Raw genomic sequence first — 72,089 nt, forward strand, 5'->3', positions numbered from 1 at the left:
TCAGCAGAGCAGCAATGTTCTTCTCCTCAATAATACATCCGGGACTGCAGGCATACGCAAACGCAAAATGGCTCCAAATAACCAGATGGGAACTAATGATGACCATCAATTCAACAGTAAATGGGTTCAACGCAATTAAAGAGGAGCTGCGAGCTGTAAGGATGGTAGCACTCCAGAACAGATATGTATTGGACCTTCTCACAGCAATGGAAGGAGGAGTTTGTGCAAAGATAGGACAATCTTGCTGCACGTTCATACCTGCCAACGATGCTGACAATGGTACACTGACAGAAGCAGTTTCACAATTGGCCCAGATGCACTCCAAAATGATGGATGAAAGTAACGGTGTATACAAGGATAAGAGCTGGTTTTCACTATTATGGTCATGGATGCCATCTTGGCTGTCAGATGGACTGAAAATAATAGTGGGATGTACTATTTTGGCTGGAGCTACTCTGATCATAATTAGGTTTTGGAAGGCCCGGAAGGCACGCACGACTGACGAGTTGCTGGAAATGGTGGGAATGCACCCCTTAATGCCAGCAGATGACGGCCAGCATACAGGTGTGATAATACAAGAGAGGGAGAAGTTGCGCACCCAAATCATCACCAACCATCTAGACCCACCATCAGTGAAGATCGAGAACCCAAGGAACCCCAGGAGCTACATAGGAAGATGGGTATACTGTACTCCTGGAGGAACATGTGAATATATGTATTGGTCATTTGAAGATCATGTAAACCATTATGGACATCTCCGAGGGATAACTAAGATATGGAGGGTAAGAGGAGATAACGAGAAGGATATGTTTGTGGTCGACAAGTCGACCAGAGGGGGGACTGAAGTGGGAGAATGGAAGACCAGGCTCCCGTCCTTCACCTCTCGCGCTTGGCCTAGAGGGTCACGGCCCAGACACCCGCCGCGAGAAGAGTTTGTCCATTTACCAGACGACCAGGTACCCTGGTACAGGAACATACGGATGTGTCCATCTGCCTGCCCAGCAGCCCACACTGGCCATGCCGACACCTGCGGCTCGGATCAGCTAGACTAAAATCCACACGTCGTTAGAGATGCCATGACGACCTAGACAACGGGAAGCACATCTGTACAAATATACACACTGAACATCTCCACACCAATCTACACGAAGAACATACTCAGTGCTCTGACGTAGGCGACAGGCATATTCACGGACGTGCATCTTTATTATTTTTACATAGGCTTTCAGAATGCAGAAACGCAAGACGCATCATGAACTCATCTATAACGCTTGCTCACGCTTCTCTTGAAACCCGTTACCACCATGAGAGGTATAATGGAAACACGATACTGGTCATGGAAATATATGCTATTATAACCTAAAAGCACCTATGCACCAAACGGACTACTTATGCACCAGGCCCGAGTAGGCCTCAACCAAGAGCTCCCGTGGACATTAACAAAGCAAGAGTCAGGTTGCTGATCCTGCAGAAAGAACCCGGTGGAACAACCAGCCAAGGTCGCAATGTTGCAAACCCACATTCCAAGAACAAATCATCAAAGGCACGATGTTGCAACCTCGCACTCCGCGCCCCAAACGATAAAGTCACGCCGGCAAATTAAACCAGACGCGCAGTAGAAAAAGCAATATTAATTGTACAGAATTCTGCCTCTTTCACGGTCCCTCCCCACGTGACCAAGCCGAACCTGACGAGATGCCAAAACCCAGGAGAGAAAAGGCGTCTGGGTCCCTCGCTACGAGACACAGGCCGATACACTTGAAAGGATCAATGGACATCTGCTACAGTGGGAGCGGTCAGCCTTCCACCTATGAATGAATCCTCACATTGTCTGCACGTACCCATATTGAAACATTGTTGCAATCACAGGTACACCGAGAGCTGGGAACAACGGTGGTCCCAGGCTGGGAAGCTCACGAGTGCACCAATCAGAACATGGGGCTCTTATCTCAGACGTCAGTAATATTAGCCAATCCTCAGGAGTCTTCATGTAACAATTCTTATGTATCTAATTGTAGGGACAACCCAGATATACCACCTGACTACACCTTGTCCACTAATATCATTCTCTATATGTGTACTATACTAACCCTACCACTCGAGCAACCAATTAAGAGTGGCGATAGGTTTTTTGTTAACTTTCTGAAGTGACGCAAGTAGCGCGTCATAATGCAGTAAAAAGGGCCTGCGAGCCCCATGATTGTGTGTGTGTCAGGACGAACGCGTGCACTCCTTGACCCATCCCTGCCGTTTTGTCTAAATAAACAGCAGAGTCACCTTGCTCCTTGTGTGTGTCTCATACTCTATCTCATCTGGGATATACGGGAGGAGTTGGGGCCTCCCTGCCCGGAGGTCTGCGGACGGCCCGGCCGACCCCGGCAGAATTTCCCCCCGACAGTAGGCCATGTGTTGTTGGCAGTGTGTTTCGAAGGGTGAGCTGAGTGAAATGTGCGGAAAATGTGTTTTCTTCCCACATTTCGGACTTTGCGGGAGTGACTTGGTAATACATTCTGGCCCAATTTGCGCAAATGATTCCTCTGCGGATTCTCACGGGTGTCCTCTTTTCGGAACGCATGGGGTTCCCTGTTTTCCTTGGTGGCTTGGAAACCCGAGGCCCATATCTACATGTTGTGCTTGTCTGGAGAAAGTGTGAAATTCAGGTGTCAAAACAGACTTGTGGTTAACTGTGTTTTAGGCTTTGCCCTTGGCGCCCAGGTACGTGCACCCACACATGTGAGGTACCGTTTTCATCGGGACACCTGTGGGAACGTGGGACGGTAGCCCATGTGTTGTTGGCTGCGTGTTTCGATGGGTGAGCTGAGTGAAATATGCGGAAAATGCATTTTCTTTCCCACATTTCGGAATTTGCAGGGGTGTCTGGGTAATACATTCTCGGCCATTTTGCGCAAGTCATACCTCTGTGGATTCCCATGGGTGCCCTCTTTTCAGAAATGCAAGGGGTTCCCTGTTTTCCTTGGTGGCTTGGATACCCGACGCCCATATCTGTACGTTGTGATTGTCTGGAGAAAGTGCAAAATTCAGGTGTCAAAACAGACTTGGGGTTACCTGTGTTTTAAGGTTTCCCCTGGGCGCTCAGGTAGGTGCAACCAGAAATGTGAGGTACCGTTTACATCAGGACACCAGTGGGAACGCGGGACGGTAGGCCATAAGTTGTTGGCGGTGTGTTTCGATGGGTGAGCCGAGTAAAATATGCGGAAAATGCATTTTTTTCCCACATTTCAGACTTTGCGGGGGTGTCTGAGTAATAAATTCTGGGCCGATTTGCACAAATCATACCTCTGCGGATTCCCACAGGTGTCCTCTTTTCCGAAATGCATGGGGTTCCCTGTTTCCCTTGGTGGCTTGGACACCCGAGGCCCATATCTGTATGTTGTGCTTGTCTGGAAAAAGTGTGAAATTCAGGTGTCAAAACAGACTTGGGTTTACCTGTGTTTTAGGTTTTCCCCTTGGCGCCCAGGTAGGTGCACTCACACACGTGAGGTACCGTTTTCATCAGGACACCTGTGGGAACACGGGACGGTAGGCAATGTGTTGTTGGCAGTGTGTTTCGAAGGGTGATGAAGTGAAATGTGCGGAAAATGTGTTTTCTTCACACATTTCGGACTTTGCGGGAGTGACTTGGTAATACATTCTGGCCCAATTTGCGCAAATGATTCCTCTGCGGATTCTCACGGGTGTCCTCTTTTCGGAACGCATGGGGTTCCCTGTTTTCCTTGGTGGCTTGGAAACCCGAGGCCCATATCTATATGTTGTGCTTGTCTGGAGAAAGTGTGAAATTCAGGTGTCAAAACAGACTTGGGGTTAACTGTGTTTTAGGCTTTGCCCTTGGCGCCCAGGTACGTGCACCCACACATGTGAGGTACCGTTTTCATCGGGACACCTGTGGGAACGTGGGACAGTAGCCCATGTGTTGTTGGCGGCGTGTTTCGATGGGTGAGCTGAGTGAAATATGCGGAAAATGCATTTTCTTTCCCACATTTCGGATTTTGCGGGGCTGTCTGGGTAATACATTCTGGGCCGATTTGTGCAAATCATACCTCTACAGATTCCCACGGGTGTCTTCTTTTCGGAAATGCATGGGGTTCCCTGTTTTCCTTGGTGGATTGGACACCCAAGGCCCATATGTGTATGTTGTGCTTGTCTGGAGAAAGTGTGAAATTCAGGTTTCAAAACAGACTTGGGGTTATTTGTGTTTTAGGCTTTCCCCTTGGCGCCCAGGTCGGTGCACCCACACATGTGAGGAACTGTTTTCATCGGGACATCTGTGGGAATGGGGGTCGGTAGGCGATTTGTTGTTGGCCAGTGTTTCGATGGGTGAGCCGAGTGAAATGTGTGGAAAATGCGTTTTTTTTCCCACATTTCGGAATTTGAGGGGGTGTCTGGGTAATACATTCTTGGACGATTTGCGCAAATCATACCTCTGCGGATTCCCACGGGTGTCCTCTTTTGGGAACGCATGGGGTTCCCTGTTTTCCTTGGTGGCATGGAAACCCGAGGCCCATATCTATATGTTGTGCTTGTCTGGAGAAAGTGTGATATTCAGGTGTCAAAACAGACTTGGGGTTAACTGTGTTTTAGGCTTTGCCCTTGGCGCCCAGGTGCGTGCACCCACACATGTGAGGTACCGTTTTCATCGGGACACCTGTGGGAACGCGGGACGGTAGGCCATGTGTTGTTGGCAGCGTGTTTCGATGGGTGAGCTGAGTGAAATATGCGGAAAATGCGTTTTCTTTCCCACATTTCGGAATTTGCAGGGGTGTCTGGGTAATACATTCTGGGCCATTTTGTGCAAGTCATACCTCTGTGGATTCCCATGGGTGTCCTCCTTTCAGAAATGCAAGGGGTTCCCTGTTTTCCTTGGTGGCTTGGACACCCGAGGCCCATATCTGTACGTTGTGATTGTCTGGAGAAAGTGCAAAATTCATGTGTCAAAACAGACTTGGGGTTACCTGTGTTTTAGGGTTTCCCCTGGGCGCTCAGGTAGGTGCACCCACACATGTGAGGTACCATTTTCATTGGGACACCTGTGGGAACGCGGGACGGTAGGCCATGTGTTGTTGGCGGCGTGTTTCGACAGGTGAGTCGAGTGAAATGTGCGGAAAATGCGTTTTTTTCCCCACATTTCGGACGTTGCGGGGGTGTCTGGGTAATAATTCTGGGCCGATTTGCGCAAATCATACCTCGGCGGATTCCCACGGATATCATCTTTTCGGAAAGGCATGGGGTTCCCTGTTGTCCGTGGTGGCTTGGACACCTGAGGCCCATTATATGTTGTGCTTCTCTGGAGAAAGTGCAAAATTCAGGTGTCAAAACAGACTTGGGGTTACCTGTGTTTTAGGCTTTCCCCTTGGCGCCCAGGTAGGTGCACCCACAAATGTGAGGTACCGTTTTCATTGGGACACCTGTGGGAACGCTGGACTGTAGGCCATGTGTTGTTGGTGGCGTGTTTCGACAGGTGAGTAGAGTGAAATGTGAGGAAAATGCATTTTTTTCCCCACATTTCGGACTTTGCGGGGCTGTCTGGGTAATACATTCTGGGCCAATTTGCGCAAATCATACCTCTGTGGTTTCCCACGGGTGTCCTATTTTTGGATCGCATGGGGTTCCCTGTTTTCCTTGGTGGCTTGGAAACCCGAGGCCCATATCTATATGTTGTGCTTGTCTGGAGAAAGTGTGAAATTCAGGTGTCAAAACAGACTTGGGGGTACCTGTGTTTTAGGCTTTGCCCTTGGCGATCAGGTACGTGCACCCACACATGTGAGGTACCATTTTCATTAGGACACCTGTGGGAACGCGGGACTGTAGGCCATGTGTTGTTGGCGGCGTGTTTCGACAGGTGAGCTGAGTGAAATGTGCGGAAAATGCATTTTTTTCCCCACATTTCGGACTTTGTGGGGCTGTCTGGGTAATACATTCTGGGCCGATTTGTGCAAATCATACCTCTACAGATTCCCACGGGTGTCCTCTTTCCGGAAAGCATGGGGTTTCCTGTTTTCCTTGGTGGCTTGGACACCCGAGGCCCATATCTATATGTTGTGCTTGTCTGGAGTATGTGTGAAATTCAGGTGTCAAAACAGACTTGTGGTTACCTGTGTTTTAGGCATTCCTCTTGGTGCCTAGGTAGGTGCACCCACACATGTGAGGTGCCGTTTTCATCGGGACACCTGTGGGAACGTGGGATGGTAGGCCATGTGTTGTTGGCGGCGTGTTTTGATGGGTGAGCCGAGTGAAATTTGCGGAAAACGCATTTTTTTCCACATTTCGGACTTTGCGGGGGTGTCTGGGTAATAAAATAAATTCTGGGCCGATTTGCGCAAATCATACATCTAAGGATCCCCATGGGTGTCCTCTTTTTGGAAATGCATGGGATTCCCAGTTTTCCTTGGTGGCTTGGACACCCGAGGCCCATATCTGTATGTTGTGCTTGTCTGCAGAGATTGTAAAATTCAGGTGTCAAAACAGACTTGGGGTTACCTGTGTTTTAGGCTTTCCCATTAACCCCAGGTAGGTGCACCCACACATGTGAGGTACCATTTTCATTGGGACACCGGTGAGAACGCGAGACAGTAGGCCATGTGTTATTGGCGGCGTGTTTCGATGGGTGAGCTAAGTGAAATGTGCGGAAAATGCATTTTTTCTTCCCCACATTTCGGATTTGCGGGGGTTGTTTGGGTAATAGATTCTGGGAAGATTTTTGCAAATCATAACTCTGCGGATTCCCACGGATGTCCTCCATTCGGAAATGCATGGGGTTTCCTGTTTTCATTGGTGGCTTGGACACCCAAGGCCCATATCTGTATGTTGTGCTTGTCTGGAGAAAGTGTGAAATTCAGGTTTCAAAACAGACTTGGGGGTTACCTGAGTTTTAGGCTTTCCACTTGGTGGCCAGGTAGGTGCACCCACACATGTGAGGTACCGTTTTCATCGGGACGCCTTTGGGAACGCGGGCTGGTAGGCCATGTGTTGTTGGTGGCGTGTTTCGATCAGTGAGCCGAGTGAAATGTGCGGAAAATGCATTTTTCCCCACATTTTGGACTTTGAGGGGGTGTCTGGGTAATACATTCTGAGCCGATTTGCGCAAATCATACCTCTGCGGATTCCCACGGGTGTCCTCTTTTCAGAAATGCATGTGGTTCCCTGTTTTCCTTGGTGGCTCGGACACCCGAGGCCCATATCTGTATGTTGTGCTTGTCTGGAGAAAGTGTGAAATTCAGGTGTCAAAACAGACTTGGGTTTACCTGTGTTTTAGGCTTTCCCCTTCCCGCCCAGGTAGGTGCACTCACACATGTGAGGTACCGTTTTCATCAGGACACCTGTGGGAACACGGGACGGTAGGCAATGTGTTGTTGGCAGTGTGTTTCGAAGGGTGAGCTGAGTGAAATGTGCGGAAAATGTGTTTCCTTCCCACATTTCGGACTTTGCTGGAGTGACTTGGTAATACATTCTGGCCCAATTTGCGCAAATGATTCCTCTGCGGATTCTCACGGGTGTCCTCTTTTCGGAACACATGGGGTTCCCTGTTTTCCTTGGTGGCTTGGAAACCCGAGGCCCATATCTATATGTTGTGCTTGTCTGGAGAAAGTGTGAAATTCAGGTGTCAAAACAGACTTGGGGTTAACTGTGTTTTAGGCTTTGCCCTTGGCGCCCAGGTACGTGCACCCACACATGTGAGGTACCGTTTTCATCGGGACACCTGTGGGAATGCGGGACGGTAGGCCATGTGTTGTTGGCGGCGTGTTTCGATGGGTGAGCTGAGTGAAATATGCGGAAAATGCATTTTCTTTCCCACATTTCGGGATTTGCAGGGGTGTCTGGGTAATACATTCTGGGCCATTTTGCGCAAGTCATACCTCTGTGGATTCCCATGGGTGCCCTCTTTTCAGAAATGCAAGGGGTTCCCTGTTTTCCTTGGTGGCTTGGACACCCGAGGCCCATATCTGTACATTGTGATTGTCTGGAGAAAGTGCAAAATTCAGGTGTCAAAACAGACTTGGGGTTACCTGTGTTTTAAGGCTTCCCCTGGGCGCTCAGGTAGGTGCACCCACATATGTGAAGTACCATTTTCATTGGGACACCTGTGGGAACGCGGGGCTGTAGGCCATTTGTTGTTGGCGGCGTGTTTCGACAGGTGAGCAGAGTGAAATGTGAGGAAAATGCATTTTTTTCCCCACATTTCGGACTTTGTGGGGCTGTCTGGGTAATACATTCTGGGCCGATTTGTGCAAATCATACCTCTACAGATTCCCACAGGTGTCCTCTTTCTGGAAAGCATGGGGTTTCCTGTTTTCCTTGGTGGCTTGGACACCCGAGGCCCATATCTATATGTTGTGCTTGTCTGGAGAAAGTGTGAAATTCAGGTGTCAAAACAGACTTGTGGTTACCTGTTTTTAGGCATTCCTCTTGGTGCCTAGGTAGGTGCACCCACACATGTGAGGTGCCGTTTTCATCGGGACACCTGTGGAAACGTGGGATGGTAGGCCATGTGTTGTTGGCGGCGTGTTTTGATGGGTGAGCCGAGTGAAATTTGCGGAAAACGCGTTTTTTTTCCCAAATTTCGGACTTTGCGGGGGTGTCTGGGTAATAAAAAAAATTTTGGGCCAATTTGCGCAAATCATACCTCTGAGGATTCCCATGGGTGTCCTCTTTTTGGAAATGCATGGGGTTCCCTGTTTTCCTTGGTGGCTTGGACACCCGAGGCCCATATCTGTATGTTGTGCTTGTCTGCAGAGAGTGTAAAATTCAGGTGTCAAAACAGACTTGGGGTTACCTGTGTTTTAGGCTTTCCCATTAACCCCAGGTATTTGCACCCACACATGTGAGGTACCATTTTCATTGGGACACCTGTGAGAACGCGAGACAGTAGGCCATGTGTTGTTGGCGGCGTGTTTCGATGGGTGAGCTAAGTGAAATGTGCGGAAAATGCATTTTTATTTCCCCACATTTCGGAATTTGCGGGGGTTGTTTGGGTAATAGATTCTGGGAAGATTTTTGCAAATCATAACTCTGCGAATTCCCACGGGTGTCCTCCATTCGAAAATGCATGGGGTTTCCTGTTTTCATTGGTGGCTTGGACACCCAAGGCCCATATCTGTATGTTGTGCTTGTCTGGAGAAAGTGTGAAATTCAGGTTTCAAAACAGACTTGGGGGTTACCTGAGTTTTAGGCTTTCCCCTTGGTGGCCAGGTAGGTGCACCCACATATGTGAGGTACCGTTTTCATCGGGATGCCTTTGGGAACGCGGGCTGGTAGGCCATGTGTTGTTGGTGGCGTGTTCCGATCAGTGAGCCGAGTGAAATGTGCGGAAAATGCATTTTTTCCCCACATTTTGGACTTTGAGGGGGTGTCTGGGTAATACATTCTGGGCCGATTTGCGCAAATCATACCTCTGCGGATTCCCACGGGTGTCCTCTTTTCAGAAATGCATGTGGTTCCCTGTTTTCCTTGGTGGCTTGGACACCCGACGCCCATATCTGTATGTTGTGCTTGTCTGGAGAAAGTGTGAAATTCAGGTTTCAAAACAGACGTGGGGTTACCTGTGTATTAGGCTTTCCTTTTGGCGCCAAGGTAGGTGCAACCAGAAATGTGAGGTACCGTTTACATCAGGACACCAGTGGGAACGCGGGACGGTAGGCCATAAGTTGTTGGCGGTGTGTTTCGATGGGTGAGCCGAGTAAAATATGCGGAAAATGCATTTTTTTCCCACATTTCAGACTTTGCGGGGGTGTCTGGGTAATAAAATAAATTCTAGGCCGATTTGCACAAATCTTACCTCTGAGCATTCCCATGGGTGTCCTCCTTTTGGAAATACATGGGGTTTCCTGTTTTCCTTGGTGGCTTGGACACCCGAGTCCATTTTGCGCAAATCATACCTCTGCGGATTCCCATGGGTGTCTTCTTTTCGGAAATGCAAAGGGTTCCCAGTTTTCCTTGGTGGCTTGGACACCCAGGCCCATATCTGTACATTGTGATTGTCTGGAGAAAGTGTAAAATTCAGGAGTCAAAACAGACTTGGGGTTACCTGTGTTTTAGGCTTTCCACTTGGCGCCCAGGTAGGTGCACCCACACACGTGAGGTACCGTTTTCATCGAGACACCTGTGGGAATGGGGGACGGTAGGCCATGTGTTTTTGGCGGCGTGTTTCGATGGGTGAGCTGAGTGAAATGTGCGGAAAATGCGTTTTCTTTCCCACATTTCGGACTTTGCAGGGGTGTCTGGGTAATAAAATAAATTCTAGGCTGATTTGCGCAAATCTTACCTCTGAGGATTCCCATGGGTGTCCTCCTTTTGGAAATACCTGGGGTTCCCTGTTTTCCTTGCTGGCTTGGACACCTGAGGCCCATATCTGCATGTTGTGCTTGTCTGGAGAAAGTGTGAAATTCGGGTGTCAAAACAGACTCTAGGTTACCTGTGTTTTAGGCTTTCCACTTGGCGCCTAGGTAGGTGCATCCACACATGTGAGGTACCATTTTCATCGGGACACCTGTGGGAACGCGGGACGGTAGGCCATGTGTTTTTGGCGGCGTGTTTCGATGGGTGAGCCGAGTGAAATTGTGGAAAATGTGTTTTTTTCCCCACATTTGGAATTTTCAGGGGTGTGTGGGTAATACATTCTGGGCCGATTTGAGCAAATCATACCTCTGCGAATTCCCACTGGTGTCCTCTTTTCGGAAATGCATGGGATTCCCTGTTTTCCTTGGTGGCTTGGACACCTGAGGCCCATATCTGCATGTTGTGCTTGTCTGGAGAAAGTGTGAAATTCAGGTGTCAAAACAGACTCTGGGTTACCTGTGTTTTAGGCTTTCCCCTTGGCGCCTAGGTAGGTGCATCCACACATGTGAGGTACCATTTTCATCGGGACACCTGTGGGAACGCGGGACGGTAGGCCATGTGCTTTTGGCGGCGTGTTTCGATGGGTGAGCTGAGTGAAATGTGCGGAAAATGCGTTTTCTTTCCCACATTTCGGACTGTGCAGGGGTGTCTGGGTAATAAAATAAATTCTAGGACTATTTGCGCAAATCTTACCTCTGAGGATTCCCATGGGTGTCCTCTTTTTGGAAATATATGGGGTTCCCTGTTTTCCTTGTTGGCTTGGACACCCGAGGCCCATATGTGTATGCTGTGCTTGTCTGGAGAAAGGGTGAAATTCAGGTGTCAAAACAGACTCGGGATTACCTTTGTTTTAGGCTTTCCCCTTGGCGCCCAGGTAGGTTTCGATGGGTGATCCAAGTGAAATGTGAAGAAAATGCATTTTTTTCCCACATTTTGGAATTTGCAGGGGTGTCTGGGTAATAATTCTGGGACGATTTGCGCAAATCATAGCTCCGCGGATTCCCACGGGTGTCCTCTTATCAGAAATGCATGGGGTTTTCTGTTTTCCTTGGTGGCTTGGACACCGGAGGCCCATATCTTTATGTTGTGTTTGTCTGGAGAAAGGGTGAAATTCAGGTTTCAAAACAGACTCGGGATTACCTTTGTTTTAGGCTTTCCCCTTGGCACCCAGGTAGTTGCACCCACACATGTGAGGTACCGTTTTCATTGGGACACCTGTGGAAATGCAGGACGGTAGGCCATGTGTTGATGGCTGTGTGTTTCGATGGGCGAGCCGAGTGAAATGTTCGGAAAATGCGTTTTTTTCCCACATTTCGGAATTTGCTGGGGTGTCTGGGTATTAAATTCTGGGACGATTTGCACAAATCATACCTCCGTGGATTCCCATGGGTGTCCTCTTTTCGGAAATGCATGGGATTCCCTGTTTTCCTTGGTGGCTTGGACAGTCGAGGCCCATATCTGTATTTTGTGCTTGTCTGGAGAAAGTGTGAAATTCAGGTGTCAAAAAAGACTTGGGGTTACCTTTGTTTTAGGCTTTCCCCTTGGCGCCCAGGTAGGTGCACCCACACATGTGAGGTACCGTTTTCATTGGGACACCTGTGGGAATGTGGGACAGTAGGCCATGTGTTGTTGGTGGCGTGTTTTGATGGGTGAGCCGAGTGAAATGTGTGGAAAATGCGTTTTTTTTCTCACATTTCGGAATTTGCAGGGGTGTCTGGGTAATACATTCTGGGACGATTTGCGCAAATCATACCTCTCCGGATTCCCACGGTTGTCCTCTTTTCGGAAATGCAGAGGGTTCCCTGTTTTACTTGGTGGTTTGGACACACAAGGCCTATATCTGTATGTTGTGCTTGTCTGGAGAAAGTGTGATATTCAGGTGTCAAAGCAGACTTGTGGTTACCTGTGTTTTCGGCTTTCCCCTTGGCGCCCAGGTAGGGGCAACCACACATGTGAGGTACTTTTTTCATCGGGACACCTGTGGGAACGTGGGACAGTAGGCCATGTGTTATTGGCCACGTGTTTCGATGGGTGAGTCGAGTGAAATGTGTGGAAAATGCGTTATTTTCCCCACATTTGGACTTTGCGCGGGTGTCTGGGTAATAAATTCTGGGCCGATTTGCGCAAATCATACCTCTGCGGATTCCCACGGGTGTCCTCTTTTTGGAAATGCATGGGGTTCACTGTTTCCCTTGGTGGCTTGGACACCCGAGGCCCATATCTGTATGTTATGCCTGTCTGGTGAAAGTTTAAAATTAAGGTTTCAAAACAGACTCGGGATTACCTGTGTTTTAAGCTTTCCCCTTGGCACCCAGGTAGTTGCACCCACACATGTGAGGTACCGTTTTCATTGGGACACCTGTAGAAATACGGGACGGTAGGCCATGTGTTGATGGCTGTGTGTTTCGATGGGTGAGCCGAGAGAAATGTTTGGAAAATGCATTTTTTTTCCCACATTTTGGAATTTGCTGGGGTTTCTGGGTATTAAATTCTGGGACGATTTGCACAAATCATACCTCTGCGGATTCCCATGGGTGTCCTCTTTCCGGAAAGCATGGGGTTTCCTGTTTTCCTTGGTGCCTTGGACACCCGAGGCCCATATCTATATGTTGTGCTTGTCTGGAGAAAGTGTGAAATTCAGGTGTCAAAACAGACTTGGGGTTACCTGTGTTTAGGCTTTCCCCTTGGCACCCATGTACGTGCACCCACACATGTGAGGTACTGTTTTCATCGGGACACCTGTGGGAACGCAGGATGGTAGGCCATGTGTTGCTGGCGGCGTGTTTCGATGGTCGAGCTGAGTGAAATGTGCGTAAAATGCGCTTTCTCTCCCACATTTTGGACTTTGCAGGGGTGTCGGGTATTAAATTCTGGGCCATTTTGCGCTAATCATACCTCTGCGGATTCCCACGGTTGTCCTATTTTCAGAAATTCAAGGGGTTTCCTGTTTTCCTTGGTGGCTTGGACACCCGAGGCCCATATCTGTATGTTGTGCTTGCCTGGAGAAAGTGTGAAATTCAGGTTTCAAAACAGACTTGGGGGTTACCTGAGTTTTAGGCTTTCCCCTTGGTGTCCAGGTAGGTTCACTCACACATGTGAGATTACGTTTTCATCGGGCCGCCTTTGGGAACGCGGTCTGGTAGGCCATGTGTTGTTGGTGGCGTGTTTCGATCAGTGAGCCGAGTGAAATGTGCGGAAAATGTGTTTTTTCCCCACATTTTGGATTTTGAGGGGGTGTCTGGGTAATACATTCTGGGCCGATTTGTGCAAATCATACCTCTGTGGATTCCCACTGGTGTCCTCTTTTCGGAAATGCATGGGGTTCCCTGTTTTCTTTGGTGGATTGGACACCCAAGGTCCATATCTGTATGTTGTGCTTGTCTGGAGAAAGTGTGAAATTCAAGTGTCAAAACAGACTTGCGGTTACCTGTGTTTTAGGCTTTCCCCTTGGCCCCCAGGTAGGTGCACCCACACATGTGAGGTATCGTTTTAATCGGGACATCTGTGGGAATGGGGGTCGGTAGGCCATGTGTTGTTGGCCACGTGTTTCGATGGGTGAGCCGAGCGAAATGTGCGGAAAATGCAGTTTTTTTCCCACATTTTGGAATTTGAGGGGGTGTCTGGGTAATACATTCTTGGCCGATTTGCGCAAATCATACCTCTGCGGATTCCCACGGGTGTCCTCTTTTTGGAAATGCATGGGGTTCACTGTTTCAAGTTGGTGGCTTGGACACCCGAGGCCCATATCTGTATGTTATGCCTGTCTGGAGAAAGTGTGAAATTCAGGTTTCAAAACAGACTCGGGATTACCTGTGTTTTAAGCTTTCCCCTTGGCACCCAGGTAGTTGCACCCACACATGTGAGGTACCGTTTTCATTGGGACACCTGTAGAAATACGGGACGGTAGGCCATGTGTTGATGGCTGTGTGTTTCGATGGGTGAGCCGAGAGAAATGTTTGGAAAATGCATTTTTTTTCCCACATTTTGGAATTTGCTGGGGTGTCTGGGTATTAAATTCTGGGACGATTTGCACAAATCATACCTCTGCGGATTCCCATGGGTGTCCTCTTTCCGGAAAGCATGGGGTTTCCTGTTTTCCTTGGTGCCTTGGACACCCGAGGCCCATATCTATATGTTGTGCTTGTCTGGAGAAAGTGTGAAATTCAGGTGTCAAAACAGACTTGGGGTTACCTGTGTTTAGGCTTTCCCCTTGGCACCCATGTACGTGCACCCACACATGTGAGGTACTGTTTTCATCGGGACACCTGTGGGAACGCAGGATGGTAGGCCATGTGTTGCTGGCGGCGTGTTTCGATGGTCGAGCTGAGTGAAATGTGCGTAAAATGCGCTTTCTCTCCCACATTTTGGACTTTGCAGGGGTGTCGGGTATTAAATTCTGGGCCATTTTGCGCTAATCATACCTCTGCGGATTCCCACGGTTGTCCTATTTTCAGAAATTCAAGGGGTTTCCTGTTTTCCTTGGTGGCTTGGACACCCGAGGCCCATATCTGTATGTTGTGCTTGCCTGGAGAAAGTGTGAAATTCAGGTTTCAAAACAGACTTGGGGGTTACCTGAGTTTTAGGCTTTCCCCTTGGTGTCCAGGTAGGTTCACTCACACATGTGAGATTACGTTTTCATCGGGCCGCCTTTGGGAACGCGGTCTGGTAGGCCATGTGTTGTTGGTGGCGTGTTTCGATCAGTGAGCCGAGTGAAATGTGCGGAAAATGTGTTTTTTCCCCACATTTTGGATTTTGAGGGGGTGTCTGGGTAATACATTCTGGGCCGATTTGTGCAAATCATACCTCTGTGGATTCCCACTGGTGTCCTCTTTTCGGAAATGCATGGGGTTCCCTGTTTTCTTTGGTGGATTGGACACCCAAGGTCCATATCTGTATGTTGTGCTTGTCTGGAGAAAGTGTGAAATTCATGTGTCAAAACAGACTTGCGGTTACCTGTGTTTTAGGCTTTCCCCTTGGCCCCCAGGTAGGTGCACCCACACATGTGAGGTATCGTTTTAATCGGGACATCTGTGGGAATGGGGGTCGGTAGGCCATGTGTTGTTGGCCACGTGTTTCGATGGGTGAGCCGAGCGAAATGTGCGGAAAATGCAGTTTTTTTCCCACATTTTGGAATTTGAGGGGGTGTCTGGGTAATACATTCTTGGACGATTTGCGCAAATCATACCTCTGCGGATTCCCACAGGTGTCCTCTTTTCGGAAATGCATGGGATTTCCTGTTTTCCTTGTTGGCTTGGACGCTCGAGGCCCATATCTGCATGTTGTGCTTGTCTGGAGAAAGTATGAAATTCAGGTGTCAAAACAGACTCGGTATTACCTGAGTTTTAGGCTTTCCCCTTGGCGCCCAGGTAGGTGCACCCACACATGTGAGGTACCGTTTTCATCGGGACACATGTGGGAATGCTGAACGGTAGGCCATGTGTTTTTGGCAGCGTGTTTCGAAGGTTGAGCTGAGTGAAATGTGCATAAAATGTGTTTTTTTCCCACATTTCGGACTTTGCAGGGGTGTCTGGGTAATACATTCTGGGCCGATTTGTGCAAATCATACATCTGCAGATTCCCACGGGTGTCCTCTTTTCGGAAAGCATGGGGTTCCCTGTTTTCCTTGGTGGCTTGGACACCTGAGGCCCATATGTTTATGTTGTGCTTGTCTGGAGAAAGTGTGAAATATAGGTTTCAAAACAGACTTGGGGTTACCTGTGTTTTAGGCTTTCCCCTTGGCACCCAGGCAGTTACACCCACACATGTGAGGTACCGTTTTCATTGGGACACCTGTGGAAACGCGGGACGGTAGGCCATGTGTTGTTGGCTGCGTGTTTCAATGGGTGAGCCGAGTGAAATGTGCGGAAAATGCATTTTTTCCCCACATTTTGGAATTTGAGGGGGTGTCTGTGTAATACATTCTGAACCGATTCGCGCAAATCATACCTCTGCGGATTCCCACGGGTGTCCTCTTTTCGGAAATGCATGGGATTCCCTGTTTTCCTTGGTGGCTTGGACAGTCGAGGCCCATATCTGTATGTTGTGTTTGTCTGGAGAAAGTATGAAATTCAGGTGTCAATACAGAGGTGGGGTTACCTGTGTTTTAGGCTTTCTCTTTGCTGCCAGGTAGGTGCAACCACACATGTGAGGTACCGTTTTCATCGGGAAACCTTTGGGAACGCGGGACGGTAGGCAATGTGTTGTTGGTGGCGTGTTTTGATGGGTGAGCCGAGTAAAATGTGCAGAAAATGCGTTTTTTTCCTACATTTCGGAATTTGCGGGGGTGTCCGGGTAATAAATTCTTGGACGATTTGCACAAATCATACCTCTGCAGATTCCCACAGGTGTCCTCTTTTCGGAAATGCATGGGGTTCCCTGTTTTCCTTGTTGGCTTGGACACCCGAGGCCCATATCTGTATGTTGTGCTTGTCTGGAGAAAGTGTGAAATTCAGGTGTCAAAACAGACTTGTGGTTACTTGTGTTTTAGGCTTTCCCCTTGGCGCCCAGGTAGGTGCACCCACACATGTGAGGTAGCGTTTTCATTGGAACACCTGTGGGAACGTGGGACGATAGGCCATGTGTTGTTGTTGGCGTGTTTTGATGGGTGAGCCGAGTGAAACGTGCGGAAAATGCGTTTTTTTTCTACATTTCGGAATTTGCGGGGGTGTCCGGGTAATGAATTCAGGGACGATTTGCACAAATCATACCTCTGCAGATTCCCACGGGTGTCCTCTTTTTGGATATGCATGGGGTTCCCTGTTTTCCTTGGTGGCTTGGACACCCGAGGCCCATATCTGTATGTTGTGCTTGTCTGGAGAAAGTGTGAAATTCAGGTGTCAAAACAGACTTGGGGTTACCTGTGTTTTAGGCTTTCCCCTTGGCACCCAGGTAGGTGCACCCACACATGTGAGGTACCGTTTTCATTGGGACACCTGTGGGAACATGGGACGGTAGGCCATGTGTTGTTGGTGGCGTGTTTTGATGGGTGAGCCGAGTGAAACGTGCGTAAAATGTGTTTTTTTTCTACATTTCGGAATTTGCGGGGGTGTCCGGGTAATGAATTCAGGGAAGATTTGCACAAATCATACCTCTGCAGATTCCCACGGGTGTCCTCTTTTCGGATATGCATGGGGTTCCCTGTTTTCCTTGGTGGCTTGGACACCCGAGGCCTATATCTATATGTTGTGCTTGTCTGGAGAAAGTGTGAAATTCAGGTTTCAAAACAGACTTGGGGTTACCTGTGTTTTAGGCTTTCCCCTTGGTGGCCAGATAGGTGCACCCACAAATGTGAGGTACCGTTTTCATCGGGACACCTTTGGGAACGCGGGCTGGTATGCCATGTGTTGTTGGTGGCGTGTTTCGATTGGTGAGATGAGTGAAATGTGCGAAAAATGTGTTTTTTTCCCACATTTCATAATTTGCGGGGTGTCTGGGTTATATATTCTGGGCCGAATTTGCGCAAATCAAACCTCTGTGAATTACCACGGATGTCCTCTTTTTGGAAATACATGGGTTTCCTGTTTTCCATGGTGGCTTGGACACCTGAGGCCCATATGTTTATGTTGTGCTTGTCTGGAGAAAGTGTGAAAGATAGGTTTCAAAACAGACTTGGGGTTACCTGTGTTTTAGGCTTTCCCCTTGGCACCCAGGCAGTTACACCCACACATGTGAGGTACCGTTTTCATTGGGACACCTGTGGAAACGCGGGACGGTAGGCCATGTGTTGTTGGCTGCGTGTTTCAATGGGTGAGCCGAGTGAAATGTGTGGAAAATGCATTTTTTCCCCACATTTTGGAATTTGAGGGGGTGTCTGTGTAATACATTCTGAACCGATTTGCGCAAATCATACCTCTGCAGATTCCCACGGGTGTCCTCTTTTCGGATATGCATGGGGTTCCCTGTTTTCCTTGGTGGCTTGGACACCCGAGGCCCATATCTGTATGTTGTGCTTGTCAGGAGAAAGTGTGTAATTCAGGTTTCAAAACAGACTTGGGGTTACCTGTGTTTTAGGCTTTCCCCTTGGTGGCCAGATAGGTGCACCCACAAATGTGAGGTACCGTTTTCATCGGGACACCTTTGGGAATGCGGGCTGGTATGCCATGTGTTGTTGGTGGCGTGTTTCGATTGGTGAGACGAGTGAAATGTGCAAAAAATGCATTTTTTTCCCCCACATTTTGGACTTTGAGGGGGTGTCTGGGTAATACATTCTGAACCGATTTGTGCAAATCATACCTCTGCGGATTCCCACTGGTGTCCTCTTTTCGGAAATGCATGGGGTTCCCTGTTTTCCTTGGTGATTTGGAACCCAAGGCCTATATCTGTATGTTGTGCTTGTCTGGAGAAAGTGTGAAATTCAGGTGTCAAAACAGACTTGGGGTTACCTGTGTTTTAGGCTTTCGCCTTGGCACCCAGGTAGGGGCACCCACACATTTGAGGTACCGTTTTCATCGGGACACCTGTGGGAATGGGGGTCGGTAGGCCATGTGTTTTTGGCCGTGTGTTTCGATGGGTGAGCCGAGAGAAATGTGTTGGAAAATGCATTTTTTCCCCACATTTGGACTTTGCGGGTGTCTGGGTAATAAATTCTGTGCCGATTTGCGCAAATCATACCTCTGCGAATTACCACGGGTGTCCTCTTTTTGGAAATACATGGGGTTCCCTGTTTTCCTTGGTGGCTTGGACACCTGAGGCCCATATGTGTATGTTGTGCTTGTCTGGAGAAAGTGTGAAATTCAGGTGTCAATATAGACGTGGGGTTACCCGTGTTTTAGGCTTTCCCTTAGCTGCCAGGTAGGTGCATCCACACATGTGAGGTACCGTTTTCATCGGGAAACCTGTGGGAACGAGGGACGGTAGGCAATGTGTTGTTGGTGGCGTGTTTCGATTGGTGAGATGAGTGAAATGTGCGAAAAATGCATTTTTTTCCCCCACATTTTGGACTTTGAGCGGGTGTCTGGGTAATACATTCTGAACCGATTTGCGCAAATCATACCTCTGCGAATTCCCACTGGTGTCCTCTTTTCGGAAATGCATGGGGTTCCCTGTTTCCTTGGTGGTTTGGAACCCAAGGCCTATATCTGTATGTTGTGCTTGTCTGGAGAAAGTGTGAAATTCAGGTGTCAAAACAGACTTGGGGTTACCTGTGTTTTAGGCTTTCGCCTTGGCACCCAGGTAGGGGCACCCACACATTTGAGGTACCGTTTTCATCGGGACACCTGTGGGAATGGGGGTCAGTAGGCCATGTGTTGTTGGCCGTGTGTTTCAATGGGTGAGCCGAGAGAAATGTGTTGGAAAATGCATTTTTTCCCCACATTTGGACTTTGCGGGGTGTCTGGGTAATAAATTCTGTGCCGATTTGCGCAAATCATACCTCTGCGAATTACCACGGGTGTCCTCTTTTTGGAAATACATGGGGTTCCCTGTTTTCCTTGGTGGCTTGGACACCTGAGGCCCATATGTGTATGTTGTGCTTGTCTGGCGAAAGTGTGTAATTCAGGTGTCAATACAGACTTGGGGTTACCTGTGTTTTAGGCTTTCCCTTAGCTGCCAGGTAGGTGCATCCACACATGTGAGGTACCGTTTACATCGGGAAACCTTTGGGAATGCGTGACGGTAGGCCATGTGTTGTTGGGGGCGTGTTTCGATGGGTGCGCCGAGTGAAATGTGCAGAAAATGTGTTTTTTCCCACATTTCGGACTTTGCAGGGGTTCCGGGTAATAATTCGGAGCCTATTTGCGCAAATCATACCTTAGTGGATTCCCAGGGGTGTCCCCTTATCAGAAATGCATGGGGTTCCATGTTTTCCTTGGTGGCTATGACACCTGAGGCCATATCTGTATGTTGTGCTGGTCTGGAGAAAGTGTGAAATTCAGGTGTCAAAAAAGACTTGGGGTTATCTGTGTTTTAGGCTTTCCCCTTGGCACCCAGGTAGGTGCACCCACACATATGAGGTACTGTTTTCATTGGGACACCTGTGGGAATGTGGGACGGTAGGCCATGTGTTGTTGGTGGTGTGTTTTGATGGGTGAGCCGAGTGAAATGTGCGGAAAATGCGTTTTTTTCCTACATTTCGGAATTTGCGGGGGTGTCCGGGTAATAAAGTCTGGGACAATTTGCACAAATCATACCTCTGCAGATTCCCACGGGTGTCCTCTTTTTAGAAATGCATGGGGTTCCCTGTTTTCCTTGGTGGCTTGGACACCCGAGGCCCATATCTGTATGTTGTGCTTGTCTGGAGAAAGTATGAAATTCAGGTTTCAAAACAGACTTGGGGTTACCTGTGTTTTAGGCTCTCCCCTTGGTGCCCAGGTAGGTACACCCACACATGTGAGGTAACGTTTTCATCAGGACACCTGTGGGAATGGGGGTCGGTAGGCCATTTGTTGTTGGCTGCGTGTTTCGATGGGTGAGCCTAGTGAAATGTGCGGAAAATGCATTTTTTTCCCACATTTCGAAATTGGCGGGGGTGTCTGGGTATTAAATTCTGGGACGATTTGCGCAAATCATAGCTCTGCGGATTCCCACGGGTGTCCTCTTTTTGGAAATGCATGGGATTCCCTGTTTTCCTTGGTGGCTTGGACAGTCGAGGCCCATATCTGTACGTTGTGTTTGTCTGGAGAAAGTGTGAAATTCAGGTGTCAATACAGAAGTGGGGTTACCTGTGTTTTAGGCTTTCCCTTGGCTGCCAGGTAGGTGCAACCACACATGTGAGGTACCGTTTTCATCGGGAAACCTTTGGGTACGCGGGACGGTAGGCAATGTGTTGTTGGAGGCGTGTTTTGATGGGTGAGCCGAGTGAAATGTGCAGAAAATGCGTTTTTTTCCTACATTTCGGAATTTGCGGGGGTGTCCGGGTAATGAATTCAGGGACGATTTGCACAAATCATACCTCTGCAGATTCCCACTGGTGTCCTCTTTTCGGATATGCATGGGGTTCCCTGTTTTCCTTGGTGGCTTGGACACCCAAGGCCCATATCTGTATGTTGTGCTTGTCTGGAGAAAGTGTGAAATTCAGGTTTCAAAACAGACTTGGGGTTACCTGTTTTTTATGCTTTCCCCTTGGTGGCCAGATAGGTGCACCCACAAATGTGAGGTAAGGTTTTCATCGGGACACCTTTGGGAACGAGGGCTGGTATGCCATGTGTTGTTGGTGGCGTGTTTCGATTGGTGAGACGAGTGAAATGTGAAAAAATGCATTTTTTTCCCCCACATTTTGGACTTTGAGGGGGTGTCTGGGTAATACATTCTGAACCGATTTGCGCAAATCATACCTCTGCGGATTCCCACTGGTGTCCTCTTTTCGGAAATGCATGGGGTTCCTTGTTTTCCTTGGTGGTTTGGAAACCAAGGCCTATATCTGTATGTTGTGCTTGTCTGGAGAAAAGATGAAATTCAGGTTTCAAAACAGACTTGGGGTTACCTGTGTTTTAGGCTTTCCCCTTGGTACCCAGGTAGGGGCACCCACACATGTGAGGTACCATTTTCATCGGGACACCTGTGTGAATGGGGGTCGGTAGGCCATGTGTTGTTGGCCATGTGTTTCGATGGGTGAGCTGAGAGAAAGGTGTGGAAAATGCGTTTTTTCCCCCATTTTTGGACTTTGCGGGGGTGTCTGTGTAATACATTCTGAACCGATTTGCGCAAATCATACCTCTGCGGATTCCCACTGGTGTCCTCTTTTCGGAAATGCATGGGGTTCCCTGTTTTCCTTGGTGGCTTGGACACCTGAGGCCCATATGTGTATGTTGTGCTTGTCTGGAGAAAGTGTGAAATTCAGGTTTCAAAACAGACTTGGGGTTACCTGTGTTTTAGGTTCTCCCCTTGGTACCCAGGTAGGTACACCCACACATGTGAGGTAACGTTTTCATCAGGACACCTGTGGGAATAGGGGTCGGTAGGCCATTTGTTGTTGGCTGCGTGTTTCGATGGGTGAGCCGAGTAAAATATGCGGAAAATGCATTTTTTTCCCACATTTCAGACTTTGCGGGGGTGTCTGAGTAATAAATTCTGGGCCGATTTGCACAAATCATACCTCGGCGGATTCCCACAGGTGTCCTCTTTTCAGAAATGCATGGGGTTCCCTGTTTTCCTTGGTGGCTTGGACACCCGAGGTCCATATCTGTATGTTGTGCTTGTCTGGAGAAAGTGCGAAATTCAGGTGTGTAAAGAAGACCGGTGGGGGGGTCTGTACTTCTGCTCTCTATATGGTAGAGGGGAGGCACAGAGGACCCCAGCCAAGATTCTCTAATACGGTAGCGATGGGCGAGCAATCAAGGCCTAGCTTCTCAGGAGGTGATGCAGGCTGGTTCTTAAGTACAGTGTATCCCCAAGCCCCCACAAAGGAATGTCCACACACTGTATTACTGAAAACACAGTCTTTATATAATTAATATTCAAGGGTTATGTACACTTATCACAATAACGCACTTTGTGCTCAGGAAAATCAGCAATGGTAAATATCTACAATTCTAAAGTGGTACCACTAATATTAGACCTCATTAAAGTGCATTCACAATACTGTAGAAATGGCACACAGATCAATAAGAAGGAAACCAGCAATAGAGAGAGGAGAGATAACAGAGGGTTGAAACAATAGGCAGAATACTGGCCCTTGCTACTGGACACAGTTCTGTGTGGAGATCCCCCCACCTGGGCAACCTGCAAAATAAAGAGATATAACACCAGCCCAGTCCAGATATTGTTCAATAGTCTATTTCTCTCCTATAATGTTTTTACCCCCCCAATGTACCTGGTGGAGTCGAGTTCCTCGAAAAGGCGTCGACAAGCGTCGAGGGACTCGCTGTTCGGCGACGGGGAATCGTCGGCCCTTCTTGAATGCCTTCCTTTTCAGGCGGGAGGCACGGGGCGTCGAACGTCCGTCGACAAACGAGGCCGAACGTTGTCGAAGAGGCGGCAGCTTCGTCCGAGCGGTGCTCGTCGGCGTCGGGGCGTCGGCGTCCTGCAGGGCGGAGGTGTGCGGGGCACCTCGATGACAATAGTTCTGGACCGCAAAGATTGTAGAGACGGAAGCCCAGCAAGGGCGTCGGGTCGTCCGAGTCTTTGAGGTCGTTGGGTGGCGGGAAACCCACCGGCAGGTTTCTCCTCGGCGCGTTGGTCGTCCTCGACTTTCTCCGGCAGGATAAGCGGTCGACGATGCGGTCGAGGGAGTCCTTCGATTGAAACGTTCTTAGGCAAGGAGCGGACGGCTCCGGTCGTCGGCGGCACGGCGTCAAGTGGTTCCCACGGCTGGGCAACACAACTTCGACGGGCCTCCAGCGGTTACACAGACCTGCGAACCCTGGTCGACGGCAATGGACTTCGACGGCGTCGATGTCCGGGTGCTTCACTTCGATCTCCTCGGCGGTCCCGTCTCGGGTCGGCAGCCTTTCGAGGGTCTGACTTCCAGGGCGCTTCGGCGAAGATTCAGCGGTGCTCGATGGTCCCTCGGAGCACGGGAAGAGGGCGCCTTACCAGGTCCTCTCTCGGGTCAGTCCTCGACGATTTCGACAACCTTCAGTTCCGTCGAAGCAAATGCCACAGCAAGTCTTCTTCTTCCAGCTGGACGTCGAGGATCAGCAAATCCAGTTACTCTTGAGTGGAGACTCAGCTTCTGAATGCTTCTGAACAATTTCCAGTGGTGAGAGGTCCCCAGATATACTATTCTGTCTCTCATCCACACTGCTGGCACACACACAGCAGCCAATCACACAGAAGGGCATTCATGCAGTCAGTCAGCCAATCAGGCACACAGTGCATTCAGGCCACACTCCTCCCTTTCAGACACTCACAACAAGGAATGTGGATTGGGACAAGTACCCAGCCATTCAACACTACACACTGCATTCAGGCCAGTTTCGGGCAGGGCTGTCTCAGTCTTTGTCTCTCATGCCAGAAACCAGACAACCACAACAAGGAGTGTATATTGGTCACACACTCCATTCACCCAGGTCCCACCCACAGGAGGTACCCACAACATACAGTCACTGGGAAGGCTCCAGTCAGTCTAGCTGGGCCTTCACAACAACACCATATATGGAACTTCCACCCAACAGCCAGTCAGGGGGAAGGGACAGAGTCAGGGCTTCCCAGGACTTTGGGAAAAACAAGATAACAGGCAATAGAAAGCAAGAGGCCACAGGGGCCATCTTGTTTCCTATCAGGAATCAACTGATTCCAATGGCAGGGCCTGGGTATCCCAAAATGGAGGACACCCAGAGCACCTGTCAAATTCAGCATGGAGCTGCCACCAGCCCATACCCTGCTCTGTGGGCCACCCACAGGTGCCCAAAAACATACACTAGGGGCACAGGGTTGTACCCCTACCCATGGGTGCCATAAGGGTATCCCATGGGTCTGTTCACCAAATCAAAAGAGAGCTGCACTGCCAGGAGTCCCTCATGGACTCCTGGGCAGAAAACATGACAGAACACACGGTAAAAACAGAGAGAGGACAAGGATTCAGAGGCCCTGTCCCTCAGATGCATTTCCGGCATCACAGTCGCCCCCCCCAGACTGAGGTGGAGGGTGCCTAATCTCCCACGGGATAGACACCCTCATCCAGACGGTCAACATACCTTCTGGAAAGGCCATCTGCATTATCGTGACTCTTCCCTGGTCTGTGCTCTATGGTGAAGTCTAGCCCTTGTAGGCTAATCGACCACCTGAGCAATTTCGGATTCTCACCCTTCATCTGCATAAGCCACTTCAGGGGCTTATGATCTGTTTGGACCTTGAAGGTGGACCCCGTAAGGTAGGGCCTAAAACGCCTAAGGCTCCAAACTATACTAAAACATTCCTTTTCAACAGTAGCCCACCTAAGTTCTCTACCCTTGAGTTGTCTACTGATGAATATGATAGGATGTTCTCTCCCTTTGTCATCTAACTGGGACAAGACAGCTCCAATTCCGGTGTCGCAGGCATCCGTCTGGACGATAAAGGGTCGGCTGTAGTCAGGCGCACTCAACACAGGTGCCCTACACAGACTTTCTTTCAAGCCATCAAAGGCCCTCTGACAGTCTTCAGTCCAATTAACCTTCCTAGGCTGTTTGGGTGAAGTTAGAGCTGTCAGGGGTGCAGCTATGGTTCCATAGTCTGCCATGAAATTGCGATAGTACCCAGTGAGGCCCAAAAAGGCTCTCACCTGGGTTTGAGTAGTGGGAGTCTCCCAGTTCTGTACGTCCTGTACTTTACTGGAGAGAGGTTGGATTTGACCCCCTCCTACCTCATGACCAAGATAGGTAACTTTCCCCTGAGCTATCTGGCACTTGGTGGCCTTGATAGTGAGGTTAGCCCTTTTCAAGGCCTGCAACACCTTATCCAGATGTGTCAAATGCTCTTCCCAGGTGGAACTGTAGACGGCAATGTCGTCTAAGTAAGCCACACAAAAGGCTTCCAGCCCACTGAGCGCATGGTTGACCAATCTCTGGAAGGTGGCAGGGGCATTCTTCAACCCAAAGGGCATGACCCTAAACTGGTAGAGTCCCTCAGGTGTGGAGAATGCCGTCTTTTCCTTGGCATGGTCCGTCAGAGCTATTTGCCAATAGCCTGAGGTAAGGTCAAAGGTGCTCACAAATTTGGCAGCACCTATAGTGTCCACGAGCTCATCAGCCCTGGGCAATGGGTGCGCGTCAGTTTTGGTGACGGCATTGACTCCTCGGTAGTCCACACAGAACCTCCAATCCTTGGTACCCGCCGGGGAACTTGCCTTGGGGACAAGGACCACTGGACTGGACCAGGGACTGGTGGAGGGTTCAATAACACCCAGATCCAACATCTTGGCGACCTCAGCCTGGATGTGGTTTTTGACGGTATCTGACATACGATAGCTCCTGCTTTTGACAGGCACACTGTCACCAGTGTCAATTTCGTGCTTACACCACGGTGTAAGGCCCGGTGTCAGTGAAAACAGAGGGGCATACTGCTGGAGCAAAGCCCGGCAGGCCCTCTGCTGCTCTGTTGTCAAATCGGGAGAGAGTTGTACTCCCTCCACTGAGCCATCCTGAGGGTTGCTATGCAGCAAATCAGGAAGGGGCTCACTCTCATCCTCTTCTTGCCCTGAAGCTAGCAAGAGACATGAGACCTCTGCTCGCCTGTGGAAAGGCTTGAGCCTGTTGACATGGAATACCTGGGGGGCTACCCCAGAGGCTCCCATGTCCACCAGATAATTGACTTCGCCCATCTTGGAGATGATCCTGAAGGGTCCAGTCCACTTGTCTGCCAAAGCTCTAGGCTTGGTAGGCTCCATCACAAGGATTTCCTGTCCCGGAGTCCAATCCACTTGCGAAGCTTTCAGGTCATGCCAGTACTTATTCAATTCCTGGCTGGCCTTGAGATTTGCTGTTGCCTGACCCATCATTTGTGTCATCCTCCGCCTGAGGCCTAACACATAGTCCCCCACTTGCTTGGCGGGACCTGGAGGGGTGGCTTCCAAGCCTTCTCGGATCAAGGCGAGGGGCCCCCTCACGGGATGTCCAAAGAGTAACTCAAAGGGGCTGAAACCAACACCCTCTTGAGGTACCTCTCTGTAAGCAAACAGCAGGCATGGCAGGAGGAGATCCCATTTCCTCCTTAGGGGCTCTTCCAAAGCACCTAGCATGCCCTTGAGAGTTTTGTTAAATCTCTCAACCAGACCATTGGTCTGGGGGTGGTAAGAGGTGGAGAACTTGTAGGTTACCCCGCACTCTTTCCACATGGTTTTCATGTAACTAGACATGAAGTTGGATCCTCGGTCAGAGACAACCTCCTTGGGGAATCCAACACGGGTGAAAATGCCCAGGAGAGCCCTGGCAACCACCTTGGCAGTAACAGTCCGAAGGGGTATTGCCTCAGGGTACCTGGTGGCATGATCTACCAAGACCAGGATGAACCGATGTCCACCTGAAGTGGGAGGGTCAAGGGGACCGACGATGTCGATGCCCACCCTCTCAAATGGTGTGCCAACCACTGGTAATGGCTGCAGTGGGGCAATGACCCTGCCTCCAGTCTTGCCAGACAACTGACAAGTTGGGCAGGTCCTGCAGTGGGACTCCACCTCTACTCCCATCCGTGGCCAGTAGAAATGGGCAGAGAGCCTCTGCTTAGTCTTCTTGGTCCCAAGATGACCAGCCAAGGGCACCTCATGCGCCAACTGCAGTAGGAAGGGCCTGTAAACCTGGGGTACCACCAACCTCTTGCGGGCACCAGGTTCGGGCTTAGTGGGCTCACTAACAAGGAGCTCACCCTCCCAATAAATCTTGAATGTCCTAGGCACTTCACCTTGTGCCTGGGACAGGGCCTGTTTCCTCAGGCCCTCGAGAGAGTGGCACTCTCTCTGTCCCTTACAGAAGTCTGCCCGGGAGGGTCCCCCTTCAGCTAACAAGCATTGAAGGTCGGGATGATCCTCCGGGTTGAGAACCTCTCCCACAGGAGAGTCTTCTGTCTCTTCTCCCACAGGAGTTGAGTTTGGGTTTTCCGCTGGACCCAGCCCGTCCGGAGCATGGATCCCATTGGGTGCTGTCGGAACAGCAGGAAGAGAAGGTGTTCCCTCCACAGAGGTGGCCTTCTTGGTCTTCCTTCTTCTTGCCTTAGGCCTCGCCTTTGGCTCGGATACCTGACTCACAGCCAGACCCGGTGTCACCTGTGACCTAGTGACTGCAGCAGCAGTCATGGGAAGACCATCCGAGATCAACCCCAACTCTACTAGATCATTTCCTAACAGAATGTTAGCAGGGACATTGTCCTGAACCAGGACAGGAAGCTTTGCTGTCTTGTCTCCAATCATGAGTGTGACTAGGGCTACAGGCGATAATTTGGGAGGCCCACCAGCTAACCTGGTGGTTTGCAGAGGAGCACCTTCATAGTCCTCTGGCTTGAGCAGGGTCCTGTCCACCACTGTCATGCTTGCCCCAGTGTCTCTCAAACCAGTAGAAGGCTGGCCATTCAAGAGGACACTTCTCAAAAATCTACGGGTGTTCTGTGGGATAGTCGCCAGTACTTCTGCGTACTGGTCCCAGGCCCCAAGGGACACTAAGGAAATCTCTACCGGAGCACCAAATGTGATTCCTGTAGAGGAGGGGAGGACAGTGGCCTCCACCTCAGCCACGGGGTAAGGGTAGGTCAGGCTGACAGCCTGTACTCCAAGTGCCTTACCTTTACACTTGGGGTCACCCCTTTTGTGATCCAGAGCCCCACAATCCCAACAAGTGCCAGGAGTGCGGGGTACGGTACTGGAACCACTGGGAACCTGCTTTGCAGCAGGTGGACCACTACTCTTATTCCCACCCACAGAGGACTTATCCCCACCAGATTTTTGGGTCTTAGGAGAGGAAGGTTTTGGTTTACCCGACTGTGATTGCTTTTGGGACTCCTCAGCTTTCTGAGAGGTCCCCTTTTCTTTGTCCTTGTCCTTCCCACTGGAGTCCTTAGGGGACACCCGGTGGGAGACCCACTTGTCAGCCAACCTAGCCAGCTTAAAGGGGTCCAAAATGTTCTGGTCAGCCACATACTGACGCAGCTCTGGTGAACAGGCTTCAGAAAAATGCTCAAAAAACAAGAGGTGGGACAACTCAACAAAAGTTTTCACCTTGTAACCGTCAATCCACCCCATCATGTTCATGTGCGCAGTACTCACCCAGTCAACCCAAGACACATTCTCTCTTTTCTTAAAATCCCTGAACCTTTTAAGGTATTGGGTAGGTGTCTTGCCAAACTTGGCAATCAAAGCAGACTTCATACACTCATACTGACCCCTTTCCTCCACACTCAGCTTCAGAATACAGTCATATCCAGTTTGAGGCACTCTGCTTAACAAACACTTAGCCCAATCTCTTTTATCTACATCATGAATTGCACAAGCCATTTCAAACGCTTCAATCCATTGGAGGATATCTGAACCCTCCACAAACACACCAACCAAATCTTTCATAAACTTGGTGGCTGGGGACCTGCCACTCTCAATTGGTCTAGCTGAAGTCTCCACTCTAGCTCTCTCTAGCTGGATTCTCTGACATTCAGTGTCCTTGTCTTTGAGCGCAAGATCCCTATTCTTGAGTTCCACTTGCTGTGCCAGCTCCTCTTTCTTAAGCTCAGCTTCTATTTCCAACTTGCGATATTCAAAGGCCAATTTCATCCTTAATAACTCAAGTTCCATGGAATTGCTGGGGTTTGGAACAGAGGCAGCAGGAATGGTGGCATTCCCAGAAACAGATTCAGCGACAACCCCAGGGGCAGAGTCCTCACTGGTTGCATCCCCCCCTTCATCAAGGGTTTCACCATCAGTCTGGTAGTCCACCAGGGCAGCTATCAGCTCAGCCCTAGACTTATCCACAAAGTCCAACTCCCTGGCTTCACAAGCACTCTGGAGAGCCTCTAAGCTCATCCGAGTCAATTTACCATTTGCAATGGGCTCCATTGCCTGTAATGCAGTTATTTGGTACACACCCAAACCTTAATCTAATAAAGTGCGGATATTTTGTAAGTGGCACGGTTATACACTGAGTCTTAAAACCATAAGCATCCCACCGCTGCCACCAGCTTTGTAAAGAAGACCGGTGGGGGGGTCTGTACTTCTGCTCTCTATATGGTAGAGGGGAGGCACAGAGGACCCCAGCCAAGATTCTCTAATACGGTAGCGATGGGCGAGCAATCAAGGCCTAGCTTCTCAGGAGGTGATGCAGGCTGGTTCTTAAGTACAGTGTATCCCCAAGCCCCCACAAAGGAATGTCCACACACTGTATTACTGAAAACACAGTCTTTATATAATTAATATTCAAGGGTTATGTACACTTATCACAATAACGCACTTTGTGCTCAGGAAAATCAGCAATGGTAAATATCTACAATTCTAAAGTGGTACCACTAATATTAGACCTCATTAAAGTGCATTCACAATACTGTAGAAATGGCACACAGATCAATAAGAAGGAAACCAGCAATAGAGAGAGGAGAGATAACAGAGGGTTGAAACAATAGGCAGAATACTGGCCCTTGCTACTGGACACAGTTCTGTGTGGAGATCCCCCCACCTGGGCAACCTGCAAAATAAAGAGATATAACACCAGCCCAGTCCAGATATTGTTCAATAGTCTATTTCTCTCCTATAATGTTTTTACCCCCCCAATGTACCTGGTGGAGTCGAGTTCCTCGAAAAGGCGTCGACAAGCGTCGAGGGACTCGCTGTTCGGCGACGGGGAATCGTCGGCCCTTCTTGAATGCCTTCCTTTTCAGGCGGGAGGCACGGGGCGTCGAACGTCCGTCGACAAACGAGGCCGAACGTTGTCGAAGAGGCGGCAGCTTCGTCCGAGCGGTGCTCGTCGGCGTCGGGGCGTCGGCGTCCTGCAGGGCGGAGGTGTGCGGGGCACCTCGATGACAATAGTTCTGGACCGCAAAGATTGTAGAGACGGAAGCCCAGCAAGGGCGTCGGGTCGTCCGAGTCTTTGAGGTCGTTGGGTGGCGGGAAACCCACCGGCAGGTTTCTCCTCGGCGCGTTGGTCGTCCTCGACTTTCTCCGGCAGGATAAGCGGTCGACGATGCGGTCGAGGGAGTCCTTCGATTGAAACGTTCTTAGGCAAGGAGCGGACGGCTCCGGTCGTCGGCGGCACGGCGTCAAGTGGTTCCCACGGCTGGGCAACACAACTTCGACGGGCCTCCAGCGGTTACACAGACCTGCGAACCCTGGTCGACGGCAATGGACTTCGACGGCGTCGATGTCCGGGTGCTTCACTTCGATCTCCTCGGCGGTCCCGTCTCGGGTCGGCAGCCTTTCGAGGGTCTGACTTCCAGGGCGCTTCGGCGAAGATTCAGCGGTGCTCGATGGTCCCTCGGAGCACGGGAAGAGGGCGCCTTACCAGGTCCTCTCTCGGGTCAGTCCTCGACGATTTCGACAACCTTCAGTTCCGTCGAAGCAAATGCCACAGCAAGTCTTCTTCTTCCAGCTGGACGTCGAGGATCAGCAAATCCAGTTACTCTTGAGTGGAGACTCAGCTTCTGAATGCTTCTGAACAATTTCCAGTGGTGAGAGGTCCCCAGATATACTATTCTGTCTCTCATCCACACTGCTGGCACACACACAGCAGCCAATCACACAGAAGGGCATTCATGCAGTCAGTCAGCCAATCAGGCACACAGTGCATTCAGGCCACACTCCTCCCTTTCAGACACTCACAACAAGGAATGTGGATTGGGACAAGTACCCAGCCATTCAACACTACACACTGCATTCAGGCCAGTTTCGGGCAGGGCTGTCTCAGTCTTTGTCTCTCATGCCAGAAACCAGACAACCACAACAAGGAGTGTATATTGGTCACACACTCCATTCACCCAGGTCCCACCCACAGGAGGTACCCACAACATACAGTCACTGGGAAGGCTCCAGTCAGTCTAGCTGGGCCTTCACAACAACACCATATATGGAACTTCCACCCAACAGCCAGTCAGGGGGAAGGGACAGAGTCAGGGCTTCCCAGGACTTTGGGAAAAACAAGATAACAGGCAATAGAAAGCAAGAGGCCACAGGGGCCATCTTGTTTCCTATCAGGAATCAACTGATTCCAATGGCAGGGCCTGGGTATCCCAAAATGGAGGACACCCAGAGCACCTGTCAAATTCAGCATGGAGCTGCCACCAGCCCATACCCTGCTCTGTGGGCCACCCACAGGTGCCCAAAAACATACACTAGGGGCACAGGGTTGTACCCCTACCCATGGGTGCCATAAGGGTATCCCATGGGTCTGTTCACCAAATCAAAAGAGAGCTGCACTGCCAGGAGTCCCTCATGGACTCCTGGGCAGAAAACATGACAGAACACACGGTAAAAACAGAGAGAGGACAAGGATTCAGAGGCCCTGTCCCTCAGATGCATTTCCGGCATCACAAGGTGTCAAAACAGACTTGGGTTTACCTGTGTTTTAGGCTTTCCCCCTGGCACCCAGGTAGGTGCACTCACACACGTGAGGTACCGTTTTCATCAGGACACCTGTGGGAACACGGGACGGTAGGCCATGTGTTGTTGGCAGTGTGTTTCGAAGGGTGAGCTGAGTGAAATGTGCGGAAAATGTGTTTTCTTCCCACATTTCGGACTTTGCGGGAGTGACTGGGTAATACATTCTGGGCCAATTTGCGCAAATCATTCCTCTGCGGATTCCCACGGGTGTCCTCTTTTCGGAACGCATGGGGTTCCCTGTTTTCCTTGCTGGCTTGGAAACCCGAGGCCCATATCTATATGTTGTGCTTGTCTGGAGAAAGTGTGAAATTCAGGTGTCAAAACAGACTTGGGGTTAACTGTGTTTTAAGGTTTCCCCTGGGCGCTCAGGTAGGTGCACCCACACATGTGAGGTACCGTTTTCATCGGGACACCTGTGGGAACGCGGGACGGTAGCCCATGTGTTGTTGGCGGCGTGTTTCGATGGGTGAGCTGAGTGAAATATGCTGAAAATGCGTTTTCTTTCCCACATTTCGGAATTTGCAGGGGTGTCTGGGTAATACATTCTGGGCCATTTTGCGCAAGTCATACCTCAGTGGATTCCCATGGGTGCCCTCTTTTCAGAAATGCAAGGGGTTCCCTGTTTTCCTTGGTGGCTTGGACACCCGAGGCCCATATCTGTCCGTTGTGATTGTCTGGAGAAAGTGCAAAATTCAGGTGTCAAAACAGACTTGGGGTTACCTGTGTTTTAAGGTTTCCCCTGGGCGCTCAGGTAGGTGCACCCACACATGTGAGGTACCATTTTCATTGGGACAGCTGTGGGAACGCGGGACTGTAGGCCATGTGTTGTTGGTGGTGTGTTTCGACAGGTGAGCAGAGTGAAATGTGGGGAAAATGCGTTTTTTTCCCCACATTTCGGACTTTGCGGGGCTGTCTGGGTAATACATTCTGGGCCGATTTGTGTAAATCATACCTTTACAGATTCCCACGGGTGTCCTCTTTCTGGAAAGCATGGGGATTCCTGTTTTCCTTGGTGGCTTGGACACCTGAGGCCCATATCTATATGTTGTGCTTGTCTGGAGAAAGTGTGAAATTTAGGTGTCAAAACAGACTTGTGGTTACCTGTGTTTTAGGCATTCCTCTTGGTGCCTAGGTAGGTGCACCCACACATGTGAGGTGCGGTTTTCATCGGGACACCTGTGGAAACGTGGGATGGTAGGCCATGTGTTGTTGGCGGCGTGTTTTGATGGGTGAGCCGAGTGAAATTTGCGGAAAACGCGTTTTTTTCCCAAATTTCGGACTTTGCGGGGGTGTCTGGGTAATAAAATAAATTCTGGGCCAATTTGCGCAAATCATACCTCTGAGGATTCCCATGGGTGTCCTCTTTTTGGAAATGCATGGGGTTCCCTGTTTTCCTTGGTGGCTCGGACACCCGAGGCCCATATCTGTATGTTGTGCTTGTCTGCAGAGAGTGTAAAATTCAGGTGTCAAAACAGACTTGGGGTTACCTGTGTTTTAGGCTTTCCCATTAACCCCAGGTAGGTGCACCCACATATGTGAGGTACCATTTTCATTGGGACACCTGTGAGAACGCGAGACAGTAGGCCATGTGTTGTTGGCAGCGTGTTTCGATGTGTGAGCTAAGTGAAATGTGCAGAAAATGCATTTTTTCTTCCCCACATTTCGGAATTTGCGGGGGTTGTTTGGGTAATAGATTCTGGGAAGATTTGTGCAAATCATAACTCTGCGGATTCCCACGGGTGTCCTCCATTCGGAATTGCATGGGGTTTCCTGTTTTCCTTGGTGGCTTGGACGCCCGAGGCCCATATCTGTATGTTGTGCTTGTCTGGAGAAAGTGTGAAATTCAGGTTTCAAAACAGACTTGGGGGTTACCTGAGTTTTAGGCTTTCCCCTTGGTGGCCAGGTAGGTGCACCCACACATATGAGGTACCGTTTACATCGGGAAGCCTTTGGGAATGCGGGCTGGTAGGCCATGTGTTGTTGGTGGCGTGTTTCGATCAGTGAGCCGAGTGAAATGTGCGGAAAATGCGTTTTTTCCCCACATTTTGGACTTTGAGGGGGTGTCTGGGTAATACATTCTGGGCCAATTTGTGCAAATCATACCTCTGTGGATTCCCACGGGTGTCCTCTTTTCGGAAATGCATGGGGTTCCCTGTTTCCCTTGGTGGATTGGACACCCAAGGCCCATATGTGTATGTTGTGCTTGTCTGGAGAAAGTGTGAAATTCAGGTTTCAAAACAGACTTGGGGTTATTTGTGTTTTAGGCTTTCCCCTTGGCGCCCAGGTCGGTGCACCCACACATATGAGGTACCGTTTTCATTGGGACATCTGTGGGAATGGGGGTCGAAGGCGATTTGTTGTTGGCCAGTGTTTCGATGGGTGAGCCGAGTGAAATGTGCGGAAAATGCCGTTTTTTTCCCACATTTCGGAATTTGAGGGGGTGTCTGGGTAATACATTCTTGGACGATTTGCGCAAATCATACCTCTGCGGATTCCCACGGGTGTCCTCTTTTCGGAACGCATGGGGTTCCCTGTTTTCCTTGGTGGCTTGGAAACCCGAGGCCCATATCTATATGTTGTGCTTGTCTGGAGAAAGTGTGAAATTCAGGTGTCAAAACAGACTTGGGGTTAACTGTGTTTTAGGCTTTGCCCTTGGCGCCCAGGTACGTGCACCCACACGTGTGAGGTACCGTTTTCATCGGGACACCTGTGGGAACGCGTGACTGTAGGCCATGTGTTGTTGGCGGCGTGTTTCGACAGGTGATCCGAGTGAAATGTGCGGAAAATGCGTTTTTTTCCCCACATTTCGGACGTTGCGGGGGTGTTTGGGTAATAATTCTGGGCCGATTTGCGCAAATCATACCTCAGCGGATTCCCACGGGTGTCCTCTTTCTGGAAAGCATGGGGTTTCCTATTTTCCTTGGTGGCTTGGACATCCGAGGCCCATATCTATAAGTTGTGCTTGTCTGGAGAAAGTGTGAAATTCAGGTGTCAAAACAGACTTGTGGTTACGTGTGTTTTAGGCATTCCTCTTGGTGCCTAGGTAGGTGCACCCACACATGTGAGGCGCCGTTTTCATCGGGACACCTGTGGGAACGTGGGATGGTAGGCCATGTGTTGTTGGCGGTGTGTTTTGATGGGTGAGCCGAGTGAAATTTGCGGAAAATGCGTTTTTTTCCCACATTTCGGACTTTGCGGGGGTGTCTGGGTAATAAAATAAATTCTGGGCCGATTTGCGCAAATCATACCTCTGAGGATTCCCACGGTTGTCCTCCATTCGGAAATGTCGGGGTTTCCTGTTTTCCTTGGTGGCTTGGACACCCGAGGCCCATATCTGTATGTTGTGATTGTCTGGAGAAAGTGTGAAATTCAGGTTTCAAAACAGACTTGGGGGTTACCTGAGTTTTAGGCTTTCCCCTTGGTGGCCAGGTAGGTGCACCCACACATGTGAGGTACCGTTTTCATCGGGTCGCCTTTGGGAACGCGGGCTGGTAGGCCATGTGTTGTTGGTGGTGTGTTTCGATCAGTGAGCCGAGTGAAATGTGCGGAAAATGCATGTTTTCCCCACATTTTGGACTTTTAGGGGGTGTCTGGGTAATACATTCTGGGCCGATTTGCGCAAATCATACCTCTGCGGATTCCCATGGGTGTCCTCTTTTCAGAAATGCATGGGGTTCCCTGTTTTCCTTGGTGGCTTGGACACCCGAGGCCCATATCTGTATGTTGTGCTTGTCTGGAGAAAGTGTGAAATTCAGGTTTCAAAACAGACTTGGGGTTACCTGTGTATTAGGCTTTCCTTTTGGCGCCAAGGTAGGTGCAACCAGAAATGTGAGGTACCGTTTTCATCAGGACACCAGTGGGAACGCGGGACGGTAGGCCATGTGTTGTTGGCGGTGTGTTTCGATGGGTGAGCCGAGTAAAATATGCGGAAAATGCATTTTTTTCCCACATTTCAGACTTTGCGGTTGTGTCTGAGTAGTACATTCTGGGCCGATTTGCACAAATCATACCTCTGCGGATTCCCACAGGTGTCCTCTTTTCGGAAATGCATGGGGTTCCCTGTTTTCCTTGGTGGCTTGGACACCCGAGGCCCATATCTGTATGTTGTGCTTGTCTGGAGAAAGTGTGAAATTCAGGTGTCAAAACAGACACCTGTGTATTAGGCCTTCCCCTTGGCGCCCAGGTAGGTGCACTCACACATGTGAGATACCGTTTTCATCAGGACACCTGTGGGAACACGGGACGGTAGGCCATGTGTTGTTGGCAGTGTGTTTCGAAGGGTGAGCTGAGTGAAATGTGCGGAAAATGTGTTTTGTTCCCACATTTCGGACTTTGCGGGGGTTACTGGGTAATACATTCTGGGCCAATTTGCGCAAGTCATACCTCTGTGGATTCCCACGGGTGTCCTCTTTTCAGAAATGCAAGGGGTTCCCTGTTTTCCTTGGTGGCTTGGAAACCCGAGGCCCATATCTATATGTTGTGCTTGTCTGGAGAAAGTGTGAAATTCAGGTGTCAAAACAGACTTGGGGTTAACTGTGTTTTAGGCTTTGCCCTTGGCGCCCAGGTACGTGCACCCACACATGTGAGGTACCGTTTTCATCGGGACACCTGTGGGAACGCGGGACGGTAGGCCATGTGTTGTTGGCGGCGTGTTTCGATGGGTGAGCTGAGTGAAATGTGCGGAAAATGCGTTTTCTTTCCCACATTTTGGAATTTGCAGGGGTGTCTGGGTAATACATTCTGGGCCATTTTGCGCAAGTCATACCTCTGAAGATTCCCACGGGTGTTCTTTTTTCAAGAAATGCAAGGGGTTCCCTGTTTTCCTTGGTGTCTTGGACACCCGAGGCCCATATCTGTACGTTGTGATTGTCTGGAGAAAGTGCAAAATTCAGGTGTCAAAACAGACTTGGGGTTACCTGTGTTTTAGGGTTTCCCCTGGGCGCTCAGGTAGGTGCACCCACACATGTGAGGTACCATTTTCATTGGGACAACTGTGGGAACGCGGGACTGTAGGCCATGTGTTGTTGGCGGCGTGTTTCGACAGGTGAGCCGAGTGAAATGTGCGGAAAATGCGTTTTTTTCCCCACATTTCGGACGTTGCGGGGGTGTCTGGGTAATACATTCTGGGCCGATTTGAGCAAATCATACCTCTGCGGATTCCCACGGATATCATATTTTCGGAAAAGCATGGGGTTCCCTGTTGTCCGTGGTGGCTTGGACACCTGAGGCCCATATCTATATGTTGTGCTTCTCTGGAGAAAGTGCAAAATTAAGGTGTCAAAACAGACTTGGGGTTACCTGTGTTTTAGGCTTTCCCCTTGGCGCCCAGGTAGGTGCACCCATAAATGTGAGGTACCGTTTTCATTGGGACACCTGTGGGAACGCTGGACTGTAGGCCATGTGTTGTTGGCGGCGTGTTTCGACAGGTGAGCAGAGTAAAATGTGAGGAAAATGCGTTTTTTTCCCCACATTTCGGACTTTGCGGGGCTGTCTGGGTAATACATTCTGGGCCGATTTGTGCAAATCATACCTCTACAGATTCCCACGGGTGACCTCTTTCCGGAAAGCATGGGGTTTCCTATTTTCCTTGGTGGCTTGGACACCCGAGGCCCATATCTATATGTTGTGCTTGTCTGGAGAAAGTGTGAAATTCAGGTGTCAAAACAGACTTGTGGTTACCTGTGTTTTAGGCATTCCTCTTGGTGCCTAGGTAGGTGCACCCACACATGTGAGGTGCCGTTTTCATCGGGACACCTGTGGGAACGTGGGATGGTAGGCCATGTGTTGTTGGCGGCGTGTTTTAATGGGTGAGCCGAGTGAAATTTGCGGAAAATGCGTTTTCTTTCCCACAGTTCGGACTTTGCAGGGGTGTCTGGGTAATAAAATAAATTCTACGCCGATTTGCGCAAATCTTACCTCTGAGGATTCCCATGGGTGTCCTCTTTTTGGAAATACATGGGTTCCTTGTTTTCCTTGTTGGCTTGGACACCCGAGGCCCATATGTGTATGCTGTGCTTGTCTGGAGAAAGTGTGAAATTCTGGTTTCAAAACAGACTTGGGGTTACGTGTGTTTTAGGCTTTCCCCTTGGCGCCCAGGTAGGTGCACCCATACATGTGAGGTACCGTTTTCATTGGGACACCTCTGGGAACGCGGGACGGCAGGCCATGGGCCATTGCTGGTGTGTTTTGATGTGTGAGCCGAGTGAAATGTTAGGAAAATGCAGTTTTTTTTCTTCACATTTCGGAATTTGCAGGGGTGTTTCAGTAATACATTCTGGGCCATTTTGCGCAAATCATACCTCTGCGGATTCCCATGGGTGTCTTCTTTTCGGAAATGCAAAGGATTCCCAGTTTTCCTTGGTGGCCTGGACACCCAGGCCCATATCTGTATATTGTGATTGTCTGGAGAAAGTGTAAAATTCAGGAGTCAAAACAGACTTGGGGTTAGCTGTGTTTTAGGCTTTCCTCTTGGCGCCCAGGTAGGTGCGCCCACACATGTGAGGTACCGTTTTCATGGGGACACCTGTGGGAATGCGGGACAGCAGGCCATATGTTGTTGGCGGCATGTATCGATGGGTGAGCTGAGTGAATTGTGCGGTAAATGCGTTTTTTTCCCACATTTCGGAATTTGCAGGGGTGTCTGGGTAATAAATTCTGGGACGATTTGCACAAATCATACCTCTGCGGATTCCCACGGGTGTCCTCTTTTCGGAAATGCATGGGGTTTCCTGTTTTCCTTGGTGGCTTGGACACTCGAGGCCGTATCTGTATGTTGTGCTTGTCTGGATTAAGTGAGAAATTCAGGTTTCAAAACAGACTTGGGGTTACCTGAGTTTTAGGCTTTCCCCTTGGTGGCCAGGTAGGTGCACCCACACATGTGAGGTACCGTTTTCATCGGGACACCTTTGGGAACGAGGGTTGTTAGGCAATGTGTTGTTGGCTGTGTGTTTTGATGGGTAAGCCGAGCAAAATTGTGGAAAATGTGTATTTTTTCCCCCCATTTGGACTTGGCGGGGGTGTCTGGGTAATAAATTCTGGGCCGATTTGAGCAAATCATAACTCTGTGAATTCCCACTGGTGTCCTCTTTTCGGAAATGCATGGGATTCCGTTTTCCTTGGTGGCTTGGACACCTGAGGCCCATATCTTTATGTTGTGTTTGTCTGGAGAAAGTGTGAAATTCAGGTTTCAAAACAGACTCGGGATTACCTGTGTTTTAGGCCTTCCCCTTGGCACCCAGGTAGTTGCACCCACACATGTGAGGTACCGTTTTCATTGGGACACCTGTGAAAATGCAGGACGGTAGGCCATGTGTTGATGGCTGTGTGTTTCGATGGGTGAGCCGAGTGAAATGTTCCGAAAATGCGTTTTTTTTCCCACATTTTGGAATTTTCTGGGGTGTCTGGGTATTAAATTCTGGGACGATTTGCGCAAATCATACCTCTGTGGATTCCCATGGGTGTCCTCTTTTCGGAAATGCATGGGATTCCCTGTTTTCCTTGGTGGCTTGGACAGTCGAGGCCCATATCTGTATGTTGTGCTTGTCTGGAGAATGTGTGAAATTCAGATGTCAAAAAAGACTTGGGGTTACCTGTGTTTTAGGCTTTCCCCTTGGCACCCAGGCAGTTACACCCACACATGTGAGGTACCGTTTTCATTGGGACACCTGTGGAAACGGGGGACGGTACGCCATGTGTTGTTGGCTGCGTGTTTCAATGGGTGAGCCGAGTGAAATGTGCGGAAAATGCATTTTTTCCCCACATTTTGGAATTTGAGGGGGTGTCTGTGTAATACATTCTGAACCGATTTGCGCAAATCATACCTCTGCAGATTCCCACGGGTGTCCTCTTTTCGGATATGCATGGGGTTCCCTGTTTTCCTTGGTGGCTTGGACACCCGAGGCCCATATCTGTATGTTGTGCTTGTCTGGAGAAAGTGTGTAATTCAGGTTTCAAAACAGACTTGGGGTTAACTGTGTTTTAGGCTTTCCCCTTGGTGGCCAGATAGGTGCACCCACAAATGTGAGGTACCGTTTTCATCGGGACACCTTTGGGAACGCGGGCTGGTATGCCATGTGTTGTTGGTGGCGTGTTTCGATTGGTGAGACGAGTGAAATGTGCGAAAAATACATTTTTTTCCCCCACATTTTGGACTTTGAGGGGGTGTCTGGGTAATACATTCCGAACCGATTTGCGCAAATCATACCTCTGCGGATTCCCACTGGTGTCCTCTTTTCGGAAATGCATGGGGTTCCCTGTTTTCCTTGGTGGTTTGGAACCCAAGGCCTATATCTGTATGTTGTGCTTGTCTGGAGAAAGTGTGAAATTCAGGTGTCAAAACAGACTTGGGGTTACCTGTGTTTTAGGCTTTCGCCATGACACCCAGGTAGGGGCACCCACACATTTGAGGTACCGTTTTCATCGGGACACCTGTGGGAATGGGGGTCGGTAGGCCATGTGTTGTTGGCCGTGTGTTTCGATGGGTGAGCCGAGAGAAATGTGTTGGAAAATGCATTTTCCCCCACATTTGGACTTTGCGGGGTGTCTGGGTAATAAATTCTGTTCCGATTTGCGCAAATCATACCTCTGCGAATTACCACGGGTGTCCTCTTTTTGGAAATACATGGGGTTCCCTGTTTTCCTTGGTGGCTTGGACACCTGAGGCCCATATGTGTATGTTGTGCTTGTCTGGAGAAAGTGTGAAATTCTGGTGTCAATACAGACGTGGGGTTACCTGTGTTTTAGGCTTTCCCTTAGCTGCCAGGTAGGTGCATCCACACATGTGAGGTACCGTTTTCATCGGGAAACCTTTGGGAACGCGGGACGGTAGGCAATGTGTTGTTGGTGGAGTGTTTTGATGGGTGCGCCGAGTGAAATGTGCAGAAAATGTGTTTTTTTCCCACATTTCGGACTTTGCAGGGGTTTCTGGGTAATAATTTGGAGCCTATTTTCGCAAATCATACCTTAGTGGATTCCCACGGGTGTCCCCTTATCAGAAATGCATGGGGTTCCATGTTTTCCTTGGTGGCTATGACACCTGAGGCCATATCTGTATGTTGTGCTGGTCTGGAGAAAGTGTGAAATTCAGGTGTCAAAAAAGACTTGGGATTATCTGTGTTTTAGGCTTTCCCCTTGGCGCCCAGGTAGGTGCACCCACACATATGAGGTACCGTTTTCATGGGGACACCTGTGGGAATGCGGGACGGTAGGCCATGTGTTGTTGGCTGTGTGTTTTGATGGGTGAGCCGAGTGAAATTGTGGAAAATGTGTTTTTTTTCCCCCATTTGGACTTGGCAGGGGTGTCTGGGTAATACATTCTGGGCCGATTTGAGCAAATCATAACTCTGCGAATTCCCACTGGTGTCCTCTTTTCGGAAATGCATGGTATTCCCTGTTTTCCTTGGTGGCTTGGACACCTGAGGCCCATATCTGCATGTTGTGCTTGTCTGGAGAAAGTGTGAAATTCAGGTGTCAAAGCAGACTCTGGGTTACCTGTGTTTTAGGCTTTCCCCTTGGCACCCAGGTAGTTGCACCCACACATGTGAGGTACTGTTTTCATTGGGACACCTGTGAAAATGCAGGACGGTAGGCCATGTGTTGATGGCTGTGTGTTTCGATGGGTGAGCCGAGTGAAATGTTCCGAAAATGCGTTTTTTTTCCCACATTTTGGAATTTTCTGGGGTGTCTGGGTATTAAATTCTGGGACGATTTGCGCAAATCATACCTCTGTGGATTCCCATGGGTGTCCTCTTTTCGGAAATGCATGGGATTCCCTGTTTTCCTTTGTGGCTTGGACAGTCGAGGCCCATATCTGTATGTTGTGCTTGTCTGGAGAATGTGTGAAATTCAGATGTCAAAAAAGACTTGGGGTTACCTGTGTTTTAGGCTTTCCCCTTGGCACCCAGGCAGTTACACCCACACATGTGAGGTACCGTTTTCATTGGGACACCTGTGGAAACGGGGGACGGTACGCCATGTGTTGTTGGCTGCGTGTTTCAATGGGTGAGCTGAGTGAAATGTGCGGAAAATGCATTTTTTCCCCACATTTTGGAATTTGAGGGGGTGTCTGTGTAATACATTCTGAACCGATTTGCGCAAATCATACCTCTGCAGATTCCCACGGGTGTCCTCTTTTCGGATATGCATGGGGTTCCCTGTTTTCCTTGGTGGCTTGGACACCCGAGGCCCATATCTGTATGTTGTGCTTGTCTGGAGAAAGTGTGTAATTCAGGTTTCAAAACAGACTTGGGGTTAACTGTGTTTTAGGCTTTCCCCTTGGTGGCCAGATAGGTGCACCCACAAATGTGAGGTACCGTTTTCATCGGGACACCTTTGGGAACGCGGGCTGGTATGCCATGTGTTGTTGGTGGCGTGTTTCGATTGGTGAGACGAGTGAAATGTGCGAAAAATACATTTTTTTCCCCCACATTTTGGACTTTGAGGGGGTGTCTGGGTAATACATTCCGAACCGATTTGCGCAAATCATACCTCTGCGGATTCCCACTGGTGTCCTCTTTTCGGAAATGCATGGGGTTCCCTGTTTTCCTTGGTGGTTTGGAACCCAAGGCCTATATCTGTATGTTGTGCTTGTCTGGAGAAAGTGTGAAATTCAGGTGTCAAAACAGACTTGGGGTTACCTGTGTTTTAGGCTTTCGCCATGACACCCAGGTAGGGGCACCCACACATTTGAGGTACCGTTTTCATCGGGACACCTGTGGGAATGGGGGTCGGTAGGCCATGTGTTGTTGGCCGTGTGTTTCGATGGGTGAGCCGAGAGAAATGTGTTGGAAAATGCATTTTTCCCCCACATTTGGACTTTGCGGGGTGTCTGGGTAATAAATTCTGTTCCGATTTGCGCAAATCATACCTCTGCGAATTACCACGGGTGTCCTCTTTTTGGAAATACATGGGGTTCCCTGTTTTCCTTGGTGGCTTGGACACCTGAGGCCCATATGTGTATGTTGTGCTTGTCTGGAGAAAGTGTGAAATTCTGGTGTCAATACAGACGTGGGGTTACCTGTGTTTTAGGCTTTCCCTTAGCTGCCAGGTAGGTGCATCCACACATGTGAGGTACCGTTTTCATCGGGAAACCTTTGGGAACGCGGGACGGTAGGCAATGTGTTGTTGGTGGAGTGTTTTGATGGGTGCGCCGAGTGAAATGTGCAGAAAATGTGTTTTTTTCCCACATTTCGGACTTTGCAGGGGTTTCTGGGTAATAATTTGGAGCCTATTTTCGCAAATCATACCATAGTGGATTCCCACGGGTGTCCCCTTATCAGAAATGCATGGGGTTCCATGTTTTCCTTGGTGGCTATGACACCTGAGGCCATATCTGTATGTTGTGCTGGTCTGGAGAAAGTGTGAAATTCAGGTGTCAAAAAAGACTTGGGGTTATCTGTGTTTTAGGCTTTCCCCTTGGCGCCCAGGTAGGTGCACCCACACATATGAGGTACCGTTTTCATGGGGACACCTGTGGGAATGCGGGACGGTAGGCCATGTGTTGTTGGCTGTGTGTTTTGATGGGTGAGCCGAGTGAAATTGTGGAAAATGTGTTTTTTTTCCCCCATTTGGACTTGGCAGGGGTGTCTGGGTAATACATTCTGGGCCGATTTGAGCAAATCATAACTCTGCGAATTCCCACTGGTGTCCTCTTTTCGGAAATGCATGGTATTCCCTGTTTTCCTTGGTGGCTTGGACACCTGAGGCCCATATCTGCATGTTGTGCTTGTCTGGAGAAAGTGTGAAATTCAGGTGTCAAAGCAGACTCTGGGTTACCTGTGTTTTAGGCTTTCCCCTTGGCGCCCAGGTAGGTGCACCCACACATATGAGGTACCGTTTTCATTGGGACACCTGTGGGAATGCGGGACGGTAGGCCATGTGTTGTTGGTGGCGTGTTTTGATGGGTGAGCCGAGTGAAATGTGCGGAAAATGCGTTTTTTCTCCTACATTTCGGAATTTACGGGGGTGTCCGGGTAATAAAGTCTGGGACAATTTGCACAAATCATACCTCTGCAGATTCCCACGGGTGTCCTCTTTTTGGAAATGCATGGGGTTCCCTGTTTTCCTTGGTGGCTTGGACACCCGAGGCCCATATCTGTATATTGTGCTTGTCTGGAGAAAGTATGAAATTCAGGTTTCAAAACAGACTTGGGGTTACCTGTGTTTTAGGCTCTTCTCTTGGTGCCCAGGTAGGTACACCCACACATGTGAGGTAAAGTTTTCATCAGGACACCTGTGGGAATGGGGGTCGGTAGGCCATTTGTTGTTGGCTGCGTGTTTCGATGGGTGAGCCTAGTGAAATGTGCGGAAAATGCATTTTTTCCCACATTTCGAAATTGGCGGGGGTGTCTGGGTATTAAATTCTGGGACGATTTGCGCAAATCATACCTCTGCGGATTCCCACGGGTGTCCTCTTTTCGGAAATGCATGGGATTCCCTGTTTTCCTTGGTGGCTTGGACAGTTGAGGTCCATATCTGTATGTTGTGTTTGTCTGGAGAAATTGTGAAATTCAGGTGTCAATACAGAGGTGGGGTTACCTGTGTTTTAGGCTTTCCCTTGGCTGCCAGGTAGGTGCAACCACACATGTGAGGTACCGTTTTCATCGGAAAACCTTTGGGAACGCGGGACGGTAGGCAATGTGTTGTTGGAGGTGTGTTTTGATGGGTGAGCCGAGTGAAATGTGCAGAAAATGCGTTTTTTTCCTACATTTCGGAATTTGCGGGGGTGTCCGGGTAATACATTCTTGGACGATTTGCTCAAATCATACCTCTGCAGATTACCACGGGTGTCCTCTTTTCGGATATGCATGGGGTTCCCTGTTTTCCTTGGTGGCTTGGACACCCGAGGCCCATATCTGTATGTTGTCCTTGTCTGGAGAAAGTGTGAAATTCAGGTTTCAAAACAGACTTGGGGTTACCTGTTTTTTAGGCTTTTCCCTTGGTGGCCAGATAGGTGCACCCACAAATGTGAGGTACCGTTTTCATCGGGACACCTTTGGGAACGCGGGATGGTATGTCATGTGTTGTTGGTGGCGTGTTTCGATTGGAGAGACGAGTGAAATGTGCGAAAAATGCATTTTTTTCCCCCACATTTTGGACTTTGAGGGGGTGTCTGGGTAATACATTCTGAACCGATTTGCGCAAATCATACCTCTGCGGATTCCCACTGGTGTCCTCTTTTCGGAAATGCATGGGGTTCCCTGTTTTCCTTGGTGGTTTGGAACCCAAGGCCTATATCTGTATGTTGTGCTTGTCTGGAGAAAGTGTGAAATTCAGGTGTCAAAACAGACTTGCGCTTACCTGTGTTTTAGGCTTTCCCCTTGGCACCAAGGTAGGGGCACCCACACATGTGAGGTACCATTTTCATCGGGACACCTGTGGGAATGGGGGTTGGTAGGCCATGTGTTGTTGGCCATGTGTTTCGATGGGTGAGCTGAGAGAAATGTGTGGAAAATGTGTTTTTCCCCCAAATTTGGACTTTGCGGGGATGTCTGTGTAATACATTCTGAACCGATTTGCGCAAATCATACCTCTGCGGATTCCCACTGGTGTCCTCTTTTCGGAAATGCATGGGGTTCCCTGTTTTCCTTGGTGGCTTAGACACCTGAGGCCCATATGTGTATGTTGTGCTTTTCTGGAGAAAGTGTGAAATTCAGGTTTCAAAACAGACTTGGGGTTACCTGTGTTTTAGGCTCTTCCCTTGGTGCCCAGGTAGGTACACCCACACATGTGAGGTAACGTTTTCATCAGGACACCTGTGGGAATGGGGGTCGGTAGGCCATTTGTTGTTGGCTGCATGTTTCGATGGGTGAGCCTAGTGAAATGTGCGGAAAATGCATTTTTTTCCCACATTTCGAAATTGGCGGGGGTGTCTGGGTATTAAATTCTGGGACGATTTGGGCACATCATACCTCTGCGGATTCCCACGGGTGTCCTCTTTTCGGAAATGCATGGGATTCCCTGTTTTCCTTGGTGGCTTGGACAGTCGAGGCCCATATCTGTATGTTGTGTTTGTCTGGAGAAAGTGTGAAATTCAGGTGTCAATACAGAGGTGGGGTTACCTGTGTTTTAGGCTTTTCCTTGGCTGCCAGGTAGGTGCAACCACACATGTGAGGTACCGTTTTCATCGGGAAACCTTTGCGAACGCGGGACGGTAGGCAATGTGTTGTTGGTGGCGTGTTTTGATGGGTGAGCCGAGTGAAATGTGCAGAAAATGCGTTTTTTTCCTACATTTCGGAATTTGCGGGGGTGTCCGGGTAATGAATTCAGGGACGATTTGCACAAATCATACCTCTGCAGATTCCCACGGGTGTCCTCTTTTCGGATATGCATGGGGTTCCCTGTTTTCCTTGGTGGTTTGGACACCCGAGGCCCATATCTGTATGTTGTGCTTGTCTGGAGAAAGTGTGTAATTCAGGTTTCAAAATAGACTTGGGGTTACCTGTGTTTTAGGCTTTCCCCTTGGTGGCCAGATAGGTGCACCCACAAATGTGAGGTACCGTTTTCATCGGGACACCTTTGGGAACGCGGGCTGGTATGCCATGTGTTGTTGGTGGCGTGTTTCGATTGGTGAGACGAGTGAAATGTGCGAAAAATGCATTTTTTCCCCCCACATTTTGGACTTTGAGGGGGTGCCTGGGTAATACATTCTGAACCGATTTGCGCAAATCATACCTCTGCGAATTACCACGGGTGTCCTCTTTTTGGAAATACATGGGGTTCCCTGTTTTCCTTGGTGGCTTGGACACCTGAGGCCCATATGTGTATGTTGTGCTTGTCTGGAGAAAGTGTGAAATTCAGGTGTCAATACAGACGTGGGGTTACCTGTGTTTTAGGCTTTCCCTTAGCTGCCAGGTAGGTGCATCCACACATGTGAGGTACCGTTTTCATCGGGAAACCTTTGGGAACGCGGGACGGTAGGCAATGTGTTGTTGGTGGAGTGTTTTGATGGGTGCGCCGAGTGAAATGTGCAGAAAATGTGTTTTTTTCCCACATTTCGGACTTTGCAGGGGTTTCTGGGTAATAATTCGGAGCCTATTTGCGCAAATCATACCTTAGTGGATTCCCACGGGTGTCCCCTTATCAGAAATGCATGGGGTTCCATGTTTTCCTTGGTGGCTATGACACCTGAGGCCATATCTGTATGTTGTGCTGGTCTGGAGAAAGTGTGAAATTCAGGTGTCAAAAAAGACTTGGGGTTATCTGTGTTTTAGGCTTTCCCCTTGGCGCCCAGGTAGGTGCACCCACACATATGAGGTACCGTTTTCATTGGGACACCTGTGGGAATGCGGGACGGTAGGCCATGTGTTGTTGGTGGCGTGTTTTGATGGGTGAGCCGAGTGAAATGTGCGAAAAATGCGTTTTTTTCCTACATTTCGGAATTTGTGGGGGTGTCTGGGTAATAAATACTGTGCCGATTTGCGCAAATCATACCTCTGCGAATTACCACGGGTGTCCTCTATTTGGAAATACATGGGGTTCCCTGTTTTCCTTTGTGGCTTGGACACCTGAGGCCCATATGTGTATGTTGTGCTTGTCTGGAGAAAGTGTGAAATTCAGGTGTCAATACAGACGTGGGGTTACCTGTGTTTTAGGCTTTCCCCTTGATGGCCAGATAGGTGCACCCACAAATGTGAGGTACCGTTTTCATCGGGACACCTTTGGGAACGTGGGCTGGTATGCCATGTGTTGTTGGTGGCGTGTTTCGATTGGTGAGACGAGTGAAATGTGCGAAAAATGCATTTTTTTCCCCCACATTTTGGACTTTGAGGGGGTGTCTGGGTAATACATTCTGAACCGATTTGCGCAAATCATACCTCTGCGAATTACCAAGGGTGTCCTCTTTTCGGAAATGCATGGGGTTCCCTGTTTTCCTTGGTGGCTTGGACACCCGAGGCCCATATCTGTATGTTGTGCTTGTCTGGAGAAAGTGTGAAATTCAGGTTTCAAAACAGACTTGGGGTTACCTGTGTTTTAGGCTCTCCCCTTGGTGCCCAGGTAGGTACACCCACACATGTGAGGTTATCTTTTCATCAGGACACCTGTGGGAATGGGGGTCGGTAGGCCATTTGTTGTTGGCTGCGTGTTTCGATGGGTGAGCCTAGTGAAATGTGCGGAAAATGCATTTTTTTCCTACATTTTGGAATTTGTGGGGGTGTCCGGGTAATAAAGTCTGGGACGATTTGCACAAATCATACCTCTGCAGATTCCCACGGGTGTCCTCTTTTCGGAAATGCATGGGGTTCCCTGTTTTCCTTGGTGGCTTGGACACCCGAGGCCCATATCTGTATGTTGTGCTTGTCTGGAGAAAGTGTGAAATTCAGGTTTCAAAACAGACTTGGGGTTACCTGTGTTTTAGGCTCTCCCCTTGGTGCCCAGGTAGGTACACCCACACATGTGAGGTTATCTTTTCATCAGGACACCTGTGGAAATGGGGGTCGGTAGGCCATTTGTTGTTGGCTGCGTGTTTCGATGGGTGAGCCTAGTGAAATGTGCGGAAAATGCATTTTTTTCCCACATTTCGAAATTGGCGGGGGTGTCTGGGTATTAAATTCTGGGACGATTTGCACAAATCATACCTCTGCGGATTCCCACGGGTGTCCTCCTTTCGGAAATGCATGGGATTCCCTGTTTTCCTTGGTGGCTTGGACAGTTGAGGCCCATATCTGTATGTTGTGTTTGTCTGGAGAAAGTGTGAAATTCAGGTGTCAAAACAGACTTGCGGTTACCTGTGTTTTAGGCTTTCCCCTTGGCACCCAGGTAGGGGCACCCACACATTTGAGGTACCGTTTTCATCGGACACCTGTGGGAATGGGGGTCGGTAGGCCATGTGTTGTTGGCCGTGTGTTTCGATGGGTGAGCCGAGAGAAATGTGTTGAAAATGCTTTTTTCCCCACATTTGGACTTTGCGGGGTGTCTGGGTAATAAATTCTGTGCCGATTTGCGCAAATCATACCTCTGCGAATTACCACAGGTGTCCTCTATTTGGAAATACATGGGGTTCCCTGTTTTCCTTGGTGGCTTGGACACCTGAGGCCCATATGTGTATGTTGTGCTTGTCTGGAGAAAGTGTGAAATTCAGGTGTCAATACAGACGTGGGGTTACCTGTGTTTTAGGCTTTCCCTTAGCTGCCAGGTAGGTGCACCCACACATGTGAGGTACCGTTTTCATCGGGAAACCTTTGGGAACGCGGGATGTTAGGCAATGTGTTGTTGGTGGAGTGTTTTGATGGGTGCGCCGAGTGAAATGTGCAGAAAATGTGTTTTTTCCCACATTTCGGACTTTGCAGGGGTTTCTGGGTAATAATTCTGAGCCTATTTGCACAAATCATACCTTAGTGGATTCCCACGTGTGTCCCCTTATCAGAAATGCATGGGGTTCCCTGTTTTCCTTGGTGGCTATGACACCTGAGGCCATATCTGTATGTTGTGCTGTTCTGGAGAAAGTGTGAAATTCAGGTGTCAAAAAAGACTTGGGGTTATCTGTGTTTTAGGCCTTCCCCTTGGCGCCTAGGTAGGTGCACCCACACATATGAGGTACCGTTTTCATTGCGACACCTGTGGTAATGCGTGACGGTAGGCCATGTGTTGTTGGTGGCGTGTTTTGATGGGTGAGCCGAGTGAAATGTGCGGAAAATGCTTTTTTTTTCCTACATTTCGGAATTTGCAGGGGTGTCCGGGTAATAAAGTCTGGGACGATTTGCACAAATCATACCTCTGCAGATTCCCACGGGTGTCCTCTTTTTGGAAATGCATGGGGTTCCCTGTTTTCCTTGGTGGCTTGGACACCCGAGGATCAAATCTGTATGTTGTGCTTGTCTGGAGAAAGTATGAAATTCAGGTGTCAAAACACACTTGGCTTTACCTGTGTTTTAGGCTTTCCCCTTGGCGCCCAGGTAGGTGCACCCACACATATGAGGTACCGTTTTCATTGGGACACCTGTGGGAACGCGGGACGGTAGGCCATTTGCCATTGGTGGTGTGTTTCGATGGGTGAGCCAAGTGAAATGTACGGAAAATGCGTTTTTTCCCCCACATTTCGGACTTTGCGGGGGTGTCTGTGTAATACATTCTGGGCTGATTTGCGCAAATCATACCTCTGCGGATTCCCACGGGTGTCCTCTTTTCAGAAATGCATGGGGTTCCCTGTTTTTCATGGTGGCTTGGACACCCGAGGCCCATATCTGTATGTTGTGCTTGTCTGGAGAAAGTGTGAAATTCAGGTTTCAAAACAGACTTGGGGTTACCTGTGTTTTAGGCTCTCCCCTTGGTGCCCAGGTAGGTACACCCACACATGTGAGGTTTTCTTTTCATCAGGACACCTGTGGGAATGGGGGTCGGTAGGCCATTTGTTGTTGGCTGCGTGTTTCGATGGGTGAGCCTAGTGAAATGTGCGGAAAATGCATTTTTTTCCCACATTTCGAAATTGGCGGGGGTGTCTGGGTATTAAATTCTGGGACGATTTGCACAAATCATACCTCTGCGGATTCCCACGGGTGTCCTCCTTTCGGAAATGCATGGGATTCCCTGTTTTCCTTGGTGGCTTGGACAGTCGAGGCCCATATCTGTATGTTGTGTTTGTCTGGAGAAAGTGTGAAATTCAGGTGTCAATACAGAGGTCGGGTTACCTGTGTTTTAGGCTTTCCCTTGGCTGCCAGGTAGGTGCAACCACACATGTGAGGTACCGATTTCATCGGGAAACCTCTGGGAATGCGGGACGGTAGGCAATGTGTTGTTGGTGGCGTGTTTTGATGGGTGAGCCGAGTGAAATGTGCAGAAAATGCGTTTTTTTCCTACATTTCGGAATTTGCGGGGGTGTCCGGGTAATAAATTCTTGGACGATTTGCTCAAACCGTACCTCTGCAGATTCCCACGGGTGTCCTCTTTACGGAAATGCATGGGGTTCCCTGTTTTCCTTGTTGGCTTGGACACCCGAGGCCCATATCTGTATGTTGTGCTTGTCTGGAGAAAGTGTGAAATTCAGGTGTCAAAACAGACTTGGGGTTACCTGTGTTTTAGGCTTTCCCCTTGGCACCCAGGTAGGTGCACCCACACATGTGAGGTACCGTTTTCATTGGGACACCTGTGGGAACGTGGGACGGTAGGCCATGTGTTGTTGGTGGCGTGTTTTGATCGGTGAGCCGAGTGAAACGTGCAGAAAATGCGTTTTTTTCCTACATTTCGGAATTTGCGGGGGTGTCCGGGTAATGTATTCAGGGACGATTTGCACAAATCATACCTCTGCAGATTCCCACGGGTGTCCTCTTTTCGGATACGCATGGGGTTCCCTGTTTTCCTTGGTGCCTTGGACACCCGAGGCCCATATCTGTATGTTGTGCTTGTCTGGAGAAAGTGTGAAATTCAGGTTTCAAAACAGACTTGGGGTTACCTGTTTTTTAGGCTTTCCCCTTGGTGGCCAGATAGGTGCACCCACAAATGTGAGGTACCGCTTTCATCGGGACACCTTTGGGAACGCGGGCTGGTATGCCATGTGTTGTTGGTGGCGTGTTTCGATTGGTGAGACGAGTGAAATGTGCGAAAAATGCATTTTTTTCCCCCACATTTTGGACTTTGAGGGGGTGTCTGGGTAATACATTCTGAACCGATTTGCGCAAATCATACCTCTGCAGATTCCCACTGGTGTCCTCTTTTCGGAAATGCATGGGGTTCCCTGTTTTCCTTGGTGGTTTGGAACCCAAGGCCTATATCTGTATGTTGTGCTTGTCTGGAGAAAGTGTGAAATTCAGGTGTCAAAACAGACTTGCGGTTACCTGTGTTTTAGGCTTTCCCCTTGGCACCCAGGTAGGGGCACCCACACATTTGAGGTACCGTTTTCATCGGACACCTGTGGGAATGGGGGTCGGTAGGCCATGTGTTGTTGGCCGTGTGTTTCGATGGGTGAGCCGAGAGAAATGTGTTGAAAATGCTTTTTTCCCCACATTTGGACTTTGCGGGGTGTCTGGGTAATAAATTCTGTGCCGATTTGCGCAAATCATACCTCTGCGAATTACCACAGGTGTCCTCTATTTGGAAATACATGGGGTTCCCTGTTTTCCTTGGTGGCTTGGACACCTGAGGCCCATATGTGTATGTTGTGCTTGTCTGGAGAAAGTGTGAAATTCAGGTGTCAATACAGACGTGGGGTTACCTGTGTTTTAGGCTTTCCCTTAGCTGCCAGGTAGGTGCACCCACACATGTGAGGTACCGTTTTCATCGGGAAACCTTTGGGAACGCGGGACGTTAGGCAATGTGTTGTTGGTGGAGTGTTTTGATGGGTGCGCCGAGTGAAATGTGCAGAAAATGTGTTTTTTCCCACATTTCGGACTTTGCAGGGGTTTCTGGGTAATAATTCTGAGCCTATTTGCACAAATCATACCTTAGTGGATTCCCACGTGTGTCCCCTTATCAGAAATGCATGGGGTTCCCTGTTTTCCTTGGTGGCTATGACACCTGAGGCCATATCTGTATGTTGTGCTGTTCGGGAGAAAGTGTGAAATTCAGGTGTCAAAAAAGACTTGGGGTTATCTGTGTTTTAGGCCTTCCCCTTGGCGCCCAGGTAGGTGCACCCACACATATGAGGTACCGTTTTCATTGGGACACCTGTGGGAATGCGTGACGGTAGGCCATGTGTTGTTGGTGGCGTGTTTTGATGGGTGAGCCGAGTGAAATGTGCGGAAAATGCTTTTTTTTTCCTACATTTCGGAATTTGCAGGGGTGTCCGGGTAATAAAGTCTGGGACGATTTGCACAAATCATACCTCTGCAGATTCCCACGGGTGTCCTCTTTTTGGAAATGCATGGGGTTCCCTGTTTTCCTTGGTGGCTTGGACACCCGAGGATCAAATCTGTATGTTGTGCTTGTCTGGAGAAAGTATGAAATTCAGGTGTCAAAACACACTTGGCTTTACCTGTGTTTTAGGCTTTCCCCTTGGCGCCCAGGTAGGTGCACCCACACATATGAGGTACCGTTTTCATTGGGACACCTGTGGGAATGCGGGACGGTAGGCCATGTGTTGTTGGTGGCGTGTTTTGATGGGTGAGCCGAGTGAAATGTGTGGAAAATGCGTTTTTTTCCTACATTTCGGAATTTGCGGGGGTGTCCGGGTAATAAAGTCTGGGACGATTTGCACAAATCATACCTCTGCAGATTCCCACGTGTGTCCTCTTTTTGGAAATGCATGGGGTTCCCTGTTTTCCTTGGTGGCTTGGACACCCGAGGCCCATATCTGTATGTTGTGCTTGTCTGGAGAAAGTATGAAATTCAGGTGTCAAAACAGACTTGGCGTTACCTGTGTTTTAGGCTTTCCCCTTGGCGCCCAGGTAGGTGCACCCACACATGTGAGGTACCGTTTTCATTGGGACACCTGTGGGAACGCGGGACGGTAGGCCATTTGCCATTGGTGGTGTGTTTCGATGGGTGAGCCAAGTGAAATGTACGGAAAATGCGTTTTTTCCCCCCACATTTCGGACTTTGCGGGGGTGTCTGTGTAATACATTCTGGGCTGATTTGCGCAAATCATACCTCTGCGGATTCCCACGGGTGTCCTCTTTTCAGAAATGCATGGGGTTCCCTGTTTTTCATGGTGGCTTGGACACCCGAGGCCCATATCTGTATGATGTGAGAGTGTGAAATTCAGGTGTGAAAACAGACTTGGATTTACCTGTGTTTTAGGCTTTCCCCTTGGCGCCCAGGTAGGTGCACCCACACATGTGAGGTACCGTTTTCATTGAGAAACCTGTGGGAACGTGGGACGGTAGGCAATGTGTTGTTGGCGGTGTTTTTCAATGGTTGAGCCGAGTGAAATGTGGGGAAAATATGTTTTTTTCCCACATTTTGGACTTTGCAGGGTGTCTGGGTGATACATTCTGGGCCGATTTGTGCAATTCATATCTCTGCGGATTCCCACGGGGGTCCTCATTTTGGAAATGCATGGGGTTCCCTGTTTTCCTTGGTGGCTTGGACACCCGAGGCCCATATCTGTATGATATGCCCGTCTGCAGAGAGTGTGAAATTCAGGTGTCAAAAAAGACTTGGGGTCATCTGTGTTTTAGGCTTTCCCCTTGGCGCCCAGGTAGGTGCACCCACACATATGAGGTACCGTTTTCATTGGGACACCTGTGGGAATGCGTGACGGTAGGCCATGTGTTGTTGGTGGCGTGTTTTGATGGGTGAGCCGAGTGAAATGTGCGGAAAATGCGTTTTTTTCCTACATTTCGGAATTTGCAGGGGTGTCCGGGTAATAAAGTCTGGGACGACTTGCACAAATCATACCTCTGCAGATTCCCACGGGTGTCCTCTTTTTGGAAATGCATGGGGTTCCCTGTTTTCCTTGGTGGCTTGGACACCCGAGGCCCATATCTGTATGTTGTGCTTGTCTGGAGAAAGTATGAAATTCAGGTGTCAAAACAGACTTGGCGTTACCTGTGTTTTAGGCTTTCCCCTTCGCGCCCAGGTAGGTGCACCCACACATGTGAGGTACCGTTTTCATTGGGACACCTGTGGGAACGCGGGACGGTAGGCCATTTGCCATTGGTGGTGTGTTTCGATGGGTGAGCCAAGTGAAATGTACGGAAAAAGCGTTTTTTCCCCCCACATTTCGGACTTTGCGGGGGTGTCTGTGTAATACATTCTGGCCTGATTTGCGCAAATCATACCTCTGCGGATTCCCACGGATGTCCTCTTTTCAGAAATGCATGGGGTTCCCTGTTTTTCATGGTGGCTTGGACACCCGAGTCCCATATCTGTATGATGTGAGAGTGTGAAATTCAGGTGTGAAAACAGACTTGGATTTACCTGTGTTTTAGGCTTTCCCCTTGGCGCCCAGCTAGGTGCACCCACACATGTGAAGTACCGTTTTCATTGAGAAACCTGTGGGAATGTGGGACGGTAGGCAATGTGTTGTTGGCGGGGTGTTTCAATGGTTGAGCCAAGTGAAATGTGGGGAAAATATGTTTTTTCCCACATTTTGGACTTTGCAGGGTGTCTGGGTGATACATTCTGGGCCGATTTGTGCAATTCATATCTTTGCGGATTCCCACGGGTGTCCTCATTTTGGAAATGCATGGGGTTCCCTGTTTTCCTTGGTGGCTTGGACACCCAAGGCCCATATCTGTATGATATGCCCGTCTGCAGAGAGTGTGAAATTCAGGTGTCAAAACAGACTTGGGGTTACTTGTGTTTTAGGCTTTCCCCTTGGAGCCCAGGTAGGTGCACCCACACATGTGAGGTATCATTTTCATCGGGATACCTCTGGGAACGCAGGAAGGTATAACATTTTTTGTGTTTCTGTGGTTTTCATAACGTTTTGACCCATTTGCTGGTGCCCTTTGTCACACAAGCCTTTCATTTCCCAAATGTGACCTACATTTAGTCGCTGCTTTAGACACCATACACTTGTGTAACCTGCACAAGTCACGTACCCTTGAAAAGGTTTGCCTATGCGCTTTCAAAAAATGTATGCTTGCCGTTCCTAACCACATTGGTTTTCCCGATTTAGACATGCTAATTGCGTCTGTTCAGGCCGTGAGCATAAAACTCCTGTGTACCATGGCTCAGTGTTTGGCTTGTGGCATTGCTTGTTTCATAAAACACTACAAAAATATGTGTGATTTCCTAATTGCAACAGTCGGGGGAATGTAGCAGAGCATTGCTTTTCTCAAAATTCATAGAAGCCATTGCCGCACCAAGCCAACCATGTCCAACATATACCTTTTTTTCAGTAATGTTCCCGCTTTTCCACCAATCTATGGCATTTTTCCCTACCTAGTTGTTGCCTGACCTACGTAAATCACCCCTTCCTAAACTTGTAATTTTGTCTACTTTTCAGAAATATATGCCTTTCTGTCTTCCAATTCGGCTTTCCTGCCCTTTTCTTCCATTCCGTCCATTCATGTCCAATTGGCAAAAATGGTCAAAATCGTCTACCTCACACAAAGCAGTTGATAACCACATCAAAATATATAATTTTTTGTATCCACTCAACCTGTCTTTAAAGCCAGGAAATTTGGGAATACAGCACAGTAAACCGTTTGTTCCTAGCTCTTACAAGGAAAAAACCACAGGCTTCTTTGAAGATCATTTTATTGGCATTTTTTTAAAAAACCCAACATTTTTTCCCTTTTTGCTTATTTTCTCCCACCCCCCTACAGCAACTTAGGATTCCTGGCTGGCATTACGACCGCCTACATGTGGGAAAAAAAGGAGCCACATTTGTCCAAGATATCTCATGTAACAAAAAAGTTACAAGGCATTGAATGGCCACATACCGAAATCACAAAAAGGCCCTTGCACTGGGGGGAAATACCCATGGCACTTAAAGGGTTAATATTAATAAATATTGGGCAACCAATATAAAAAATATAGAACAACAGGCATTCAGAATGTAGTATTACTCTGTAATACAACAAGGTAAGGTTGACGTTGCAGACTGCAGAAGCAACAATCCCACATGGGGCTATTGCTAGAAACACTTGGACTCTTTTTTGTGTAGCGTCTACTTCAATGTTGGAGTAGGGCGCATTGTGTCATTGCAAAGTTTCCTTACCCCTTAGCAGTGGGTACTGTATCACTTCTCTGCACCGTGCTTTTAACCTACAACCTTCACTAATTTTCAAGTTGAATGCATTATTTCAGTGACAACACAGATGGTGAGGCAGAAACGTAAATGGTGGACAATTGTAAACATAGGGCCTCATTACACGGATGGCGGTAAGGGTTTACCGGTACCAGTATTTTACCGGTACTGGTAAATCCTTACCGCCTTACTACGAGGTCCCTTTGCGGGTTGGGGAATTTAATGCCTGCTTTTTGCAGGCGTTAAAAACCAACCCGCAAAGGGACCCAGGGAGCTAATTACGGTACCGCAATTTGCGGTACCGTAATTAGCGCCTTCCCCATTCAAATTATGCCCTATGGGGCAAAAATGGGAATGGGGAAGGGCAATGGTGGAAGGGGGAATTACCGCCCCGCCAACCTTGGAATGGGACGGTAATTCCCCTTTCCGCCAAGGCGGTGCCGGTATCTTACTTAAAAAGTAGGTCACTATTAGCGCCATGGTTCTCCGCCATCCGTGTAATGAGGCCCATAGATTGTAAATCAATCAACCACTTCTTCTGGTCCTGCACATGACTGTTCATGAACATCCTAACTGTTCGCACTTTTGCGACAAAAAAGCACCTGTTTTTTGCTTCTTGCAGCCATATCCCATCCCATCCACATCACCCCTCATGTCCCCAGAGATTATTTGTTAAATTTGACAACTGCAATGTTGTGTTTTTTAATATGTTTATACCACGATGTCCGCGGACACTAAGCGCAGATCAAAGATGGCGGGTGTTTCCAAAAATCTGACGCACTTCACGCTCTTCACCATCCAATCAGGGGACACGTTGCATGTCCTTGGACATGACGCAAGCCGATTAGCCAATCAGTGTCCAGCCATAACTACACGCCCATGACCGTGGCATTGTAATTAATAATGTACATGTAGGGCTTGGAAGAAATGTACACGGCTGACCTAGATACACAATATTAGCTTTGACATTTCCAAATGTTTTAGATTTTTTGAAATGTTTGTGCCATTTTATATGCATATCTAATGTGATATGTTTGTGTTTATGTATTAAATATTACGGTTTTTTTATGATGAATTATCTTAAATAATAAATAATCGTTTTGTAATATGTATCGATCAAGGGTTAGGTCATTTCTTTCAAGACTTAATAACCATGTATATTTTCATGGCAAATTCAATTTATTGTATAATCAACCTTCTTTTATGATAACAATACCCCTTTTTAATTCTTATAACCCGTTATTCTCAAAATAGCCCTTGTTCTGGCTTCGGTGTGTCAGTACGTCTGGATACAGTATAGAACTTGAAATAAATAGTAACATTCACTCAGATCAGGGAATGGGCATAGTGCTTTCAGGGCATGGCAGAAGCATAGTCTCTTTAAGCATTGTAGCCAGTGTCACTGTGGCAGAGGAAAGCCCACAGTTCATAAAAAAGGCACACCACTGCAAGGCAGTGTCACACGCACTGCTCAGCACCACTGTAGCTAGGTTCATCTTCACGTAAGAATGATCGAAGCTACACACTGTGGACACTGCTGGCAAAGTCACAGTGTCATGGCAATGGTGGATTTGTGGTGCAGTGCATATATGGCATGGCCATTAGCAATGTGTTGCAGGCATTACAAACGACCAGAGCTCATTATAAAAAATAAAAGAAATGATGCACTGTTAGCAACGTTGACATTAGTGAACAGTCGTATGATTCAATCAGTACTTCCATTGATGACATTATTTATGATTTCATTTACAATGTCAGGTCAGATGTCAGCTGGGATATCATGTGTGAGGGTCTGCGGTGTGCATTGCTGGGTACTTCTGGGAATGTTTCATGAAAACGTACTGTAAGTACATGCCAGCACCAGAAACACTACTGTATGCTTGTAATCTTAACCGCTTTACTGACATGTGCTCCCGGTCTCAAATACTGGTCGCTTACAGACCACATTAGACTGCTGTATTGTGCCCTTGGTCGCCTACAGACCACAGTAGACTGCTGTATTGTGCCCTTTGGTCGCCTACAGACCACATCAGACTGCTGTACTGTGCCCTTGGTCGCCTATAGACCACATTAGACTGCTGTACTGTGCCCTTGGTCGCCTACAGACCACATTAGACTGCTGTATTGTGCCCTTTGGTCGCCTACAGACCACATTAGACTGCTGTATTGTGCCCTTTGGTCGCCTATAGACCACATTAGACTGCTGTATTGTGCCCTTTGGTCGCCTATAGACCACATTAGACTGCTGTATTGTGCCCTTTGGTCGCCTACAGACCACATTAGACTGCTGTATTGTGCCCTTTGGTCGCCTACAGACCACATTAGACTGCTGTATTGTGCCCTTTGGTCGCCTACAGACAACATTAGACTGCTGTATTGTGCCCTTTGGTCGCCTATAGACCACATTAGACTGCTGTATTGTGCCCTTTGGTCGCCTATAGACCACATTAGACTGCTGTATTGTGCCCTTTGGTCGCCTACAGACCACATTAGACTGCTGTATTGTGCCCTTTGGTCGCCTATAGACCACATTAGACTGCTGTATTGGGCCCTTTGGTCGCCTATGGACCACATTAGACTGCTGTATTGTGCCCTTTGGTCGCCTACAGACCACATTAGACTGCTGTATTGTGCCCTTTGGTCGCCTATAGACCACATTAGACTGCTGTATTGTGCCCTGTGGTCGCCTACAGACCACATTAGACTGCTGTATTGTGCCCTTTGGTCGCCTACAGACTACATCAGTTTGCCGTATTGTGCCCCAGGGTCACTTACAGACCACTTTGAGGAGCTAGCGCTGTGCCTTATGGTCGCAGCTCGCCCTGACACTAATCCAATATGCAAACCTGTCCACCCCTCATCATGTTCCCGTTCTGCATTCTCCCTAACCACACACCCTGCTTGGGCCACCACTACTGGCCCCATAACAACGGTCTCAGCAAGCCGGCATGCCCCCGGCATCACCCTATCCCATGTCCTACACCGTTCCTTCCCTCTACTCCCCCATTCCCAAACAGCGCAAGTCTCACCCCTAGGACCTATCTGAATACCATTAAGCATCATGCTATCAGCCCTGATCCAATCTCACACGTATTGCCCACTGCAGATTCACCTCACCTCAGCCATACTGAAAAATTCTCTAACCCCGTGACAGGTGTAGCAAGACACTTCAGATTAAGATCTCGTACTATCAACCACCCCAACCCAGCCAAATATGAACACACACCTCCCAAACAAATTAGGCCCAGAGTACTTCCCCCTCATCAAAACCATACTCCTAGCCAGAAACCCAACACTACCTCCAAACCAGCCCCGGGCACCCCCAATAAATTGCTATCCACCTTTAAAGGAGCGCTTATCAATGCCCGCTCCTTAGGGGCGCATGCTATAGAAGTTCACGACCTCATTATGGAATCACAGCTCGACATACTAGTAGTCACAGAGTCCTGGCTCCATCAAGCATCAGGTCCACTACTAACTCTGGCAATCCCATCCGACTACACCATATTTAGAACAGATAGGACCCACTCTCAAGGAGGCGGTGTTGCTATAATAGTCAAGACTAAATTACAGCTTAGATCTTGTCCCATCGAAAGTATTGAAGGGTATGAAACATTACTCGTAAAATTTCCCATAAATGCTAAAACTACGATTAACTTAATAGTAATTTGTAGAGCACCTAGCCCTAACAACCACCCAGAGACTGAAATTCCATTGCTATTAGCTCCACTAATAAAACCTAGCTCAAAATACATCATCCTGGGTGACCTTAACCTAGGTTTCAATGACAGCCAAGATGCCAAAGCAGAATCACTTCACTCCGCCCTGAAGGACATGGGCTTCAGCCAACTAGTTAATGCACCCACACATATCAAAGGCAGGACTCTTGACTGGATCCTCTCCCTTAATACCCCCATAACCATTGAGGCCATCTCCCCTCTTACTTGGACCGATCACCATAACATTGTATTTACAATCAATCCCTCCGAACCCACACAAAAGAAACCTAAAACCATGATTACCTACGAAACTAGAAACGCCCGCAAACTCACACCAGAAAACCTCACGCCTCCTCTTTCAAAAATCCTAGATTCTACCTCGATCACTAGTGACAACCCCTGTCTCCTAGCAGACATATATCACAGCTGCCTCACTGCAATCGTTAATGCTATAGCACCGCTCACCACTAAGGCAAAACGCTCAGACAAGCGATCTAGCTTCTGGTTCAATGATGATCTTATCGCCCTCAGAAGAACCAAACGCGCGTGCGAACATGCCTACAGAAAGCATCCTACTGCAGAGGCAGAAAAAGCCTACCAAGAAATAAACAAAACCTATAAAACAGCTACTATTACCTACAAATCTAATGCGTATAATAGTAGGATCAGCAATGCGACCTCAGATACCAAGGAACTATTTGCCATTCTAAAATAATTGGAAAACCCTACCCCAGCCATAAACCCAACCATCCCTAGCAAGGAATGGTGCACCACTATTGAAGACGCACTAACAGCCATAATTGAACTACTCCAAATAAAAATCACTTCCAAAAAACAATCACTAGCCAACAAACCTGCCCTCCTTAATCTAAATCGACCACATCAGGAATTCACCAGCTCCCCATTCCACTTCACACCAGTATCCCAAAATGTAGTGTTTGACACCATCGCCAATCTTAAAGCCTCCAACTGCAAAGGCGATTCTGTCCCCGCATCAGTAGTCAAATCCTGCGCCCACACCCTCACCCCCATTATCACCAACTTCGTGAACGCATCCTTCAATACTAACCTAGTACCAGCTAGCATTAAAGAAGCCTGGGTCACCCCGCTCCTGAAAAAACCTACCCTAGACCCTACTGTGACCACTAATTACAGGCCAATAACAACTGTCCCATTTCTCCTCAAAATATTGGATAAATTAGCATACAACCAAGTCCAAACTCACCTTGAACAAAACAACCTCCTTGGCACGAGGCAATCAGGTTTCTGGCCCAACCACAGCACAGAAACGGCACTCCTTGACTTAAAAATCCAGATGGATACCATCAGAGACTCAGGAAAACTCTGCATCCTCCTCCTACTCGATCTCTCCGCAGCGTTTGATTTAGTAGACCATAATAAACTGTGCGCCACCCTAGCGAAAGACTTCAACTTCTCCACCGAAGCTACTACCTGGATCAAATCTTTTCTTGCTGACCGCACCTCCAGGGTCGCCATAGGTAAAGAAGCCGCCGACCCCATCATAGTACCCATTGGTGTCCCCCAAGGTTCCTGTCTCGCACCAACATTATACAATGCATACACTAAACTCCTCTTCTCAGCGCTAGACGACATGGGTGTCATCTACACCAACTTTGCAGATGACATCCAGATCCTCATCCCTTTATCGGGAGACTACACTCAAGACACCGACACTATCAACAAAATATATGCCATAATCCAAAATTGGATGGCACTAAATAGCCTCTGCCTCAATGATGAGAAGACTGAGGTTCTCATTGTGGGCTCCCAATCCAAAATAGAAGCATTACATGCTGATTACTCATCCATCAACATCGATGGTACAAACATATCAGTACTCAAACAAGTAAAAACACTAGGTGTCTACCTAGATGCCAATCTTACCATGACCAAGCACATTAACGCCCTCTCTTCCTCTACCTCTTACACCTCAAAACTTTTTGCTCTCAGTCGCCAATTCTTGACACCCACCAACTGTATCACGCTGGCAAGAGCTTTAATCTTATCCAGGCTCGATTACTGCAACGTACTCTACCTGGGTACCTCTAAAGCCAATCTAAACAAACTACAGCTTATTCAAAATAAAGCCCTTCGAGCGGCCCTTGGATTAAGGAAGTCAGATCACATCTCAAATATTAGAAGAAACCATCACTGGCTCCCCATCAAAGCCAGGGTCACATTTAAAGCCCTGTGCTTCACATGCAAATGCATCCACTCTTGTGTCCCCATATACCTCAACCACGCCATCACCAAAAAAGTATCAAATAGGCCCCTCAGATCTAACAGTCAACTACTCCTAGCCATCCCCCGTTACAAGACAACCAAGGCAGGAGGCAGTAGTTTCCAATATCTCGCACCCACATATTGGAACACTCTTCCCCACCCCATCAAAAATGAGCAAACGTTCTCAGGCTTCAAGAAATCCCTGAAGACGTGGCTATTTAACCAAGACTAATATCCCCTTCCAGGCTTCAGGAAATATCACTGTACTGAAACCCTGCATTAAATGTCTTCGTGTATGATTATCTTGTATTCACATGCACTGCGCCCGATTGGCAATCTCTAAGAAATGTTTTTAACCAAGCTGTCTGTAACATCGCCGTGGTACCCAAGGGTTTGGGCGAGTAATAAATGCAATAAATAAATAAATAAAATAAATAAATAAATACAGGATTCGGGGAGGTTGACAAGATATGACATAAGTGACGTGACATCGAGATGAATATGACATTTGTTTAGTTACATTCTCCTGAAATCCACATACGGTTTGTGTTGTTATGTGGATAAAAGGAGATGAAAAGAAAAGTCTTTAATAAATAAATGCTTGAAAATTACATTGAATTGCAGCAATCCTTCAAACATCAATTGGCCATGTTCATTCAACTCCTATCGCAATTGTTTTACGAACATATATTTGTAAACACTGTTCCATATAGAAAAGAAAAAGTTCGGCATGTTTCCATGTACATATATATATATATAGTGCCTCTTTGCTATGCCAATGAGGTGAAACATCTTGAACAAATGAAAATGTACACTTCTTCTCCCCTGACCTTTTTCCTTGTGATTTGTAGAGCTGTCACTTTTAACCTTTCTGTGATACAAAGGCTTTTGACAATAAAGTGGATCTTGCATGGCCAGTTTAATGGTGGCATTCTTTTCAGACACATGTACAATTTCGAAATAAAAAATGAACAATTGCTCTTGTGACACATTGGCACTATAACTAAAAAGGGCAGAAACCTATTGTCTTATTAAGTTCTTCTTCTATATTATCCTGTTCTTCGATTTAGGAGCCAAAGGTTGTCTATTGTCGGTGGCTTTATAAGTAATCAGATTACGTATGTTGCTCTTGTAAAAGCCAAGTGTGCACTACTGCAGGGCAATTTTGAAACAGTACAGTAACGTTGTCAATGGCATTTGCAATGAGTGACTTCTGCATCTGCTTAGACTGTAAATATAGATGTGTTCGCTGGTTGGTGGGCGCAGATGTCAGAACTAAATAGCCTGCCATTGGAACGAAGTTGGCTTTCCCCACAGCAATGGATTGTATCTGCCCGCCCCCTCGCAGTGGTCTTGGATTCCACGCAGAGGGGAATAATTGAATGACATAATTATGATACACTTTCCATACTCCAGGAGGTGTATCAAGGCCTCATGTAGGTGTTCTCAGAGGCACTGCAATAGCATAACGATGCCTCCGGGCTGGTGCACGCTTTATATATAGCGTTGTATAAAATGTATGCTGATACAAAATCGTTCTGCAATATTTTTGTTTTGCCACAAAGTAGTCACAAATAAAAGTCGTTAGGTGATACAGAGTACTGTGCTTATGATAACTTGTAAAAAACATGTGATCTGTGCCAATGACAGAAGATGAAACTGATGTGTAGTGAAACAAAGAATCTGGGTGCAAGGGGGCGAGCTGGTTGTTCATTTTCTCCACAGTGTTTTGTAAAAGATCCCACTGACTAGGAACCATAATTACGTCATTAGAAATTGAAGGACAAAAACATGTAGGAAAACATCAAATTCAGACTTGTGGGGATTCAGTTTGTAAGTATATCCAATGAACTTGATGCTGTCACTGATCTTTACACTTTATCAGTCGTATCCAGCCAGGAACATCCATTATTTACATTGCTCAAGTACGGGACAGGAAGAAATGCAGATAGATCTGGACCCGAACATTTTCATAAAGTTTCAAAAGAAGAATTCTGAAGTTCTTTAGATGAGTGATAGATAATCAAGGTGTCATCCTCCCGAAAAAATCCAACAGGTCTCAAATATCCAGCAGAAGAACTCAGCAATGGAGACACTGTAGAACAAGCTCATCTGGCCTCTTCAAAGATCTCACTGAGGAGTATGAATGTACCCCAAACGACAAAAAAAACTCACGTGAATATGGATTCAATGGGATGAGTTGTTTATATTGGTCTCTGAGTGCCAGCTGTCTGACACTTGTTTAGTAATTAATTGTGCTGCAAGATCCTTGAGAGTTCTCAAAGCAATGAAGCAAGTTTCATTGTTCATTTATGTAAGCAGCCCCCTTGCACTGTGACGATGAATGAGCATATGTATCGCCTTTAAAACTGTGAAAACATGTCTGACAACTGGGAACTGAGTTACCCATTCCCCCATACCCTTCTATGTAACTCTCAGTAGTGAGCCGAGATGAACTTTACTACAGGCAGTATACAATGGGTATTTGGCACTGTCGACCACAGGATCAGGTGCCTGGGTCTTCGATGTTTCATGACCGTATCAGAGACCTTCATTCTAGGTTCATTCATTTTATTAATTCAGCTTTTATCAGCCAGTCAAAGCACTTTTGGGCTGATTTGTCATATTTGTTCAGCTAATGTGACCACTTGAATCAAAGGAAGTCTGATGCACTTTAAAATCCCAGCTTAGATCATATTGAGTTGTGGATGTTACTAGGCTGAGAGAAACGTCGATATACTGGGCAGAAAGTGTTTATGATTTTGCAGAGCGTTCAGCAGAATTGTACACATTTTTCTTGAGCACATTCAGTGGTTTATTGTTTCATTTTGTGTACGATTTTGTGCTACGGAAATTTTAGTTTCCCATTGCTGTGCCCCTTTGTCTGTTCAGTGTCTGCTCAGTGTTATGTTCGTTTTTCCAATCTAACAATTTATATTCCCTTTCCTCCAGTCACTTTTCCTCTTTGTTGTCTCTGATAAAACGTGTATAGCATCATGTTGCTGTCCTCATCATGTCTACCCTCCTACTGTTATATTGTTTTTTCATTATTGTTAGTACTGTGTTGTGTCTTTAGTCTTTACTTGTATCCGGTGGTTCTTCCTGGTCCCTTCGGTGTGCATCCAAATTTTAGAAGGGAAGAAGGCAGTAGAGTGAGGGAGGTGTTGCATTTATCCTCGCAGAAGGATGCACCTCTCCCCGGCTTCATGAGGAGGAGAGAACCTCATGCTATCTGTTTGTGGCAGTCTTCCGAGTTACCGGGGAAGGCAGAGGCATAGGGGGTGGGTGAGGTGAGAAGGAGGAGCCAGGACCACTGTAAGAGGCTCCAAGCACTGAGCTATCAGAGACATGGCCTCTCACAGAGAAAGTAGATGCAAAGCCTCTGGTGGAGGCAACTGTGAGGGAAGGGTGTGTGGTGGCGCAAGAGAGCAGTCTAGCAAAACAAGAGGGCAGTATCATGTTCCTCATGTGTGGGAAGTGGGTGGTTGCATTAGGAAACCTTGAGGCGCAGTAAAGTGTAATGGTTCCTTTCTAGGTGGAAACATCGCTGAGGAGAAATGTGTCTCTATCCAGCCTGGTGAGAACCAAGGGAGGGTTTGGGTTATTTCAGGAGGATCCTCATGTTGATGGATCTGGAGCAGGTGGTGAGGAGGTAACGGAGGGGATAAGGAGGTGATGCTGGGGCAGACATGCAAAGCACCTGTCATTATGGAGTGAGCAATGTGGACCCAGGACTTCCTAAGGGTGACAAGCTCTACCTCCCCGACACCACACTCATGGTCCTGTATATGGGAGTAATTTGATATGCCATTACAAAAACTGTCAAGGGAGGTGAAGAGGGAGTCTTCCACGGGGAGGGGTGTTGAAAGAAAGACAACCGGAGCATGTATGCAAGGGATATGCTCTGGGGTGATATCTTATGTTAAACCACATTTGCCTGTGGCATGAAGACATTTACAGGGAGAATGAGTCCCACACCTCCAATGAGACCACTATGCACCTGCCGCTGACTCTGCCTCAAGTGGTGGGGAAAATGTGTATGCCTGAAGGGCCCAGAGCCAGAGTGTAGCACGCCTTTATTAAACAAACTGTGTCAATCAGTATAAAACATCCACATCCACCAAGCTGACCTGTCAATGCCAATGGTACCAGTAACTGAAGTCAGAAGCAGGCCATGTTGCTGGTGCCACCCCAAAAAGAGGTTGGGGATGCACACCATTGCCAGCAACCAATTGGGGACATAATCCATGTCACAAGGTGAAGAGGCATTCAGCCACATGTTGCTTGCATTTCCTAATGCTTGTAACCCTGCTGGACTTGGCCTCAATGGTACTTTTGGTTACTCTTGAGAGGTACATTCAACACGTTCATCCTTCACACCTGTATACTGTTTTGCAGAGAGGAAGGGATGAAGAAAAGGATTTGCCTCACAGGGAGACTACACACACATGAAAGAGCAGACAGTGGCCTTCGAGATACTTTCTGCATTTTAGTTAATGGCAGCAGCCTGTGTGAAAACACAAGAACGTTAAGGGGTGGCATCGCTCATTGGGAGATCCATAGTATTTTAAGGGGTGGCTGAATTATGTGTGAGTGCTCAAGAGCTTTAAAGCATGTCTGAAATCTCTGAGAAAACCTGTGAAATAAAAGAGATTGCAGGTCACTGTAAGATAGCCCAAGACATGTAGGGGGTGACCGTACTCTGTCATAGAAGTTTTGAGAAGTGGTGGTTCTGAAAATAGTAGGATTAAAATACAGTACCAGCAGAAAAGGCATTGGCTTGAAAAAGCCAGTAACTGGTCAGCTACTCTCACTCACAATCAGTTTCCCAACTACATGCACTACAAAGCCACCTGCTCCACTGCTGTCGGACATATATTGGGTAATAAATGATTGTTATCATCTGAACTTCTGTGTAGGATCGATGTTGATCCATAGTCTTCCACTATACTACTTTATAAATTACCTACTATAGTTATGTCCCTGCAGATCTCTGTTGCTCCTATCCACTCAGATGAACAAGTTACTTACCAACTGGTGACATTCTTTCGATTGGATGTTCCTCCAACATATTCCTCATCTTAGATGTATTCCATCCAGCTTTGCTGCTCTTTGGAAGTTTATTTGGCAGAGGGCGCCGTGCGTCGATGTCGTCGAGTCGATGGTCCCTCGAAGTCCTCCGTCGAGGGTGACGTCATCGGGTATATAAGTAGCATGCGCGGCGCCCGTTGGCCTCAGTTCTGCTTTTCTCCTTTTTGCTTTGATTTTGTACTGTGTAGATTGTGCCGGGAGACAGGTATCAGCCTTGCGAGAGTTGAGTTGGCAATAACCCGGAAAGAATCTACAGAGGGGTAGGCTGGGAGGGCGATGAGGAATATGTTGGTAGAACATCCAATCGAAAGAACGTTAGCAGTTGGTAAGTAACTTGTTCTTCGAGTGGATTGTGTCCTCAAACGTATTCCTCATCTTAGATAGACTCCCAAAGCAGTATGGCTAATTTCTTTGGAGGAGGGGTTAGATTTTTCAATACCCTTAGATGGCTGAATATAGTACTGCTTTACCAAAATTCAGCTCCTTAGACTGGGAAGCATCCAGACTCTAGAAATTTGAAAAGGTGTGCAGTGACGACCAAGTTGCTGCTTCACAAATGGACCTTATTGGAACACCTCTTTTAAGGGCTGTCGAAGAGGCAATGTCTCTGGTGAAATGAACCCTTAACCCTTCTGGTGGGTCTTTTTGTGCTAATCTGTAACATTCTGAAATGCAAAGCACAATCCAGCCTGATATTGTCTGTTTTGTCACCGATTGACCCAGTTTCCTTCCGGTGTAACCGATAAACAGTTGGTTGGCCACTCTAAGCTTGGAAAGCCTAGAGATGTAAAAGCTTAAAGCTCTTCTTGGATCCACCTGTGTAATCTTTCCTCCTCAGTAGGATGAGGTGGAGGATAGAATGCGTGTAAAACAAATTTCTGACTTAAATGAAAATAAGATACTACTTTAGGTTAAAATGAGGGTTTAACCCTCACCACAACTCTGTCCTTATGGAACACAGTATAGGGTGGCCCAGAAGACAGTGCCTGCAATTTGCTCACTCTTCTTGCAGATGTTAAAGCAACTAGGAAAGCAATTTTCCATGTCAGTAATCTTAATGGACAAGTTTTCAAAGGCTCAAAAGGAGAACACATTAAGAATTTTAGAACCAGATTGAGATCCCAAATTGGCACTTGGAATGGGTAAGGAGGACACACATTAGTGAGTCCCTTTAAGAATTGCAATACCAAAGGAATTTTGAAATAGGAGCATTCTTCAGACGAGCGCTTGAAGATGGAAAGTGCGGCAAGATAACCTTAATGGTACAAACATTTAGACCTCTGCGCTAGGGACAAGAGGAAGGACAGTACTTCCGGGATAGAATATAGAAAAGGATCGACATTCTTTTCTCTGCACGAGTTGCAAAACATCCTCCAACGGCAATGGTATAGAGATTTTGTTGCTGGCCTTCTTGCCGAAAGCAACACCTCCATGACGTCATCTTGAAGGTCCCAATCCGTGTATCTCAGCCTTCAGATACCAAATATGAAGGTTCAGAGTTTTGACCTCTGGATGGAGAACCTTACCCTCTATTTGTTAGAGAAGGTCCTCTCTCTGAGGACAACGTACTGGGGGACAGATGGACATGTCTAGAAGGTCCGAGTACCACGTTCTCCTGGCCCAATCCGGGGCAATTAGGATCATGTGATTCCCAAACCGTCTCAGTCTCCTGATGACCTGAGGAATGACGGGAATCGGGGGAAACACGTACAATAGTGGGAAATTCCACTACACCAGGAACGCGTCTCCCAGGGCTCCTCTCGGGGGAAATTCCCTTGAGTAATACTTTTTGTACTTCCGGTTGATTTCGATCGCAAATAAGTCTACTTGAGGGGTTCCCCAAAGGGCAAAGATCTCTTGAATGACTTCCTGAGCCAGTTCCCATTCGTGGGACACCGTGCTCTGCCTGCTCAGAGCATCTGCTGTCATATTCTCCTCCCCGGCAAGATGAACTGCCGTTAAAGAGATTCCCTCCTGAATTGCCCAATACCAGAGCTGCATTGCCTCTCTGCACAGAGGTAGTGATCCTACACCTCCTCTTTTGTTTAGATAATGCATGGCCACTGTGTTGTCCGCCATTATCAAGACATTTTTCCCCTGACAGATGGCAGGAAAGCTTTCTGTGCTAGTCTCATTGCTCTCAGATCTAAAAGGTTGATGTGTAGTTTGGACTCCGATAGAGACCAACGACTGCTGATTGTCCGATCATTGGCATGAGCTCCCCACCCCATGAGTGAGGCGTCCGTCACTACTGTGATCTCTGGCCATGGTTGCCAAAAAACTTCTCCTTTTAGGATATTCTCTGTACAAGTCCACCATAGAAGATCTTGTCGAACTTTGTTCGGAATCTGGAGAAGATCCGTCATTTTACCTGAGAACTGGGACCACTGAGTCTTTAGAGCCCATTGAAGGGATCTCACCCTCAAACGTGCCTCTGGCACCAGGAAGATGCAGGATGCCATGAGGCCGAGCAACCTTAAGAAGTCGTAAACCTGGAGATTTTGGGCATTTTGAAATTTGGAAACCATCTGAAGAATATCTTGAGCCCTCGACTTGGGAGGCAAGCTCTTTCCCAAGGATGTGTCTAATACAGCTAATATTTACTGGAGCTGCTGTGAAGGTGTTATTTGCGACTTCTTGAAATTTAGGGAGAAGAAAAGTCTGTGGAGGAAGTGGCAGGTGACTTTCAGATGATCCAGTGCTTGTTCAGCAGAACGTGCCCTGATCAACCAATCGTCCAGGTAGGGGTAGATGTGAATCCCCCCTCTCCTGAGGTGCGCTGCCACCACTACCATTAACTTGGTGAAGACCCTCTGGGCGGAGGTCAATCCGAATGGCAGGACTCAAAACTGATAGTGTGAGTCGCCAACTATGAACCTCAGGTATTTTCTGTGCTTGAGATGAATCGGCACATGAAAATAAGCATCCTGGAGGTCCACTGACACCAACCAGTCCTGAAGTTGAAGGGCCTGAAGGATCTGAGAAAGGGTAACTATCTTGAACTTGTCCTTCCTAAGGAACTTGTTCAAGTTTCTTAAGTCCAAGATGGGTCTCAGTCCTCTGCCCTTTTTGGGGATCAAAAAATATGGGGAGTACCATCCCTTGTTCTTCTTCGCTGCACATACTGGTTCTATAGCACCTTTCTCCAGCAGGGTTAGAACTTCCTGTTGTAGGAGCGGGTCTGAAAACTTCAAAGGGTGTCTCCCTGGTGGATTGCTTTGAGGTTGTGTTAGAAAAGGAAGGCAGTAACCTTGGGCTATTATTTCTAGAGCCCAAACATCTGAAGTAATGGCTCGCCATTCTTGCAGATGCTGTGACAGCCTGCCTCCTACCAGTGTTTTGTGATGCAAGTCCTCAAAGTGGTTTTGTAGCGGTTGTTGCAGCCACTGATGGCAAAGAGGCTGCAGCTGGAGCTGGCTTTGCATGTTTTGCTCGTCCACCGCGAGTGGCCTTTCTCTGGCCCCTTTGACTGGCCATTCCTCTCGCCTTTCCATATGAGGAGTAGTAACGATAGGATCGTCCCCTCCACGATTGTCCTGGTGCACGAAAAGGTTGAGGTTGCCTAATAGCAGCCCCTAAAGATTTGGCAGCTGCTTTTGAGGTCTGCAACCTCTCAAGGCTCTCGTCAGCCTTGCTGCCAAAAAGGTGAGGCCCGTCAAAGAGCATGATCAGAAGGTGGTTCTGTACGTCCGGTGCGAAACCCGACTTCCGTAACCACGCAAATCTGCGCATTACCGTGCTAGTGCCCATGGACCTGCTTACACTATCTGCAGTGTCCAATCCAGATTGAAGGGATTCCTGCATGGCTTCCTTTCCATCTCTAACGATGGCCAGGAACCCTTCCCTTTCGTCCCCTTCTGGTATGTACTCCGCCACCATTGTGATGCACTCCCACAGAGTGTACGAAAACTTTGCCAAGGCACATGTGGAGTTGGCAGATTTTAAAGCCATACTCCCAGCTGAAAATACCTTCCGTGCCCAGCCATCCACACGCTTATCGTCCCTGTCTGGAGGGATAGAAGGGTACGCAAGTTTGTTAGAAGCTGTGGCTGCCTGTATGACCAGACTCTTGGGAGTGGGATGTTTGGACAGATAGCCAGGGTCGCTACTGGCAGGGCGGTATTTAGAGGTGAGGGATTTATTTACCGGAGGAATAGAATTCAGAGTTTCCCAATTCTTGGCCACTCTATTTTGCAGGTCT

The sequence above is a fragment of the Ambystoma mexicanum genome, chromosome 7q (assembly GCF_040938575.1).
Source record: "Ambystoma mexicanum isolate Mex_15411 chromosome 7q, UKY_AmexF1_1, whole genome shotgun sequence".
Classification (NCBI taxonomy): domain Eukaryota; kingdom Metazoa; phylum Chordata; class Amphibia; order Caudata; family Ambystomatidae; genus Ambystoma; species Ambystoma mexicanum.